The sequence below is a fragment of the Mustela putorius genome, unplaced genomic scaffold, assembly GCF_011764305.1.
Source record: "Mustela putorius furo isolate JIRA1106 unplaced genomic scaffold, ASM1176430v1.1 tig00000228_pilon_pilon_pilon, whole genome shotgun sequence".
Lineage (NCBI taxonomy): Eukaryota > Metazoa > Chordata > Mammalia > Carnivora > Mustelidae > Mustela > Mustela putorius.
The window spans coordinates 24,980,293-25,051,884 of record NW_025421322.1 but is presented as its reverse complement, the minus strand read 5'-3'; the positions used below and the strand labels follow the sequence as shown (position 1 = coordinate 25,051,884).

Sequence of the window (71,592 nt, the reverse complement as noted above, 5' to 3'; positions counted from 1 at the left end):
AAAATCTAAAAAACAAACAAACAAACAGCAAACAAAAACAACAACCAAAAAAACCCTAATTACCCCTTTGTGCTCAAGCTCAAAGGAACAGACACCATTTTCAGAAGCAACCAGGTGTTATAATGGTTTTCTCCCATTGTTAAGTTAAACTGAAAAAAGTTACTCTGGAGCGATCGATCGATGGAGACCAATGCCTGGGCGTTCACAAGGCTGAATGAAGGGAGAAACACCAGCCTGCTGAGCGGACAGGACAATGGGAGGACCGGCTGCTGTGTTATGGCCCCGTGTTGCTGTAACCAAGGCTTGGGCAGGCTTAGTGCCTCAGCTGCTCTATCAGCTGAGAAATCTAAAAAACAAGCAAACAAACAGCAAACAAAAACAACAGCTGAGAACTCTTCACGTTTCTAATTCTCAGAGTCACTCTGCCTTAGGCAGAATTATTTTCCACAGCGAGACAGGACAGGTCCCCGCTCGGTCCCTGCTTAGCACGCAGGACAGCCTTCGTGGCCAGTCCTTGCTGCAAACTACTTTTCAGAAGAGGAAGTACCTTCCTTTGCAACCAGGAGGAGTCTTCGTCTGGGGCCTCCTCTTCCTCATGCATCTCATGGGCCTTTGATCACCCCAGGCTCTCGTTAATGAGCTTGACCTGGCTCTGGCCGTGGGGTCATAAATCTCCGCATTGCCACTCCATTTAGAACAACACCTGAGCCAAGTCACCTAACGTCTCCCAGCCTCAACCTCCTCACCTGGAAAATGGAGACGACCCTACTTTACACGATTGTTGAAAGTTTAGATAGGAGTTTATTTATATGGGAACGTGTCCGGTACGGGGTTCACATCCATTAAGCACTCAACACACATAAATTTCAAAGAAAATTGTAATCTGAATCCTAAATTGTAAGTCAGAGAACCTGGGAAGAGAAAGTTCAAGACTTTTATGTCTCCCAGAGGAATTCTGCGCCCCTCAAAAAGAATAGGAAATGTCATCCCATTTGTTTTGCGAGCCTTTCTTGAGTGCCAACTGTGTACCAGGCATTATTCATGGCACTAAGGATATAGCCATGAACAAGACACACAAGAATTTGCACCCATGGAATTGATTTAGTATAAACTATTTGAAGTTTTCAGAAGTTTAAATCCATTTGGGGGACAGCCGTGTCATATGAAGCTATTAAGCCCTTTAGGAGGACCCAGTCTCCAGCCTCTAAACCTGGCCTCAGTCGAGGGCAGCCACATGCTCTTGCAACACTTTCCTTGGTGGCCCTAACAGAGAGTACATTCCTGGGCTAGAAGGACTGTGGCTCTGACCCAGTATGACATTGCTTATGTCCTCAGGTGTCCCTTCTGGCCTAAGTGGACAGCCAGTACAGTGTACCACAGCCTCTCTCCCCCCAAGGATGTTCCTTAGGATGTGACTAGATGATTAATGTGGAAAGAACTTCTTGTCTACACAAGCTCAGGGAACACTGAACTGAGCCAATTCCAACAGGTTTCTTTGCAGCAAGCCTTCTCAGAGCCTTAAGGAAGCTAAGGTACTTATGAATCTACATGGATGACAGTGTGCAGTCTTTGACCAAAATGCTGCTTTAAGCATGGAACATGTCTTTATTCCAGAGTAGATGGTAAATCCGGCCTTCCCCGTCACGCAGTTTTGGACATGTTGGATTCCTGGAAGGAAGTCAAGGGAGGAGGCTGGACCACATCACCTCAAAGGTCTCCTTCAGAAGGACCAGTCTATCATCTGCAAGGTCACCAAGCTTCCAGGTGTACAAACGGGCTCATGAGTCTCTGTGCCAGCCCCTGTGTTCCAGTGGCCCCTCGATACTCAAGACCCTGGGTTTGACTGGGATGCATTTCCTGTCCCAACAATCACTCCCACTCCTCCCCTTCAATCCTGTTAGTTTTGCATAGAATTGCCCAGTAGCTTGTATTAGCAGCCAGGTGGAGCACTAAAGATGACCCAGGACAAGCAAGAGTCAGCCCAGTCCCATCTGAACCATTCTAGAAGACTGGATGAAAATTATACAAATAGTACAAGTTAATATTTTAACATGATTGACCACATACTATATATATATGGAGGAAATATAACAAAATATTAGCAGGGACTCTCTCTGGGTCATAAACAATGGATGACTACTATTTTCTTCTTTAAGCTTTTCTGCATTTTCCAAATGTCCATCAATAAGCACGTATTAAGGGCACCTGTTGGTTGAATGTCCAACTCTTGATTTCGACCCAGGTCATGATCCTGAGGCTGTGGGAATCAAGCCCCGTGACAGTCTCCCTGCTCAGCGGAGAGTCTGCTTGCGATTCTCTCCATCTCCCTCTGCCCCTCCCACACTTCTCATATGCTTTCTCTCTCTCAGATAAATAGATAAATCTTCAAAAAAATATTAGTATGTATTATTTTTATGATAACAACAAAACTAACTCCTCCCCCATTTGTAAAGAATCATCTAATGCAGGTCTGGGAGTGAAAGAAACTATCCAGCGGATTTTGTCAGACTGTCCCAGCAAAAGTCCTCTGCGTTCCTATCTCCCATTACCTTGGCTTGTTTTCCTGATTCCTAATCTTCAACACTAATGCCCAAGCACAGTTTTTAATAGCTCCCCAACTGAGTTCCTGGCATTTCCATGTGACCTTCTGCTATCGGCTTATGTAAGCCCTTAGAGTGGCCACGTATAGCTGTGTAGGTTGTCTACTGCACAACTCCAGGGGTTGCAACTAACATAACTGCCAATGTGAATGGTACCTCCCAAATTATGCAGTGTCCAGTCCACATGACCATAGGGGGCGACCCTGCCTGGTTTCCTGAACTGTTATCATGATCCTTTAAACCTTTTGCTGAAGTAGAGTGCTACTCAGAAGATGAAAGTACCTGGGCTTGGGAAACAGCACACCTAATGTATCACAGCATGGGCTCCAAAATCAGACCACCTGGTTTATACACTGCCTCTGCCATTTGGCAGTTGAATGACCTCAGACAAGTTATTTAACTTCTCTGTTAATACAGTTTCAGTTCCTTTACCTGTAAAGTGAAGTAACACTAGCAACTGCCCCTAGTATTATTCTAAGGATTAAAGGCACTTCGAATATAAAGCAGTAGTCAGTTTTCTGTCTCGTGGTGAGCGCTCAGTAAATGCTAGTTATTAGAACTATGATGTCCTCTGAAGTCACACAGACACCTAGAGACCCGGTCTTTATTATTAGTTAAATCTTGCATTCGTATCTACCTGTATGTAGGTGGAATGTGGGGTGGGGGGAGGCCAGCCAGGGTAAGAGCGAGTTTCCTGGGGCCAGCACTGCGTCATGGGTGCTCACCAAAACAGCACAGGGTTCAGAGAGCCAGAGAGTCACGCTGAATCAGGATCGGTGAGGGTCGCAGCTGAAGAACAGGCACTAACAGCAAAGGAGACAGGATGACTTTGAGGGCTGCGAAGCCAAGATGGCAGCCCCAGATGGAAAAGATCTTGGGGGCCCCAGGAAAGAGTTACAGATCAGGGAGGAACTCCCGAATCACCCTTGGAACACCCTTGGGATGCTCTCACCTTGTAGAGACTCGATCCGTTGACAGGTCAATGTTAATGCCTTTTCTCTCCAAAACAGTTAGGTTTGGCTCCAGCTGTGAGTTTCTGAAGGCCCCCATGATAACAGTGGCTTGAACAAGATAAATATTGACTTCTCACTTATGACATGACTCATGTCAAAGCATTAAGGTAGAAATTTCAAGGCTGCTCTGTGGCTCTGCTCCTTCCAGCTCATACCTCCACCTTCTGTAGGGCATGGCTTCATCCTGGTGGTCCAGTTGGCCTCCACGTCTAGGGAGCAGGATGGAAGAGATAAAGAGGGAGATGACAGGGCACTGCCTGCTGCCTGAGAGTCCCAAGAAATGTCACAAAGCCACTCCCCCTACACCCAAGACTCAGTGGTAGCCACAGTTGGATGCAAAGAAGGTCAATCAATGTCTTTATTCTGGCCAGTGTGTTAATTTCCTATGGCTGCTGTAACTAATTACTACACACATAATGATTTAAAACAACACACATTTATTATCTTACAGTTCTAGAGATCAGAAGTCTGAAACGGTTCCTGCTGGACTAAAATCAGCAGGACTAGATTCTCTTCCAGGGGCTCTCAGGGAGAATCCAAGTCTAGCGTTTTCTACCTTCAAAGTCACCCACATTCCTTAGGTCATAGCTCCCTTCCACCTTCAAAGCCAGGAGAGTCTTCCTCCCAATGCCATCTCTCAGGTTCTGACTCTTTTTCCTCTCATTTAATAAAGGACTCATGGTTACATTAGACCCACCTGCCTCATCCAAGATAATCTTATTTGGAGGCCACCTGATTAGAATCCTTAAGTTAATCTGTAACCTTAATTCCCCCTGCCATGTAACATAAAAATATGCATAGTTTCTGGGGAGTAGGATGTATAGACATCTTTGGAGGAACATTATTCTGCTTACCACAGGCAACCAAATTCTATCACTCTACAAGAAAAGCAGAGGACAAGCCATACTTCCCAACAAGACTATGACCTCAGAGAGCAGTCATCATGGCCCTTCAGTTCTGCCATGCCGATGGCATAGAGATTCTTGTCTGCCCAGCATCTCTGAGGGATCCCTGTACCCCTTGGGCAGTCCAGGTGGTTCAGGTGGGACAGCCCCATCCTCTCAAGCTTCTGATGGTACCAATCAGAATTCTCCTGGGTAGAGCAATTGCTTCAGGAGATGGACATATGAACCAAATAAGGTCAATCATGTCATTCCTGGTACTTGGCCTGGAATTTTGGAAATGATGCTGTCCCTTATTTCTAGAAGCACCAGCTCTGAGTTCAACAAAAGTTTGGCTACCTTTGTCAACACCGAGACAAGCCTGCCTGGTGTTGAACCAGCACAGAGGTGAGCAAGGATGTGAAATGGACAGAAAGACACAGAGTCACAAGGGATCTCAAGCCATGCCCATAGCCCAAGAGCCACTCCTGGGCTTTTCATGCATGTGGGTCAATAAATTCCCTCTGCTCTTTAATTCTTCCTCATGTCTCTTTCACTCGCAGCCAGGTGTCTTGACTAATAGACTCAACAGACTAATAGACTCAAGAGACACCTGTCAGGGCAAGTCACAACTTCCCAGGGCCTCAGAGTATCTCCTGAATCCAAGCTCTCAAATGCTCTGACTCTAAGTAAGACCCATGAGACCCTCCCAGCTTTTCTATGCCCTAGCAGAATACTTATACGTGCTGGCCTCACTTGACCTAGCTCAGCCCAAAGGCATATACAATTTCCCCAAGTCACTTATTCTGCATGGGAAATGTCTGTGTAACCAGAGGCCCTTTCTGGCAACTCTCCTTCTTACATATCTGCTGGGAACACTAACAAATACTCTGGGGTAACTGGAGACTTCCATGGCTCTTGTTAAGGACAACCATATGGAGGAGAGCATATAAGAGAGAAAGAACGAACAGCTTTCTTCCTTTGAGCGGCAGCTGCAAGGGCCCATGGTTATTTCCTCTCTGCCTCAGCCCCGTCCCTAGTACAGCTTTTCTGGCCCAAGTCTCTCTCTGCAGTCCAACTCGTGGCTCTGCTCCAGGGGAAAGACACTCCCTAAAGTGGAACCTGAAGCAGGAATACTACCTTCAGGGAATCCAGCCATTGAGAAAGAAATTTTAGGAAAAATAACCATCCCCCAGCCATCCACTGTCTGGGATGATGTCAGCATCAGAGCATTCTGAGTTGTCATAAAAAGCAACTGAACGAAGGGATTTTACAAAGCACCTGGGAAACTGGAATAAAAATGTTCCATTTCCAAGGTAGTGCGACTGGCTGGCTCATGAGAGCAGCTGTGCACGTCTCTTCCCAAACCTGACATTTACCAGCACCCTTTATGTTTTCCCAGGTGGATGGGACCTTCCCTGCTATGCAAGGCAGGAGAGCCTCTAAGGTCCACCTGGGTTCTGGTGTCTTTAAAGAAAGCAACACCCTCTTAGGTCACTCAATAAATGAGAAAACAATCTTTACTATCTTATTATTGGTCTCCCACATGCCATCACCTCACACAATTACCACTCTAAACCTACATTCAGCAAACCAGGAGGCCTTATTATTCCCATTTTACAAACCCAAGGGGGGTGGATTAGTTGCTTACAACAAGGGACTTGCTTATAACAAGAAGGTATGCACTCAAAAATAATCCAATCCTGTTGAATTAATTAACAAATAAAATTCATCTTGGACATGAACACAAAACAATAGTCGGTCGACATATGTTGAGCGTCCACCCCTGCTCTCCATGGAACAGCTCCACTTCCAATCATTTATCTTCTATGTCGTATATTTGTTCTGAGAAAAGTCCTATAGTGCCACATAGTTTGATACATTGAGTTGCAAATTGTCCAGATCTTAGAGAGAGGGAAGGTCTGGGGCTAAATTCTGGCTCTGCTTCTAGTTAGTTGTCAGACATTGGATAAGTCAAGCAACCAAATAAACTTCAGTTTTCTCATACGAAAAATGGAGCTGGGAATAACCATCTTTGGGGGATTTTGTAAGGATTTCAGATATTATTTGTAAAGCAAACTTAGCAATGAGCACATAGTAAGCGTTCAATGCATGATATTAGCAGTAGTTAGGCGTTAATATTGATTGATCTGAGACAGCGTGATGGGCTTGATAAGTGGGAGGATGGTGAGGGCAGAGAACATGTTGAAGGAAAGCCTAGAAGATGGTGCTCTTAGGGGATTGGGTGGCTGGTGAGGTGGGCAGGGAGGTTATAGAGTAGACCATGGGCAGTAGAAGGAGAACTGAGCCGTGGGAGATAAATGGGTCCATGATCAGTGTGCCAAGGACTCCATGGCGTGGACCCCAAGAGCTACCTAGAGGCAGGACTCACTATAATACCTCCCTTCCAGAAGGACCATTAGCCCAGAATCTGATTAAGACCCTTGAGTTGACTTTCTGTGCAAAGGGGCTAGGACATAGGTCACTTGCTCACTATCTCTTCCATCCCCAGATAAACAGCACCTCTGCTTCCTCCTTGCTCTTTCCCTCCATCACTCTCTAGGACGCCAAGGAGAAACATTCCTTTGAGATGCCTTTCCTTGCAAAGCTGTGGGAAGGAGGCTCTTTAAAAAGCAAATACTCAGTCTCACAAACATGTCATAAATCCATTACCAGTTCTCCGTGTTCTTTGTGTTCTTATGTGATGCATCTACTATCGTTCTACCCTTGACTTTGAACCCACATCTTCTGGGTCCAGGTTACTAAGAAGTGACTGTTCACAGGAGATTTTATTACTTTTTATTACTTTTGTGTGGATGGGGCAGTTGCCTCTTTTTGATTTATCTCCAAGAAAAATATTTTCTCTGATGCACTCAGACAAAAAAGTGATAGTAGATTTTTTTTTTTCATTTTCTGAAAAAGCTGCTTCCACTTCTGGGAAAAGATTATCCAACCTGGATCTCCCAGAGTCCAACTTGCCTCGATGGTTTCAGAGCAGTGGTAACCCACGTCACTTTCCTTCCCCAGAACGGACGTGCCTGAGACAAGTACCATCTGATGCCTAGCAGGTCTTTTGCGAATTCTGTCCACAAATACGCATGAGCTACAAAACAGGAGGGGAACCAACTCTTGATTAACCAGCCTTCAACCAACCAGAACTCTCAGTCACCCAAAACTTTGTACTTGGCTTCAAAGGAAAAGACCAAGACCATGGAGGAAAGAAGCTAAGACTGGTTAGCTTTAGAAACAAACACCTTCCAATGGCTGTTAATATTATAGCTGATCCTTACTAGGAGCTCATAAGACACCAGACACTGTGCACTATCTAATTTAATCCTCACAACAACCCTGGAAAGGAATATTGTTATTGTCCCCAATTTACAGATCAGAAACTACAGATTTGACAGAGACATTTAGAACTGAGAAGAGCCTTTTCACTCCCTCCTTTTGCAGTTGAGGAAATGGATGGCCCAAGAAAAGAAAAGGTTGGCCTATGGACACCCAGGCAGCAACCAAGAGAGCCAGGATTTGAAGCAAAATCCCCCTTCAGGACGGTGCCCAGCGGCTGCACATTTCTCTATCAGCCTTTGTCATTGTCTCTGGGGCTCATTAAAATAGGACAGTGAGAACTTAGCTTTTGGACAGATTTTCCCAGCAAAATTTGAAGGGGAGTAGTTAGCCACATAATTAACTTTTTAATTTATCAGTCAAGGAGCAGGACCTAATTGAAGCTTCCTTTGGGTGACAGGTTCAAGAAACCAATTTTAATAACTAGCATTCACTTAGCACACACAATGTGCCAAGTCTTACCCTGAGCAATTTACACGTTTTCGCTTGGTTCATCCTCCTGCAACCTGGTAACACAGTACCAATAAGATTATTCCCGTTGCACAGGTGAGAAGATAGAGGTACAGAGAGATTACGCTTGCTCGGGGTCTGCTAAATTTACCTAATATGTGTCTAACACTACTTCCATATCTATTTTCTTCTTGGTTGTCATAACATGCTTGTGATTGACAAACAAATATTTTATTACTTTTACTATGTCTGTTCTGGAGATGGAGAACCAAAGTTCTCCCTTGGTCCTGTCACTTGTGAGCTATGTCAGCTGGAGCAAGTGCTTTACCTCTCCAGGCCCCAATTTCTATAAAATATTCAGGGGAGGAGCGTCTGGGTGGCTCAATGGGTTAAGCCTCTGCCTTCAGCTCAGGTCATGATCTCAGGGTCCTGGGATCGAGCCCAGCATCGGGCTCTCTGCTCAGCGGGAAGCCCGCTTCCTCCCTCTCTTCTTCTTCCTCTTCCTCTCCCTCTTCCTCTCCCTCTCCCTCTTCCTGCCTCTCTGCCTACTTGTGATCTCTGTCAAATAAATTAAATAAATCTTTAAAAAAAAATATTCAGGGGACAACCAGATTCTCTCTAAGATCTACTACCCCCACCTCCCACCCCCGCCACCAGCTGGAAAGCCCAGGGTAACAGGGAGAGACAGCCATGTTGTCTGGAATGTCCACCCCCTATGTTCCAGCAAACCTGAGGTCTCTTGGCTTAAATACAGGGAGGTTAGCACCCCCTTAGTGGTTGTGAATGATTGTGTGGCCTCATTATCTATGCGTCCCAGGGGGCAAAGGCGAGCGGGTGCATTTTTTACCCAGATCTCCTCAAAGACTGCTTAATTCAGAATGGGACCTCTCAGATGGTGCCACCAGTCTGTTCCCATGCGCCCCAAGATGGAAGGTCTAGGGCCAACATGCCTTGAGAAGATGTTGAAGAAATGCCACAGGTGGTTCATGCATGACAAGTCCTGGGGACAGTGACAAGGAAAAAGCCACATGTTTCTCCATACAGTCCATTTTGGTACAGAGGGTGGCACAGAGGTACAACCGTCAGGAAAACTTCCCAATCACATGTGCATGACAAGATCAGAGGCTGAGGTCCTCGTGTTTTTCTAGGTATTTTTGGTTTGGTTTGGTACTGTTTGGTTTTGCTTTATTTTAGGCACTCAGCTCTGCTTACACTTAAAAGGGTACTGTGTTCTGGCAGGAGTTGCTTTTTATTTTTTATTTTTTTAAGATTTTATTTATTTGACAGAGAGAGACACAGAGAGAGAGGGAACACAAGCAGGGGGGAGTGGGAGAGGGAGAAGCAGGCCTCCTGCTGAGCAGGAAGCCTGAAGCGGGGCTCCATCCCAGGACCCTGAGATCATGACCTGAGCCGAAGGCAGACATTTAACGACTGAACCGCCCAGGCACCCAGGATTTGCTTTTTAAAATAAAAGGTGGGGGATAGATAAGAAATTAACAGGCCTCCCTCAGTACATGATGACCTGTCATAGTTTTGACACCTGACATTTGGAGGGTGGGGACTGGATGGCAAACAACACAGTAAAAGTAAGGGTTTCACTGACTCAAAGGTTCAGAGGACTGGGCATCTTGTCAGAAACTATCAAACAACTACAGTGTATTCAATTTGGAGAGAGCTGGCTCTCCGCCTATTACTAAAGTTATTTTTTTCTACCCAACACTAAATCTTCCTGTTCCAGAGACTCCCCCACTAGGAGTTCTGGGGTAAGGCAGACCCCACGTAAAGTATAAAAGCGGAGAAGACCAGACATTCATTTTCCCAGCTTTCCTTGCAGTCAGTCACAGCCGATCAGATGGACCCAGGGGTTTCCGACAGAAGCTGGTGCTGCAAAGAAGTAGGGACAGTAGAAAAGGCCTTCTGGTGAGGCCGGTTGCCGTAGCAGCGATGTCTGGTATCCAGAGCCAGTGATGGTAGCAGTGTCGTGCTGGTAATGTCCTCTGCTCGAGGGGGGTAGGGGGTGGGGACATGGGGAGGTCAGCCATGTCCTCCCTAGGCTGCTCCTCAGGCATCATCTTGGCCTTGGCCATGACCGCCATCTTGCTCGCCTTATTCCAGTTCACTTTATAAGCCTGGGTTTTCCTGGTGATTCTGTGCACTCCCCAACAGGCTTTCCATAAGGTCCTTTTCTTCAATCAGCTGGAGTTGGCTTCTGTTGTTTATAGTGAAGAACTGTGATGGACACACTAGTTGTTAGACAAGTTAATCTCCTTAACCCTCAGTTTCCCTGTCTGTAAAATGGGGATCATACTCTTATGTTCTTCCCCTTATTACATAACCACTGAACACCTACTAACCATTGGGCACTATGTAAGCTGTTCTGCGCTCACACATAATAGTCTGATGGGAAAGGGAGACATTAACAAATTGTCATGGAAATAATTTATTACAATTGTGTGAGATCTGGGGAAAATTCATAGCAGTATAATTCATGACAGTCCAAACAGGCCAAATGTATAGCAACAGATACTGAAGAAACAAAATGTGAAATGTGCACACAAGGGAATATTATCCAGCTATAAAGAGAACTGACGCACAGACACATGCTGCCACATGCATAAACCTTGAAAAATTACACGGAGTGAAAGAAAGCAGACACAAAAGACCGCAGACGGTATGATTCTATTCAGATGAAATCTCCAGAATTGGCAAATCTATAGAGATAGAAAGGAGATAAGTGGTCTCCAGGGACCAGGGACGGGGGGACATACTTTAGTAGGACCTTTAGTGACTGCTAAAGGTGACAGAGTTTCCTTCCGGGGTAATGCAAACGTTCTGGAGCTAGATTGTAGCGATGGTTGCACCAACCTGTGACTACACCAAGAACCACTGAACTGTACGCTTGAAAAGGGTCTGTTTCAGGATGTCTGGAGGCTCTCTCTAAAGAGGGCTCCCATTCCTATTCCATTCATCGCTGTTCCCTTTGTGCCCTGACTTCTTTCCCTTTTAATGCCCATCATTTTTCTCAGTGCTGCTAAGACACCCTCTTATCCCTAGGTGCACACATTTCTGATTTAGCAGACCCACTGCAAGAACCTTCCCTCTCTCCAGATCCCCCTAAGTCAATTCCAGAGAAGACTCTCATTGTCTCCACTTAGGTCACATGCCTAATGCCCGTCTATGGACAAATCACCATGCAGGATAAGGGATGGGGGATGGGGACTGTGATTGGCTCAGCATGGTTACCTGGCAACCCTCATAGGGAGGTAAGTGGTCATGTGATTAACAGTCCCACTGGAACCACACAGGAAAGGGGGTGTTTGCCCCAAAAGTGAAGGAGGAGCTGTTGCAGAAAGACAGGGGCAGGGGGAGGAGGAGATGGTGTGCTTGACAGCTAACATCTATCCTGCTTCACCATGATTAATACGGTAACCAAGCTGTTCTAAGGCATGCCAGTAAAAGCTCCATAGCAACATTTAATAAAAGACCTGAAGAATTAGTGGAAATTAGTCAAATAAAACCCAGTACCTAGGGAAGCATGCTACAGGTAAAGGAAATACATATGTTAATATATGTTAAAATGTATCATCAACTCTTAACCACTAAGTAATGAAGAGCTTGCTCTGGGACCCAGGAATCCTGCCTCCCAGACAAGGAGAGCTGTGGTTTAGAACACATTCTGCCTCAGGTCGCCTGCAGAAGCTCGCCCGAGATTTGTCCCTGCCGAAGAGCAACATACCTGATTCATGAAGACTCTCCGGCTGTTTTGTATCACAAGCAAAATAAATACCATTTCATGCCTAGTGTTCCAGCCCTCTTCCCACATAAAAGTTGCAAGGAGATATTCTAATAGTCCTCACTTTCATCTAGGTAAAACTGTGCCAAGGGATGATAACATCGGCTCAAGCAAACTGCTTGGATCTTGGAACGCTCAGCACAACAGGTTTGTTCTGTTTTGTTTTGTTTTAATGTTAAGAGGTAGAGGGGGTGGGGGTTTGCAAGACTGGGCTGACACAGAGGCATCAATTTTATGGGACTGGGAGAGGACATAAAAGTCATCCAGCCACTCGTCTTAAAGATGGGGAAATCAAGGAGTACTGGAAGACTTCAGTGATTTGGTCCAAATGACCCACATGCTCCTGTCCCGTAAGCTGCCCATTTCTGACTCAGTCAGGACCCATCTGGTTGCAAAAGACAGAAGCCAGTGAAAGTCCAGAAGCAGGGCTGGGACTTGGGGCTCCAATGATATCACCAGGACATACCTCGCTCTGTCCCTGAGGTAGAGACTGTCTCAGTCTCCCCAGGGCTGAGTGGGTCCTAGGATGTGGGACTTTAAGTTTTAACCACAGGACAGTCTGGGATCAGTTGGTCACTCAAGTCTGTATCCTCAGCCAGCCATAGTCTGTGTTAACTCCATTCTCTCCAGCTTCTCTGTTGGAAACAAGAAGGCTGCCAGCATGTCCCATCCTCTGCAACCCAGACGGAAAAGAGACTTCCTAGCACCATAACGCGGGTCCTGCAATTCACTCTGTTCGGGTCACGTGCCTTGAATGCCTCACTATATCCAAGACGATGATTGGCTAGGGTTGCACTCAGCCCCTCCCAGACCTTCTAGAAAGGCTAAAGAAGCCTTCACATCCGTCATCATTTCATGGCTAAAATTTTAATGCCCATTGTGATACCTGGCATTACATAACAAGCTATATTTATGTAAGATGATTGAGAGATAGATAACTATATAACAAGATGGTGTTTGTGGCCCAGTAAGAAATTGTTCCCAGAACCTCAATGTCATACAAATGGCTAGCAGACACATGAAAAAATGTTCATAATCATTGGCCATCAGGGAAATTCAAATCAAAACCATACTGAGATACCACCTTACACCAGTTAGAATGGCTAAGATTAACAAGGCAGGAAGCAACAAATGTCGGAGAGGTTGTGGAGAAAGGGGAACCCTCTTACACTGTTGGTGGGAATGCAAGTTGGTACAGCCACTTGGGAAAACAGTGTGGAGATTCCTCAAAAAAATTAAAAATAGAGCTACCCTATGGCCTGGCAATTGCACTGCTGAGTATTTGCCCCAAAGATACAGATGTAGTGAAAAGAAGGGCCACATGCACCCCAATGTTCATAGCAGCAAGGCCACAGTCACCAAACTGTGGAAAGTCCTGAGATGCCCTTTGACAGACGAATGGATAAAGAAGATATGGTCCATATATACAATGGAATATTACACCCCCATCAGAAAGGATGAATACCCAACTTTTGTATCAACATAGGCAGGACTGGAGGAGATTATGCTGAGTGAAATAAGTCAAGCAGAGAGATTCAATTATCATATGGTTTCACTTACATGTGGAGCATAAGGAATAACATGGAGGACATTAGGAGAAGGAAAGGAAAAGAGAATTGGGGGGAAATTGGACGGGGAGACGAACCATGAGAGACTGTGGACTCTGAAAACAAACTGAGGGTTTTGGGGGGAGTGAGGAGATGGGTGAGCCCGGTGATGGGTATTAAGGAGGGCACGGATTGCATGGAGCCCTGGGTGTTGTACAAAAACAATGAATCATGGAACACTACATCAAAAACTAATTATGTACTGTATGGTGCCAAACATAACACAGTTTTTAAAAAAAGAACCTCAATGTCAGGTTGACACGAACTACCTCAACAAAGGTATTTTGTGCAAATCAGGAGCTTCAATGGGTCCTCACCCTGGATGGGCAGAATCCCATCACCACAAACCCAAATGCATCTCCTAAGAGGAAACAGGCTGGCTAAAGGTGTGGCTCCCCCAGCACGCCCTGTGGCCTGAAACCCCCTTGTCCCCATTGTGGAGAGTGTACCTCTGGTGCTAGTTACAGGAAGTTGTGACATTTTGAACATTCAGGGTGGGTTTCACCAAGCCACCAACCCTGCTCTGTGAAGAACTGCTTCACTTGGGCCACGTGCCCACCCTGTCACCTACCTACACACACACACACACACACACACACACACACACACACACACGGTTAGTATCAAGGAGGGGTGCTATCACCAAAAGAAGGGAGGCAATGGACGTCAAAAACAACACATGTCCACCCCACTTTCCTGCGCTGTTTAATCCTGCGGACAGGTAATTGCGAAGGTGAGCCAGAAAGTCAGAAAAAGAGGGGGGCTCAACCCCCTCTTTATGCCTCACCAGTTGTGCTGGCTATTTCCCATTCGCCTTTCCAGACTCAACACTCTGCCCTTCTCTGCCTTGTTCTGGGCCCCAGGAGGATGCATCAGTGGCATTCTTGCCCTCAAGCTTCGAGCTTCCTGGTTGGGTTTATCAATGGGAGGGGTGAGTGGGAGATTGAAGGGTAAGAAGCAAGTGAGGTCAATGTTCTTACTCCCCTTGACTCCTTTGTCCCAAGTCTTGGGATTGACCGTGTCTTGTATCAAAGGCCCCTGGTCTTCTCTGGCAGCCTCTCCTACAACCATCCAGGTTCCTGTAACTGCTTCCCACTTGTTCTTCACAGTCTTACCGTGGGACTATTCCTCCCCACCGCTGTCCCACACTGCTCCGCCACCCTTGTTGGTTTCCCTGTCCACACCATTGTAAACTGTCTCTTTAATGAACTGCTCTCACTTACCTCACCTGAGTGTTTCATCTGTTCCCTGCAGGGATCCTAAGTGATATCCCAGCTATGAAACATCAGGCAAATACCTCGGCTTCCAAAAACTTTCATTCTCACAGCTGAGAGTGAGGATGACTATACTTGCTTCTCATGGTCGTTACGGGATGGTGGACGGAAACCAACATCCTGCCTGACACAAGGCAGACATTCGGTGTAAAGACACAGCTCCCTCCTTTGCTCATCTGTGAGCTCCTCCCAGACGAGAGACCTCGTTTTATTCATCTTTGAATCACCAGCAGCTAGCACTGTACATGATCCACTCTATGTGCTCAATAAATTGTTATTTCATGGACTGTTGATCTGTTGTTTGGCCCCTGTGCCTTCCCTTTGGTTCTGGAAGATAGGTAAGAAAAAGAAGGGAGCACGTGACATCAATTCTCTGACACCTACCAATCCCAGCAGCTTGTAGGGGTGGTCTTCGTATTGTATCTTGTATTTTTGCTATGTCACAAATACAATGATTTTGTCACACATGATCTGATCTGTGTGCTTTCTCTGGAAAAGTCTTGCTGAGGAGGGATGCCATTTAAACACGTGATCCTATACTACGTTTGGAGAATGTACTGTGGAACAGCTGTCTGGATCCACTGGGCTCCCTGGCTTTAGGGACTCCTAATGCTGCTTCAGACTTCAAAACTGTTGAGAGCACAAGACCACAGAGTGCCCACCCACAAGGATAGACACACTAGTTCCGGCATGTCTCCAGCGCTGTAGGGTTGAGCACCACACAAGACATTCACCTTCCTTCCAAAGGGCTCTCTGCCCTCCATATCATAGACAAGGGTCTTCACAATCAGGCTCTAACTTGCCTTCCAGACTCATTTCCTGTCTCCTTCCGTGCAACCTCTGCTCCAACAACACTGAGTCAACAGCTTTCCCCAAACACCCCAGGCTCTCTCACTCCTGCACAGCTTCACCCTCTGACTGAATGTCATCCTCCCTTGTCCTTTCTATGGTGAAATGAGATTTGTCCTCCAGCTGCCACCTCTCCTCTAGAACCTTCCATGACTTCCCCAGAACAGAGTAGGTTCCTTCCTCCTCTGTGCTCCTCTACTCTTTTGCACAGATATCCTACACATCCATTTCAGTGCAATGGGTCTGTCTCCCCAGTAGATGCTCATAATCTCTAGCATTCATTAAGCATCTACCACATGCCTGCTGCTCCATGAACATCTCATTTATTCCTCATACCAGCTCAGCACTAGCTACCTGAACTGTAAATGACATGACTACAGGAGACCCTCTGAGTATATGTTTTAGGGTGTTGGGGCAGTTTTGCTTATTTGTTGGGTTTTCTTTTTTTTTGCTTTGTTTTTGTTTTTGTTTCATGTATTTTGGAGACTTTGTTTTCTGAATTTTTCCTTTCAGTCTTGTACCTCCAGAACCTAGCACTGGCACATTGCAAGTGTTCAATAAAACTTGTTGAATGAATAAAAGTTCATTTTTTGTTTGGGGAAGTTGTTTTTTTGTTTTGTTTTGTTTTGTTTTGTTTTTTGTTTTTACTTATGGAGACACTCAAAAGCAAAGACTGGAATGAATTGACCCATGGCTCTCTGCCTGCAATTAGCCTATGTCTGGGGAGCAAGGGCCGTGCCCCATTCATCTTTGTTTCTCCAATGGCAGGACTTTGTCTAAGTACAAAATAAAAGCTTGAAGAAGGAATAAATGATGGAATAAATATGATTACTGCATATCCTGGAGGATTATAACTTGGTGACAGGCAGTTGAAAAAAAAAGGTAGAGTAACAGCTGAATTCTACTACATGTCTGTAGAAACCAACTTTCTCATTTAACCAAAAAAAATGATGTTATTTGCCATAATGCTAGGAGAAAAGTCTATTTTCCTAACTTTCTTAGGTAAAGGAGACTTTTAAGATAGCACTACCCCCACTTATTTTATATTATTTCTGGCTTGCCTTCTTCCTGGAAGGTTGCACATAAATCGAACATTTGTAGATCAAACTGATTTAAATATTGTAGGAATCCTTGCTTTTTCAAGAAACACCACTACACAGCCTCTGGGAAAATGAAGACCGCATCAATAAAATGAATAAAATGATCATTTTATGCTTTCAGGAAAATGAAATCAGCTCCCAATTTGTTTCACGCAGGGGCCCAGCAGGTTACCAAACTCTACTCAAATGGTTTAACTTCAGAGATTTTAATGAAAGGATCAGTTGCAGAGGTGTGGGTAGAGTTGAGGGAGCCTGCAAGAGGGGAAGGCAGTAGGAAGTTGCTACTACCTCTGGCTCCTGGGGGCAAGAGGAAGCAAGTGATTTTCAGAGTCCAGTCCGGCTGAAATCAGGGCAGAGCAGCTGCCTTCGGCTCCGGTCACGATCCCAGGGTCCTGGAATCAAGCCCCGCATAAGCAGGGAGCCCACCCCCGAACCACCCCCCCCCAACTGCCTCTGCCTGCCTCTCTGCCTACTTGTGATCTCTGTCAAATAAATAAGTAAAATCTTTAAAAATAATAATAATAAGTTGGCAATCCCTCTATCACCACCATTCCACCTTCTCCCTCAGCACCACCAGTGGTTGAAGTTTTGTTACCCGATAGGATATGTCAACTCTTCAGTTCCTGGTAATCAGCCTTGAGTGACCCTGTACTGACTGGATTATCATGGGTTTCCACTAACCATTATTATTACATATGGCAGTGCTAAAAATTGACCCAGTGAGCCTTCTGGGCTCTGGATATGTTTTCTCTTGCCTTCATTGGGTAGTGGTAACCTATTTCCCTTGATAATTAGGATCAGTCCCTCCAGTCAATACATTAACCTTCTGTCCGTTGTTGGCTCCATGGCAGGAGGAGACTCAAATGGCTAAGGCTAGTTAGAGCTTCAACTTGAATGGAACCGTGTTTGTGCTCTCTGATGGAAACCGGAATCTCCAAGCCCACCAACACAAGATTTCAGGGATGGGAAGCCAAAGTGCTCTAGGTGGGGCTTGTCAGGTATAAAAGACTAAAAGTGAGATGGGGCTACTCCCACTTCCCCTCTCCAGACACTGGGGAAACACTCTGTTTACTGTGTTCTGTAAGATGGGAGCCCTGAACGTTGAGAACAGTATTCCCCAGCAGCCTTTAGAAGGTCATTCGACAGTCCCGGCAAGCTTCTGAGTGATGGGTTACACAGTCACATCCACTCACTTTGCCAGCAAGCACCCAGTGCTATACTTCTTTTGTCATAAAGTTAAGCTCCTTGGTTATTTAGAGGTAGGATACCAAGACAATCAAAGTGCCTCCAAAAACACAATGGCAGTGATGACAAAAACCAGTTGGCCATGTCTCCGGTCCTGAGTCTCAATTTCACCAAAGAAGGATTTTCTTTCCAAGGTCTAAAAGTCGGCTTTCTCAGTCCTTAGTCTCCCTCTTGCCCTTACACCAACCTTGGAAGGCAGAATCAGCTCATGGAAAGAGGACGAGCTTTAGAATTAAAAGTCCTGGATTGAAATCCCAGCTCTGCCACTTGGGACCTTGTGATTTCTAACTGTGCAGGTTCCTTGTGAATAAAATAAGGATATTATACCTACCTTATAGGGTTTGGGGGGGGGGTGAATTAAGTAAACCAATGTAGACAAAAGGCATACAACAAGTATTCAATAAATGTTACTCCTTCCTCCTGCCTTCAATCTAAATTCCACACCTGAAGCATCAATTGTAGAAAATGTAACAGAATGTGTACCTTAGGGGAATTTATAAGATATCACCAGCTGAACTTTGTCGGGGTTCAGCCTCGCTCTTCTGATAAAGTTCATACCACAGGTTTATAAGAAAAATCTATAGCTCTGGGATTTTCAGTTCCTTAGCTTTTACTTTCACACAGGGATAGCTCAACATTCTTCTCTGTCTCCATATTTCTAAATCTGCCCATTTTGTGCAAGCCAAATCCCCTGTGTGGGCTTGAGTCCAGTCTCCTCAGCAGATGATTTCTTTAGGTAAGTCCTAATATTTACAAGTCATCCTCTCTGGTCTATTTCAGTGGTTAGCCCGAGTGTGCACTTAAGGACATGAGACCATGGGGGCTGGGAGGGGTGATGGGCAGAAGAGACAGTGTGTGTGTGCTCTGAATGCCTCTCCACACCGTGACAGTACTGGTAGCAAGCAACAGACACTGACCCCGGCTCTTCTAAGTGCAAAGATTTTACTGGAAGACTATCGGGGTCCATAGCATCAGCAAGAGGCTGAAAAAATAGGCATGGAAAACTGAGGCAAGAACTGAGAGCTCCAGAGGACCAGACAGCAAGGATCATGGCAAAGCTGCTGCAGCAGGGGCCGACCGGAGTCAGCATCCCTACAGAGACGCTGGCCAGGAATGCCCTCCCACCAGGAACCACCAAACCTGCTTCCATCACTTCTGCAGGAGAGTGTGTGTGATTGGTCCAGCCCAGTCACATGCCTGCCCCTGCCCCTGACCGGAACACAGCAGGGACAGAGAAGATCCAGTCCCTTCAGATCCTGAATTTGGAAGTCAGCACTACCTCCCACCAAGATACATGAGGCATCCCCCCTTCTCTGCCCCAAATCAGGGGGCTAGCAGGCAGTACAAACTAGATGGTAAAGATATATACATAAAAATACATACGTAAAACAAATTTTCACCACCCACCCTTTCACTTGCTGGTGTTGGGCAATTTCATTCTTTGCTTCTTTATTTTTTTTAAGATTTTATTTATTTATTTGACAGACAGAGATCATGAGTAGGCAGAGACGCAGGCAGAGAGAGAGGGGAGGACGCAGGCTCCCCGCTGAGCAGAGAGAGAGCCCGATGCAGGGCTCGATCCCAGGACCCCAGGATCATGACCTGAGCCGAAGGCAGAGGCTTTTAACCCCCTGAGCTACCCAGGCATCCCTCCTTCTCAGGCACCTCTGCTTCTTTGTTTAAAAGAAAGTTTGTTATAACTTATTTATAGTGAGAAGAGCATTATATATATACATAACATTTTTTAAGGAATTTCAAGACGGATCCGAGATTGGAGGACAGAAAGAGAAGAGCCCCTTTGACTGTTGTTCTAAACGTTCCTGCAGGTCCTGCCTCCTCCCTAGGCAGGCCCGGGGCAATTAGAAAGAAGTCCCTCCCTCAACACAGGCAATCTTCCCAGGGCAGAGGAAACAGAGTTCCTCCTGTTGGTGGCCCTGAAACCAGTGAAAGTGAGGTCTCGCTCAGAACCTTGAGACTCCGTCCTCAGCCTTCCACCCAACCAGTTGTTTCTTCTTCCACCTGAAGTAGAATCTGGCACTTGATGAGGTCATGAGTTCAAGCCCCACACTGGGCATAGAGGAAAGAAAGAAAAAGAGAAAGAGGAAGGAAGGGGGGAAGGTAGGGGGGAGGAGGGAGAGACAGAGGGAGTGAGGAAGGGAGAAAGAAAGAAAGAACGGAAGGGAGGGAGAGAGGGAAGAAAGAGAGGAAGAAACTGAAGGAGAGAGAGAAAGGAAGGAGAGGAAAGGAATCTGGAAAGCCCTCCTTGGCACTGCCCTTTCTTCATCACTTGCATGGACTCAATCACCAAGTCCCGCGGGTTTGCCCCCTACAGGAGTCTCAGCTGTCCCCCCTCCTCACCATGCCAGCTCCCACCCTCCTGGCTCTGCTGCTCACCAGCCGCCGCGCGGAAACAGGGACACGCTCCTGACCCGTCTCTTGTCCATGCGACGTCCTTCTCCCATCTGCCCCTCCACCCTCCCGCCAAGGGATCTCTATTACAGCACAACCTCACAGCCTCCCTGAGTCACTCCCTCCTTTACAGCTCTCTGCACCTCCCAGCACTTGAGATGGAGCCCCAGCTTTCTCCCAGACCACACGGAGCCCTCTGCAACCTTCCCCACCCACCCCGCCATCCCCAGCTCGCCTCACCACACTCTGTCCTTCAAGACCCTCCAGGCCTTCAACCCGCCCCACCCCACCGCACCACTGTTCCTGTTGTCCTCTTTATCCGGATGCCCGCCCCATTCTCAACTTTCTTTCCATTTGCTTCATCACTTCCTACTCATCCTTTAGGACCGAGCTCAGGAGCAACTCCTAGCAGCCTGACCTGACGGTTCTAGGTTGGGTCACATGATTTATCCTTGCGGGTGTCCCAGAAAACCCCATGCAAATCCTTATTTCTGCAGATGCCACATAATTTTAGGAATACATATTTGTATGTCTCTCTCTCTCCTTCTCTCGACCCTAGACACTCCCCGAGAGTAAATGTTCTAAGGAACATAGCAAAGGAACCAGGAACTTAGCAAAGGCATGAAGTACTCTGTTGAGACCAGGAATGAATGATATTCTATAATAAATTTTATAGTCTGTAAAGTGATCAAAACCAGAACTAAAGATAACCCCTCCTTTCACTGAGTTGACAGAGGAGAGAAAAAATCTAATTTATGCCCCATCTCTTTAATAAATACACAATTTGAAGACACTTAACAAAAACTTTTATACAATACCATTTTTAGCAAAGCAGATGTTTAAAGGACTAAATTATTTCTTAAATTACTATCAACAGTAAACCCTGGTTGAAAATATTATGTCCCTTAAGGGACTGGATTTCTGAGGCTGTAGTCAGAATGGGAAAGGAGATGAACATTCTGTACTTATTTTTAAATTACATTCTTCTTCCTGAAATGAATGTACTGTTGATAAAAAAAAAAAAACCTCACGGGCTCATTTTATTTTTATTGAACCATATGAGACAGGCTAGTAAGATGGTTTTCATTTTCTGGACCACAACTTAGAAATTCATGTACGCTGAGACCTCCTTGACACCTTGATTCTTTGATACATGGCAGCCACCAGGCCTACAGTAGTGTGCAGAACACATCCATAGACTTTTGCTTTCTGTGAGAAAATGACGGGTATGGCAGGCGGCCACCCAAGAAACACAGGAGAGACTTGTGTTTTCCTATTTCCCCAAAGAAAATTTGCAATCGGGGTTAATGATCACCCTTCAATCAATGATGCCCAGAGACTCCTAGAACCATCTCTGCAGCAGGTGTGTCTATCAATGGAAAACCGAACCCCGAACAGGTTAAGTGACTTCTCCAGGATTTGACAATTCAGTTATTAACTCCTAGGAGGAAACACACTCCATATGACTCACGAACCACTTCTCCAGTCACCAGGGTTGACGAGTCAAAACATGCAGTGATTGCGACAATCTGTCAAAATGTAACAAACCACAGATCTGCTTTCAATCCGACAGTCAGGTAAGAATCTTACAAGATGCCTGATTTTTCAACTTTGCTCTTTCTCTAGGATCCTGGTTAATTTGGAGGAGAAGCCTCTTTAGGGGGTCAAGTTGTTTTTCTTGTGCCCTCCCGAACAAACTCACTGATGACAAGTCCTAATAAAATCTGATCACTGTCGTGTGTAAATAATTCCACATCAAAATTTACATTTCTCGGGGCGCCTGGGTGCCTCAGTGGGTTAAAGCCTCTGCCTTCAGCTCAGGTCATGATCCCAGGGTCCTGGGATCGAGCCCCACATGGGGCGCTCTGCTCAGCAGGGAGCCTGCTTCCCCTTCTCTCTCTCTGCCTGCCTCTGCCTACTTGCAATCTCTGTCTGTCAAATAAATAAATAAAATCTTTTTCTAAAAAAATTTACATTTCTCAGGGACATTGGTCAGCCCAGCAAGATTAATGGAACATTCCAACCCCGTTGGTTTGTCTCATGGTGCCTAATTCCCAGGCCTACTACTAACTAGCTCTGTGCTCAAGTGAGTTCCTCTTCTTTGGGACTCAGCCTTCTCAAGGGTAAAAGGAGAGAACTGGATTAGGTAACCTCTCTAAAAGTTTGTTCTGATTTTTCAGCAGACCTGTAAATAAACGTTTAACATATCTGAGCCTTAGTTTCTTCATCTATAAGATGGGGATAAAAATATTTACCTTGCAAAATTATATAAACACTAGTGATAGTAAGTAAGTAACCCACAAGACCCAATGTCTAGATGCAGTTCAGGCCAAGCTACTTTTGTACATGAGAAATCTCAGAACTAAAACGTGTTACTCACCTGTTCAAGATCCTATTTGAAAGGTTATAGATAGGATGGTTTTAACCAATTTCTGGCACTGACACTGTATTTAAAACTTGACATCCATAACAAATTTAACATCCTTGTTCTAGAAACGTGTTTTTATAAAAACACACCGGAAATCTGGGCTCTTCATGTAAAATGTGGTTTCATTCATTTCTCTATCTTGTATAAAAGTGAGCAGCCTCGCCTCCAAATCCTATTTACTACTACTGAAAGGGGAGAAAAAAGAATTTTCATTAAAATCGAACAATGGGGCTATGAAAGAAGGAGGATTATAGCAAAATGCCCTTGACCGTCTCTCAAAAACAGAACCAGGCCCTCATTTGAGGAATGCCAAGTGATTCTCATTAAAGTAATGAGAATATTTTCAGTGACATGTGTCTGACCGACTTTAATTTAGTTGGCAGGACTCAAGGCAGCCAGAGACCCAAAAATAACACACAGCCAACAGTTCCTACTCAAACACACCTAACAGACGTGGTTCACACTGTTTCAAGGATGCCCCACCCTAGACAGACAGGGTGTAAGGTCAAATGCAAATTGCTGTGGCATTAAACACACAGTCCTGTGACAACACTGACAGGTCAAATTTAATAGCCTGAGTCCCTCGGGCTCCCCCTTCATAAAATTCGCTCTAACTGGTCAGGGTGAGCCGACAGATTTGCTGGATCCCAAACTCTGCCCCACCCAACAAGCTGAAGTTATTTTTAACTTACAACTACTGCTGATAAGTATTTAAAAAAAAAAAAAAAGTACCCTTTCAGAAAGAAAAACTATGAACAAACAAAATACCAATGCATTTTAGTGAGAAATAGTCTGTCTCTCAGCCAAAACTATAAACAAATGTCATTTTGGGGTAGGAAAAAACAGAATACTTTGTATTTATCACGTTTTCCATCATTTCTACAAACAAATTCTCTAAACAGCCTTGTGGGACAGTGGGCAGGCTGAAATTATGTTGTGCTTACCTTTGGAAAGGTAAGCAGACTTACCTTTGGAAAGGCCCATTTCCATAGGTCAAGTGCAGTCAATAGTAACGTAGAATAGGCAAGCTATCATTTCGTTGGATAATTTACTCCAACATAAGCTATTTTTCCCACATCTGGAAATTAGCCAAGCGAGCTATGCTCCATGCCCTCAAAACTTAAAATCTGGTGGGTAGATATGAACATAAGCAAGTCAAAGTTGGAGGAATATTCACGATCATTGCCTGAAGGTAAGAATATTCGTTATCATTGCTGCTGGCCCCTTGATGGGCACTTTTATATATATTATTTCAATAAATCCTCCCAACACCCTTTGAGGTGGACACTCTCATTATTCCCATTTCACAAATGAGGAAACTGTGACACAGAGAGGTTAAGTGACTTGTCCAAGGTCACACAGCTATTTAAGTGGAGAACGAGGATGTGAACCCAACCTGGCATCAGTTAGGGTTGGAGAGAGACCTTGGATACCAGCTTGAGTTTCACCACATACTGGCTGGCTGACCTTCAACAGGCTACCTAAATTTTCAGAGCCTCAGCTTCCTAGTCTACAAAATAGGGCATAACAATACCCAGCTTACAGGTTTTTGTGAGAAGTATGAAACAGGATTACATTTGCAAAGTGCCTAACACAGGGTCTCTAGCACCGCTAGCATCTGCCACGAGGGGAACAAACATTTAAACACTCAGAACATTTTTTGCCTAAGATCCTACCTTTTAACCTTCTATGTGTCTCACCAACTGGTAAGGAGGACTCAGCCTCGCAGGGTAGGACTTGGGGCTGCCCACCCTTCAGCCTCCCTCCCTTACTGAGTCCTGAGGAGTCATAAGATGTCGACAGATGAAGACATGGGAATCACAGCGTCCCAGAGTAGTTCAACCACATTTTTGGGGTTATTTATTGGTTGCGAGTCACATAGCAAGAGCTGTCACAGACACCACGTGACTAAAGCACTGAGACACAGCCCTACCCACAAGGAAATTGTCAGGCCATAGTGGAAAAGCAGACACATTTTTAAAAACTCAAATACACAGCATATGATGTGGACAGTCTGTTTCATGAAGCTGTTGGGAGAGGCAGAGGGTCAGTGTCCAGGCTAAGAGACTCTGCATCATGGTGCTCCCATGGGGTGTCCTGCTCCAACCATGTGGCCACGCTGGTCCTCTTCAGTCTGTGCCTTGTGAAATTCTTAGACCATCTTCTGCCTCTAGATCTTCGGTCCAAAGCGAAGACACAGACACTTTGCCTTTGGGGTTCTCAAGGCTCAGTCACCATAAGGCCTCCACTCACAAGGACTTGGTAAAGTCAGGCCAGGAGCTGATAGGAAGGTAGCTGTTCTACACATGGCCTAGCACATTCTTTATCCTGAGGGGCTCAGCATGCCAAGGCTTCCCAGCAGAAACCATGCGTTTGAAGAAGCGTCAGTCAGATTTTTCCGGGTGGAGGAAATCTACAGCAGTCACTGACACTTCAGAAGAAGGCTGGGTTAAGATAGGAGAGCCACAACTTTCTTTTCTTTCTTTTTTTTTTTTTTTAAAGAGCATAGAGCTGAGGGACTAGAGACAAACACCGAGGCTTACTGAGATGAGTTCTTAGCCAAGGGGCGGGGGGCGGGGGGAGTGATTTCCTACTTATGCTTGAATTTTAAAAGTTAAAAAAACTTTGACAAATTTTCGGCCACTCAACTCTTCGTAGCTACTGGCTATGTAACAAAAGACCACAGCAGTCTCAGTGGCATTAATAAACACTGATTTTTTTTTTCCTAAAGTAGCTGTGGGGCAACTGGGGTGTCAGCTCCATGTGTCTTATCCTGGAACCAAGACTGGAGCAAAGGCTACCCATGGTATATATATTCATGCCATGACATTCGCAGAGACACAAGAGGGCAAGACCAACCAGACAAGCGCACACACACATCCTCTGCTCACAACACGTCCACCAGCACCCCACTGACCAAAGCAAGTCATGTGGTCAAGTCCAATGTCAAGAATCAGAGAAGTTTAAGGGCGGCTGGGTGGCTTAGTCGGTTAAGTATCTGCCTTCAGCTCTCAGGTCATGATCCCAGGGTCCTGGGATGAAGCCCCACATTGGGGTCCCTGCTCAGCAGGGGAGTCTGCTTCTCCCTCTCGGCTCCTCCCCCTGCTTGTGAGCTCTCTCAAATAAATACTCTTCTTAAAAAATCAAAGAAGTAGGAGGCCATGGGTCATGTGTGTAACATTACCAAAGAGGAGTAAAGAGCTAGTACCACCAATCCCATTTACAACACTCACTAAATAATCCTGAAAGGGAAGCATTAAGTCTCTATCTTTCTCCTGAAGCTCAAAAAAAACTGAGCCTCCAGATTTTAAGTCATTCATCCAGGTCAGATAAAAGTATGATGCTCTAGCAGAATGAGAACTCAAATCTCGCCTTCTGTGGTATCTAGAGTGATGTAGCTTGCCAACATGTAACTAACAGGCATCCGTAATAATCACACTCCTTAATGTTGCTCCCTTGCAGAAAACAGTTCTCTCCAACAAAGGCCAGACCCAACATTGCCCCATCTGTTAGCCTGATCATAGAGTTTATCATTTGTTTAGGACCTTCTGCAAGCTTTACTATCACCACACTAATAAATTATTTATGGTGGGAAACCTGAATCAAAAGACTCTGGCTACTTGAAAACAGACTTTATAAAAACATCTCTTCCCCCCTCCAACATGCACCCTCCCAGGGCACGCACAACTTCTAAGCCTTAAAGATTGCACAGAGTCTGTGGAACAGAAGACGCTTGCAGTGGCTGCGAGGAAGGAATATGGAGGAATTCTTGAGCATGCAATTTGAACCTGAAGCGACTGCTTTGTGCAATTTAATCGCTCAATAGAGCAGACTGTGAAGCATCATAGCTAGAAGTCAGGAAGGGCATGAAACTATCCTGGTGCAGCCTCCCACGGCCTCCCATTCATCTACACACTCAACAAATAGCGATGGAAGGTCTAGTTTTGGCCTGGCAAGGTGCTGGGCTGCCCGCTGAACAAGACCGAGCAGCTCTCAAGGGGGTTACATTCTGCAGAGACGGATGGAGAGGGACGGATTGTTACAAACAGAAAGGAAAACTGAGCAGGCTAACTTCAGACTGTACTGAAGACTGTGAAGCAGCTAGCCATCCTGGGGAAGTCACTGGCTTAACTCATCTCTGGGGCCCTCTGTGCGCTCATCTGGAAAACCGCGTAGCTCCCCCACTGGCCGCCTGCCCCAGTTTAAGACGATTAGGTTAAGGAGCTAGTCTGTGAGGGTCTGGGCACCTGCGCCGGGGCAGGGCCTGCTCACCGCACTTCCTTTAGTCCCCGTCGGTCGGGCGAAGGGGCTTTCTGCGTCCCTCTATCTGAACGCTCACCGGAGCCAAAACAAAACTCCTGGCCTGGTAGCTCCCGGAGAGACATTAACAGCCCCGAGGTTGCCGCGCCGCGGGAAGGAGAGGAGGGTGCAGAGGTTCCTCCAAACAAAAGCTCAGCCCCCCGCGCCTCGAACGTGCTCGCGACGGCGCAGTGCGCGGGCCGGCGACCCGGACGTGGGCGCTGCGCGCTCAGGGTGCCGAGAGTAGGATGGGGGACTGTCCCTGCTCTCCACTCCCACCCCGCGGGCCTCAGATGCCGCCTGGCCTCCCTGTCCTTCTTCCTTTGCCACCCTCGGACCCGGGCTGGCAGCGGACCCGTTAACGACAGTTTGGGGGCTGGGTGGGGTAGGGGCTACGTCCCCTCCCCGCCTGACCGGAGTTGCGGGGAGCGGGTGCCCCTTCCGCCCCAGAGCTGGGTTGAGGCCAGGAGGCTGTCGTCCCCCTCCCCCAGCCCTGTGTCCGGCCGCGCCGTGCTGTCGCCCTCCACCCCCGCCACCCCACCCCGTTCCCCAAGGCTGTTGTGATTGCGGGACTCGATGTGACAGCTCGGGGCTGGGGGGGAGGGGGTAATCCCTCCTCCCCACCCCCGCCCAGGAGAGACCCAGACGCCGCGCCGGCCTCTTCCTGCACCTCGCCAGCCCCGCAGCCGCGGGAGGACGGGGCGCGGCTTCCCGAGAGCCGGGCCCGGCTCGCCCGGCGGCGGCAGCTGCTGCACCCTGGGGGCGGGGAGCGGGCGCTGGGGGGGCCTGGAGCGGAGCGGCGGCGGGAGCCCCGGCCTGGCAGCGCGGCTTCAAGTTTCCACCGGCGCGTGGTTGTGCAACCGCCAGAGGAGCGGGAGCCGCGGGCGCCTCGGAAAACAAGCCGAGCCCATAAACAAAGCCACGTGGGCTCGGGCGGGGGGGCCGGGCCAGGAGCAGGCGGCTCTTCCGGCAACAAAGGGCCGGAGCCAGCGGCCCGGGATAAATACTGCGGCCGCGCTGGCCGCGCAGCACTCCGGCCGGCCCCGCGCGCCCCGCGACCCTCCCCAGCGCCGCGCCCTCTGCGAGCACAGGACCCGGCTCCGCAGCCCCGAGCCCTCCACGCCGCTTCCCTGCAGCCGCGCCCTCGCCGGCCTCGGCCCCCGGAGCTCCCGCCTGGGGCGACAGTTCCCCGAGGCCGTCCAGCCGGTGCGGTCCATCAGTCCGTCGAGTCCGTCGCGTCGTGCCCGGTGCCATGCCATTCCTCGGGCAGGACTGGCGGTCCCCCGGGCAGAGCTGGGTGAAGACGGCCGACGGCTGGAAGCGCTTCCTGGATGAGAAGAGCGGCAGCTTCGTGAGCGACCTCAGCAGGTGGGTGGATCCGCCACCACCTTCCAGCCCAGCGAAACAGACCTGGGCTGATTTCGGGGGCGCGAGGCGGGTGAATGAGGGGGCAGGCCGGACTGGGACGGAGTAAGGAGGGAGCCCCGATCCGGGAGGTGGGGTGGAGGGTGGAATGGGCGGGAGTTGGGGGGAGTCGACCCCTTTCTGCAGAGATCGCCAGAGCACGGGATTTGGGGAATCTGGTTTCTCTTGTTGTTCAAGGTCAGCGTCTCCGAGTGGGCACAACTCTTTACAGAACCCCGGTCCCCCTGAGAATCTGACGACAATCGCGGATCTTGTCCGCAAACGTTCAGACTTAAGCACACAACTTAAGGGGACCCCGGTCTTAAGGACACCAGTCGCGCAGGGTGCCTGTGCGGGGGCGCGGGCGAGTGGGCTGCGCACTTTTCACCGCTGGGGCTGCGGGGCTCGGGGCACCCAAGGGAGGTGGGCACACGTCGGGTGACGCGATGGGACCTGGGACCAGCGCCTCCAGGCTCTTCCCACGCACAGGCGACCGCAGAGTGGGCAGGGAGGATGAGTAACCAGGAGGGGCGGCCAGATGGTCCCTGGGGCACCGGCGCTTGCGGGGCGGACTTGAGGAACCGGGCTAAAGACTTGCGGCTGCAGAACTGCGGAGGAGGGAAGGGAGGCGGGACTGAAACCCACAAGACTTCTGCTTCTGAGAGGACGAAGCATTTGCACCTGTTTCCTCAGTGGCCCTTTCGGTCAGTTTCCTGGCGGAATAATTTCAAGTGACGGCTGTCCACTGCAGAAAGCCCACCTGAGCTCTGTCAGTCTGGTGGAAAAGCCGAGTTACCCTCAATCGCGTGCTCTGCCTGGTTAATAATAATGCAGGAGTGCTGTCTAATAAGCTAGACAGGTCTGGAATCTGTCAGTCCAGGATCTGAACAGTCGACTTCCAGATCCCCGCCATTTGGCACAGGTGAGGAGGGCAATGAAAGTGGGTCCCCAGGGGACCAGTGCAGCCCAGCCATCCTTGGGTGCCTTTTCTCTCAGCCTTTGGTTGAAACCACTGGCACCAGAGCCCTTAAATTGATTTTGGTAGAGAATTCTGTAACTGAAAGGGGTTCCCATTTACCAAGATTTACCAGTGATTTATTTATTTATTTATTTTCTGAGCCCCTGGCACTCAATTTTAAGGAAACTATCAAGAAAGTATGGTTATTTTGATAGCTGGACCTCCAGACTGCCCCCCCCCCCGCCGCAATGTGTCTGTGATTTGTGAAGTGTTAAAACTCCTTAGTCTTCAATGAAAAAAACAGAAAACCAGAAAGCATTTAATCCTGGGGAGAGATGAGAGCATGCGTAACTCTTATGCTAAAGACACTTTGAGGCAGTTCCTGTGCAATTTGGGGAGCAAATAAGAAATCTTATTTATGGAAAATCAGATAATTTACTTAGAGCAAAATAAAAAGACCAGTGGCTGTCACTGGACTCTTCCCTTTTAGGGATGCAAGTTACCAATGATGCCTAAATCATTCTCCCTAGACTAGAAGGTTCCTTCCTCCTCTTCCTAAGGAATGATCTGATAGTTTGGTACTTTATTTCTGTACAGCAGTTCTCAGTCTTTGTGGGGGAGGGGGGTACCAAGGATCTGCTGACCGGTGTCCCCGTGGCTCCCCTACTTGTAATTGTAGGCTGCAGACCCCTGGGCTCACTCAGCAGGAGAGGATTCAAACTCCAGAGCCTCTGGTTCCTATAAATAGTTACACTTTATCTGCTCCAGGAGATAAACTGCTCTCAATCCCCTTAGAAGCAAATAGTGTGCCTCTCTCGAGGTAGTATGGGAGACCAGAAGTTGGTTTCAACTTACCCAAGTTTAACTGAGGCCGGGATCAGGTAGCTTCACACCCCTCTGTCCCCTTCCTGAGCCTCTTTTCTTTCCTCCCATTTCCTGCCCTCTGAGCCAAAACTGTGGCACTGCTGAAGTTATCACAAATGGTGATCAATACACAGGTCCCGACCCCCTGCGGCTCTTGGATGAGTCAGAGTTTAGGAATCATGTGGTAGCTCCTAGCAAAGCAGCCGGCTGTTTGTTTGTGGAGTACTTTTTTTTTTTTCCTTCACCAATTGTAAACAATCCCTTCCCTACTTAGCCTGAGACGTCTGCCAACTTCTTAAAAGCAGTTGGCCTTCTGAGACCTAAGTTGGTAGTCTCAAATATCCCCACTGTTTTTAGCCTTGGTGATGTTTCTCTGTGATGTAAGGTTTGGGCCGAACCCCTGCCTACACAGGTGAAGTTGAATGCCTCTCCTGTTAGAAAACAAAAGGCAGACCCTTTCAAAGGGGGGAGGAAAGGGTAATAAAACAGAGAACTACAGAGCCAGGGTACACTTCTCTAGTTCCAAGTACCATCCCGTGAGCTGCCTGAAGGGGAGTCAGGAACGAAGGGCGCCTTTGGTGTGTTTTGACCTGGGGACAGTGTTTAGTGTCAACCACACTGTGTCTGCGCCACACACCTTCTCTGGACTCTGCTGGCCATTGTCTCTGTGTTCCAAGCCCCATCCCTCTCCAACAGCAGAACAGTACTAAATCCATGCCAGCTAGGAGCCCCTTCTCACCAACAACCCCCTAGTTTCCCCCATCCCCAGGATGAGTCATCTCAGCGATGTGAGAGCCTCAGGCCACACTTCTCCACGTCTCCAGTTCTGCACTGAAAACTCCCGTGTTGCTTTCCAGGATAGCTGAGGCTGAACCAGGAAGCAGGAAGTTGACCTTGGTACCCTGGATGAGTAGTGCAGGAGATAAAAATAATAGTTCAGATTTTTATGAGGGCTTACTGTGTGCTGGGAAGCCACTGGTCTGTGAGCTTCGTATATTAAGCTGTTTGTTTGACCAGAACAATCTGGCTGCTAGCCAAGGGAGTTTGACCGTTTGGGTATGAAGGGGAGCAAACTAGCATAGAAATCTCACAGGCCTTACTCTACAGCTAAGCCCTTTGGGGCAGGCACTGGCTTTCTTAGATGGCCTGTTAATACAAACAAAATGAGAAATCAGCCTCTTTATTCCCTTTCCTCCCTTTTTATCTCCTCTGCCCAAATGGTCTTAATTTTGAAATCTTTCCACCTTTTCGAAGGTTGTTCTTCGGTATCTTGGTTAAGTGCCTGTTGACAGTATAGGGCTGGGGCAGGTCTTTTTTTCTTATTCTAGGCCTGTGTCTATAAAAATCAAGATTAGTAAAAACGGACCACAAAATAGCAACTTTAGTGGATATTATTGAATTTAATGAAGAAAGTAGACTCTTTAAATAGTTTTGCTTAAAAAAAAAAAATTAAATGTCATGGTTCCTAAATGGTGGTGGCTTTTCTTGTTAAAATTTTCAGTTGTAATTTTCCATTGGCTTTGCATTTCCTTGAAATGGATGAAATTGAACTCTCAAAATAGCCTCTAACTGAATAAATTATTGCTTGACAGAAAACTTATAAGCAGGCAACACAAATGAATCTCCTAGCCCTTCCTTCCAGGACCTACCTCTGGAGTCCAAAACCTAAAAACCAAGAGAAAAGTGCAGGCCTTGTCTTTGGTTGAAGTTTATCTACATTCAGTAGTGGGAGAGCATCCTCAATGATGTCAAATTCTGATTAAACTTAACTTTGAAAATGAGTCACTTGGGCTTAAAGCAGATTGTCATTTCAATAAGGAAGGCAGGTGCTCAAATTCCTTTGAGTAATGTTCTCAATTAGAAGAGAGTCAGAGAAACTATAAATATTTAAAATTTCTGGAGAATGGCCACAGTCTATGGTCCAGGCTCTGAAAACTTTCTGCTAAATCTCAAATGTGGGATTAAGAGAATAAGGCTGATTTATTTTATGGTTCTCTACAGGTGGAATTGAGGCTCTCAATTTTTGTTCAGAGTGCGGAAGTATGTTTTCTTTAAAAATAAGCCTTCATGTGGCCTTTTTACACACAAAAGGCTCTCCCTTTGCTTTCTAAAGCTGTTTTTAGCTTTGGTATATCCTGGACCAGTCAAGTGATCTTCCCTGTTTCCCTTCTCCTCAACTTTGATAGAAATTTCTTGTTGGCTTTAATGACTCACTGTGAAACTTAAAAATATCCTCTTTCGCCCCAATGAAAAGAAGAAGGTTGTAGCTCTTAGGAAACCCGGTAAATAGTATTAAACATGACCTTTATAGGGCAGATTAACAAATGATTATTCGGCTCAGGTCATGATCTCAGGGTCCTGGGATCGAGCCCCTCATCGGGCTCTCCGCTCAGCAGGGAGTCTTCTCCCCACCCTCTGCCTGCCTCTCTGCCTACTTGTGATGTCTGTCTGTCAAATAAACAAATCAAATCTTTTTTTAAAAAATGATTATCCATCAAGCTCCTCCCCATGGGCCCAGAATATTGTTGGTGATGTCACATGTAAGCATTTATGTAGCAAGATACTTACAGAAGTGCTACCTAAGAGATTGATTTCAGCAACAGGATACTGGAAATTATTTTAAACCCTCTTTTCTCTTTTACTATTTACATAACGTCCGTGGAATGGAGAAGTGCAGGTGTGCCTCCTTTTACCCAATAGCCAAATGTCAGAAGATTTAAAGCAAATCCCCTTTTAAATTCAGCAAAGGGACTCAGAAAATTAAAGGACTCTGATATATTGGTGATAGAAGAAAAAGGCCCTAATTTATGTTTATCAGTGGGCATTAGAAATCCTGCCTCTTGCATCCATACCCATGGGGTTTGGAAGAGCTACTCACTCTTCCTCAGTATTTCTCTGGCATCCCTTCTGCAGAAACTCTTCAGAGACTCACTGCAATGTTACAGGGGTTTGTACTAGCCTAGAACTCAGCCTACCGATGGAAATATGCACCTGACCCCAAGTGAACCTGTGCGTCCTTCAGTGACCTGTGATGGGGGCAGTTCTGTCTTTTCAGCCCTTATAAACTTATGAGCTGTGAATTCAGCTGGTTTCATTTAGGACCCAAGGTCTTCACCCCACAGCATGATGCCTAGTGTTAGTCACAGAATTACATGAAACCTAAACAATTAGCACTGTACACAAAACATCGCCTAGAAATGGAGGGTATAAGTCCGATTTGGGCAAATGTGATCATGTTTCAGAGGCATGACAGAGCATGCTCGTTACAAGCCGCTCGGGCACACTTTCAATGGGTGGATTGTATGGTCTGCGAATTATATCTCCATAAAGCTGTTTTTTTAGAAAGCCGCTTAGGGTGGGTGCTTTTGCAAAATGCAGGCATTGTGGGACTACAGTGATACCAGTAATCCTCCCTCTCCCTCCTCCCCCTGCAGTCATCATTCTTGCTTAAAGTAATATTGTGGTGCCCAGCATTGCCCTTGGTTAAAGGGTACAGGGCTGTGTGTTGGACACAATGGCAGGCACTGTTGGAAATTGAAAAGACGCAGAAGCCCCCATCCCTGCCTTCACAGAGACGCAAGAATATTTCACCCCCAAAGAGGGAGGTCTGTGCCTGCACAGAGTTCTTTTCGTGGGGGTTTATTGTTTTGTTGGAAAAGATGTATGTTTGTGTTTTATAACCCAGCGAGTTATTTTTAGAAACAGCGCTTACTAGAGGATCACTGTCCCAGCTCATCCCCTGCTCTGTCATTCCTAGTTACTGCAACAAGGAAGTCTACAACAAGGAGAATCTTTTCAACAGCCTGAACTATGATGTTGCAGCCAAGAAGAGAAAGAAGGACATGCTGAATAGCAAAACCAAAACTCAGTGTAAGCCATTTGCTTTGAACTTGGAAGAAGGCTGTCTGAAGATCGCTAGGATGGGTTCTTTGCAGGGGGAGAAAGAAAATCAGACCCCAAATGTGAGACATCTGCTTGAATGTTGACGGTGACATTGACAGAGGTCCCTGGGGTCTCTGCAGTCCGAAAGCCGGCTGTGCGTGTTACAAGCAAGAGTGTGTTCCTTATAGACTTGTTTATAAGTCAGCGGGTAGTCGGGGTGTTTTTCTCCTGCTGGTCACTTACATCTGACGTAATTAATTTAGTTACGATACAGGGATAGGGCCAGTTGAATCCGTTCCAGCATGTGCTTTTATTTGACACTGAGCTTTGAGGCTTGGGATATAGATCTGTTTCTCCCTCTTTCCTTGCATAAATCCCATTACGTTTCAAAATGCCGTACATAAGAGTGTAAAGTTCTATTAGTAAGCAAGAACTACAGCTCTTCCGTTTAAGCCACCTGGACAACATGATTTCCTCATGTTACCTGCTTTATTTCCACTTTTTATGGCCTTGCCTCAGCTGTAGGCTTGGCATTTAAAACAAACTTGTCTTTGGATATTTGATTTTTTTCCCCCCCAATTTGGAGCTTTGGTCCTCTAATAAGTCCGATGATCAAAGATGTGCAGTGCTTCAGACCAAGTGGGCCGTAACACCGGCACAAGTCTGCTGCAGAAATCAGGCATTTACATCTCTTAGATTATCCGTACAGTCTGTCTTTTTGTCAAAATGTTTGACCCATTGGATATGTGAAAAAGAAACAGGTTTAAAATTTGGGGCATGCTGCAAATTTTAAAGCTGGGGGGGTTGTGTTTTTTTGTTTTTTTTTTAATTTTTATTTCTTTATTTATTTATTGTCTCTGTAGATTTCCACCAAGAAAAATGGATCTATGTTCACAAAGGAAGTACTAAAGAGGTGAGCATCTGTCCGTTTGTTAAAGAATATGCTTGGCTTTCAGCCTCTCCCAACAGGGTAGAGAGGGGAAGCCGGGCAAGAATATTACTCCAGGTCGCGGCCGTTGTCCTGGGTGCCGGTGATGGTGGCTGGCAGCCCGTCACCTAGCCGACCTTCAGAGTTTAGGGCTACAGAGTGAGAAGCAAAAGTCATTAAGTAGACTCTCAAATCACTCAGTGAGATTATGTAAAATGCTTTATAAAGATTAATATACCCATCTCAAATGTATTGTTATAAAGTCCTGGCCTTTCCCCCAGAGCAGTGCCTCTGTTTTGTTCTGAGATCTCTTCAGACTCCAACTTTGTTAAGGTTTAGCCCTGGAAGGGCTCATGGCCAAACACGGCAGAAGTTTTTAACAAGAGTGTGCAGGGGACAAGACACTGTAATAAGTACATTCACATGACACTTTATAAAATCCTCTTATGTATATTTTCTCTCTGCACGGGCATCTGCTCCAATACCTAGGATACAACACAGTCTGGTAGAATGATAGAATCTCTCTCAGTGTCAGGGACCTTGGTGAAATGTACATCCCTGCCTGTTTGAGGCCCTGCTGGGGGTGGTGAGGGGAACAGGGACCTACCCACGACCACCCAGATCCTGGGAGCAGAGCTGGGGCAGAGTCAGGGCTCTCTGCTCCCAGTTCCTTGTGTGTTCACAGGTCAAAGAGCAAAACTTCCTTTTGCTGCCTCATGAAGCCTTAAAAATGCTTCTGATGATCACAATGAGAAAAGCACTAAAGATCCGAGGCAGGGTAGCAGGCAGAGCTGAACCTGGGAAGTGTAGTTCCCCTCCCAGGAGACGTTACAGTGACCCACTAGCATCGGGTCACCCATCATACATCCAGCTCCCAACCTTCCCTTGATAAGCAGCTACTGATGATCTCCCCATTCAAGTCTGTGCAAGGGCTCAAATGGTACAAATCTTGAAGAGGGGTGTGTAATGCATGAGTCACTGGCTAACGCAGCTGCTGGCTATACCCCGCATGGTTGTGGCTCGCAGGGGATTCCCAGAAAGAGCTGCTCATGGCACAGGAAAGCCACAGGTGGCCATAAGTTACCTAAGACCGGCATCCAGCCTGTCAGTAGAGTCCGGGGGGGAGGACTGTTCTGGAGAATGACCTCTGCACCCCCTATTTTCACATCCAGCGCCACGGCTATTGCACTTTGGGGGAAGCTTTCAACAGGTTGGACTTCTCAACGGCCATTCTGGATTCCAGAAGGTTTAACTACGTCGTACGGGTAAGTCTCTGAAGGTTGCGAGTCTCGGCTGAATTGTCTTTTCAGGTTGTCTTGAGGTCATTATCTGCCCCACCCCCCGCCCCTGCCCCAGCCAAATAGCTTCTTAGGACGCTGGGAATTTTGAGGAAAGCAGAAAACAAGCTTGTCCACCCACTTCTCTCCAGATGGACTTCAAGTGCTTGTGTGGGTCCCATTAGGGCATTCCTGAGATTGGCTCTGACAGACAGCAGTGGCCATGATGCTCATGTGAGCCACTCCCAGCCCCCACGGATAAATGGGGACACAGTGCAGGCAGCAACATGAGCCAGAGCAAATCCAGCAGAAAGCAACACCAGGGCATGTCCTCGGGTTGTTCTCACTGTCCTCCTCCCTGACCTGCTTGAGCGGACTCTAGGTGACCCCAAGGCAGTCGTGGTTTAGGCTACAAAACCAGATGAGTTCAAACACCCCAGTGCTTCCTACCCATGACTCCCTTCCATCCTATGGGAGGACGTATTCAGTCTCGTGTTCACCAAAGCTTGAAACTACCTGTTTGGGTCACTTGCTTTCCATTTGAAACCGTATTTTGGGGGGGGGGGGGGCGCAGTTAATGAGTTTTGGCAAAATATTCGTGATGAATGGAGTAAAGCACATGAGCCTAGCCATGCCCCTCAAGTCCGTGATTCTTTTTAACCGCTTCATTGTTGTTGCTTCCCCCGTTCTTTGGTCTCTGGTGCATTTCTGTCCGTGGTTCAACCAGGGAGGTTGCGGCTCAGATGTTTTAGGCTCAGAAGCAGGAAAGAATTTACTCACAAGGGGTGTTGATTGGTTGGGTTTTCATTCTTTCTCCTGGGTTGTGCTGTTCCGTGCTGGGTCACTGAGTCAGATGATAGCCACGGCTCAGCCAGAGTGATGACATCAAGCCCCCATGAGGCCTGGGTCATTCACCTGTCATCTGGGCAGATACAGGCCTGGCTGTCCCAGCGGACCTGATACCCAGGCCTCCTTGGAGTTCAGAAGCTCTGAGCTGAGCCTGTGACCACATGAGCAGGTCTGTCTGCTCTCAGCTGAGCCTTTATTGCCATCCAAAAGGGATGAACATGAGAGACCTTCTGGATGAAATGTCCATGTCATTCAGTGTGACTCTGCCGCTCCAGGGAGATCACTGTGGCCTGCAACCCGGCCCAGGCTGGCTGGAGAGAGGCCCAGCAAGAGCTGGAAACTCTGTTACTAAGAATATGAATAGTTTCCATGTTCTAGGTGTCAGGGGAGGACACCCAGTTCTGATGTCTTAATTACAAACGGATCAGCAAAACGGTCCAGTTTTAGATAGTTCTCCTTCCTACCTGTTTTTCCTTTCCCAAGAAATAAAGCAAAGGGACAAGACTACAGTAGCCAAAAATCTATTTCCATATAATTCTGTACATTCACCTTTATCCTTCCATGCACCCTACGTAGTGGAGGGACTTTGCCGATCCATTTAAACAAATGGAAACACTGCAAGGTAAAATGACCTGCTCAAGGTTACGGAGCTGTGTAAGCAACAAAATTGGAATTGGAAACCGAGTCTGTCTTCGAGTCCACACTCTCCACTGTACAGTGGGTCGTCTGTAAGCAGAGGATGGAAAAGTACAATGGTCTGAAGTCAAGCTATTTCAGGCCCTACTTTCTGCCTATTTCAGCCTCCCTAAGCCTCCTCTGCCCCTTCTGTAAGGATTTATAACCCCTCACAGGGTGGCTGTCCACTCAGTAATGTATTTTCTATGGAGATACCCTGCAAACCAGAACCTGTTATTCAGGGTCAGCTACAATATTTATTACTACCTACTAACCGAAATTATTAATTCTCCCTAATACGCCTTTTCAGGCCAGCTGATAAATGTTTTTCTCCTTAAAAAAAAGGGGGAGGAAATCTTGCATTTGATAAAGACCCAGGATAGAGAACTTGTATCTCGTAGTATCTAATTGTAAACTATGAGCACTTTTCTGTAAATAATGTTTAAGTCAGAGAAACTGCTACATGCTTTCGGAGTTGTCAGGTTCAGCGGTAGTGGAAAAATGTTTCTATTTTGGAAAGAACCATCTTTTTTTCCCTTTCACTGTTCAAGTCCTCTATAATTTGAGAAATAATGTTATTTTTATAAAGAGCTTAAAACATTTTAATGATAGGCACTGCATTTTGAGGGTTTTCTACCAAGCAACTTTATGCACATCTCATATATTCTTCTTATCCTTAAACCAACTTTGCAGAGTAGCTTGCCAATATGTCCCCGCCCCCTCCCCACTCGCCCAGCATCTGACTACTTCTACCTAATGGCTTCCTAATACAGTACTACAGTGACTCCTTAGTTCCAGTGAATGACTGAACCAGCTTCAAAAGCCTTTAAAAAAATTTTTTTAAATATTTTAAATTTTTTTTTAATTTCTTTAAGGCCAAGTACATTTTTAAAAAATGGGTTGTGTTCATGCTGGCTGTCATCTTCAAAAACAGACCATGCAGAGGAAATAAAAGAGATGGCTAACACCCCTATTGCAAGATTTCATCATTTTTACCAGTAAATATGAAAATTTTATGGAATTTTTTTAAAATCAAAAATTTTTAACATAAACTGGAGAGGTTTTCCATACAGCGTCCGTACCTTATTTCAATAGGCTTCAGGTTCTACTCACTGTCTTCACCCCCTTCCCTACACATGCCCGATGGCTTAAATACAATAGAACTGTGGGTTTTAAAGAGGATTTAAACCCTTTAGAGGCAAGGACTTACCCATTTATGAAAGGTCGTTTTAAAAAATTGGTTTACACCGTGCCTCAAGGCCAACACAGCTTGGAGCTGGCGAGGATTCCAGGGGCTGGGCTGGTGGTGGGCTTGGCACTTGGTCACCAGGAGGAGGAGAAAGCTGATTAACGCAGTCAGGGCACAGCGCGCGGCCAGTAGGGAAAAACAGGTCTCCAGTAAACCAGGAGAGGACTTTGGAGACCACACACTGACTCCTGGCTCTCTGACATGAGCCTGCGATGGCCCACTGGTTCTCATTTGAACGGCTGTCCATTAGAATCGCCTGCAACGCCTGTTGGTCTACAGACGCCCACCTCTAAAGCATCCGATTTAATGAGCTGAAGGTGATGCCCACACATTGCTTCTTAAATTTATCCTTCAAGTGATCCCTGTGTTTTCAAGTTTGAGAACCAGCTCAAAAAACTCCCGGGAGCCCAAATGCCCTAGTTTGCACGCAGTGTTTTCAAACACGAGACAGGGAGGCTCAAAAGAAGAGAGGATTTTAATGCTTTAATGCCAGGATGGCCTCTGACCTGGTCTCCCAGCTCGCTCTCGCTCACTCTTGCTCTCTCTTTTGGCTCTTGATGCCCCCTCCAGACCAGCAAGGTCCTGGAGAACCCTGAGGGCCACCTCCTGACTGGAATGAACGGACCCACAGGTGTTAGCAGATCAGAAAAGGATAAGCAAACGCTTGTAACCCCACTCTCTAGCCCTCTGCAGCAAAAAAGAACATCCCAAGTGAAACCCAGGCACATTCTTACTTCTTTTCTGCATTACCACCCTAAGATCATTTGAACGTTTCCAGCAAGTTACTGCATTCCTACCACCCCTAAAAGTCTCTTCCAAAAACATGTTTTAGTTTAAGTTGACTGGCGGTTTGGCCAACAAAAGGCTGAAATATGGCACTGTGACTCAAATTCAAACCCAATGCCTTAAATTAAGGGTGTGCTGTTGCCAACCCCCTGGTGGGTCGTGATGTGCCTGACAAGCCCCGCCCCTTCACCGGGTTCCTTGGCCGCAGTGACCTTGGTTTAATTTGGCACTGCCCTAGACCCGGCGCCTTCCTTGGGTGGAGGGTGGCCCCTGCCACCTGGGTCTTAAAACCAGGGGTTCTTTTTCCCCTGGGACAGAGCAGCTGGGATAGAGGGAAAGAGGCTTGTCACCCAGACACAGCAAAGTCAAAAGAACAGAGCCATTGTGAGCCTACTTGAAAGTGACTTGCAGAAATGATTGGGAATTAACATTTGAGGGCCCAAGGTGGGGATTAGGTTGCCAGTGCTACCAGAGAAAGTCTGTGTCTTAGAACTCCTGGGTTTCCCATTATATGTTAATTTAAAAAAAAAAAAAAAAGAATTCCTGGCTTTCTGTCATAATATGCATTCAGGCTTTGCATAACAGATCCTGCAATATCTGGGTACCCACAGAAGTGGGGAACACTCACAGACACAGGTGTATGCCCAGACAAGTGGAGAGCACCTGTGAAAATGAGGGGGATGGCCAGGAGCCCAGCATAGTGGTATTTTGGACCATTGACCCCAAACAATGTCAGCATGTACTCCCCATATATGTGTGTTCATAAATTCATCTGTGACTCACCTACCTATTAAAGGTGCTAATAATGGTATCTGCCCCGTCATGTTGCCCAGAGAGTTACAACTTGATTTTAATCCTTTCCAACAGTGCCTGGTACAGGGTAAGAACTCGAGGAGAATCTCTTGTTGCCATTAATATCCTCATCTGTCGGGTCCTGATTACAGGCATTAGAAAACACACACACAGGAAGATGATCGAAATAAGAGAGATTAAAGATGAAATGGAGAGCTGGATGTTTTCTGGTTTTTCTGCCTACTGTCCTCTCCCATCCCACTGTGGAGACCGCAGGATCAAATTTTTTTTTCTTAAGGGCTCCGAATCTAAACCTTATCCCACTAGAGGCCCAGAAATAGATTTTATACAAAAATTCAGTCTAGTTTCTAGGATAAGTCAGGGACTTACTGAAGAACCAGCCTCCTTCCTTGTAGGATGGCCAGGACTCGGCGAGGTAGAGAGGCGAATGGCAGGCTTTGCGGCACAAGTGGCAGGAGCAGAAATCTGGAGACGGGAAAGAACGGGACGGGGCGGGGGGCGGGGGGAGGGAGGGCAGATGGACCAGAGACTGAGGGCGGTGTGACATCCAGCCTCATGGAATCCCAGGGTGGAGGGGACGATGCTGGAGCAGACGGGAAGCCCAGTCGCAGCAGGAACATGGAGGCAAACAGAGCCGCTCCGACTGCTGCAACGGCGAGCAGGGCAACGTTACAAGTTCAAAAATACCTGGGACAGATAGAAGACAGGCGAGTTTCTCTCCAGGGAGAATACAATTAATTTGTATAAACTTGGCCCTCCTTCTTAGGATTTTAACGCCCTCAGTTAGAGAGATGTTTCCCTTGCAAATAATATTTACTCGATCTTGACGTGCCTGAAGATTATTCATGCCGCTGAAATGTTTCCTCTTCCAACCTGTCAGTGTTCAAGCTCAAAGTCAGGACAAAACTTTCCAGGTTTTTAATCGCTGTTGTCCACTGAATAAATAAGTGTCCTGAAAGGACAAGGCACTTGGTACAAGCGGAGGCAGCGCCTGACGTAACCAAGGGTTTCTTCCAGAAGACCCAAAGCTTCCTGGAGGCACCCAGCTTGGGTACGGAGCAGTGAGAACCGCAGGCTTCTGCCGCTCTGGCCTACCTTTGATAGCCCGGAGGCATGCTTCTCCATCAGACCTACAGCTCAAACGTCAAGGCGCACTGTCCTAGGACATGGAAGAATTTAGAGATAAGTTCTGTTCTTAACCATGTTCTATGCAGGACAGAGGACGCTTTGAGCACCAGCCTATGATTAACCTCCAGGTGGTTTTGTCTTAAGGGGGCAGGCCAGCTACTGCTTCTGCTCAGTGTCCCTCTAGATCTCGGCTGCTTGCCTCTCTGGGATGGTATCCGGGATATGTATGCACCATAAGTGAATTAACTCCTGAAACATCAGTCTGGGACCAGATCCCGTATGACTCCCAGCTTCACAGTCTGGACCATCTGCCATTGACCGTGATCTGCCTCATCTGGAGAGGCGGGACTTGGGTAAACTCTTGTCCAGGTCTCTTGCAGCTACAGCATACATGCGTTGCAAGACAGATGTATTAGAAAACAGGTATCTGTCACCCACCTACCATGTGCCAGACTGGGGGTAGAGTGGGTGGGAACAAAACAAGCCTTGCTGTCTTGAGGCTCAGATCCCAATTAGAGCGTCCTTGAAGGAGGAAACAAGATCATTTCAGAGATGTGTAAGTGGAACAGGGAGACCAGACGGTTCCCGGAGAGGACAGTCCGAGCAGGTGACCTCCGGACTGAGGCCTGAGGGGTGGGTCGAAGCCAGCACAGGAAGACATGACAAAGGCAGAGGCTGGGAGGGGGGTCCTGCGCCGTCCAGTGCAGGGAACCCAGGACAGGAGGCGCAGCTAGAGCAGAACGGGTCGGGGAAGTGTGGTGCAGAGGGACACTGGAGAAAGGGCACCGGCCAGTCACGGAAAGGAGTTTAGATTCTTCTGGATGTGAAAAGGGGAGCCGCTTGAGGGTTTCAGGCAGAGAAGTGACGGGAGCTCCTGTGTTCTGTAAGTACTAATGCTCTGATGAAATGAAGGGGAGAGAAGAGAGGGGAAACCTCTTTCTGCAGCGAAGTGAGAAAGGAGGAAGTCTGTCTTGTGCCCAGTCATGGTCCACACACCACTTCAGACCGTGCTGGGATCCGCCCCGAGGCTTGCTATGTGATATTGCTTGCAACTTGGTTTTTCTCCTACTCAATGTCTCCAAAACCAGCATGAGCCAAAGCTGAAGGGCAGGATGTGGTTTCTGCCTGCGGTGACCAGCATCCCTTCCTCTGGTAGTCCAGAGCCTTTCCTGTGACGGCACAACTAGTCTCTGCACATCGGGCCGCGTACCCAGGCTGCCCACGTGGCAGTGATACCGTGGAATTCAGGGCTGGGGGGCCAGCGGCTGAGAGCCCTCCGGCCCCTCGTCCTCCTCCTCTTGACCCTCCCCCCACGAACACGGCTGCAGATTACTGGCACCTGGGCTCAGATCTGCCCAGCAGAAAAGAAACCGCTTTTCCCAACAAGACATTTTCCTCTGCTCTCCTGTGGCTGGAGGCAAAGAATCCAGTTGGCTAAGTCCTTTTCATAAATAAACAGCTAGAGAGAGTCCTGCTCCCCTAGCACACAGCTCTCAGAAGTAAAAGGAATCGATTCTGTCATTTTTACCACTAGATCTACATAAAACTACCTGCCCATTCGGGGCCTGCAGAGTTCTACTTCCGTGGAAAGTAGACCTAAGTGGCTCACGGAAAGCAACTGTCCCGTCCCAGTCGTGTTAGTAACACTTTCTGGGGATTTTTTCTCCCTTCCTGGTAAAAGCTGATCACCTGTCACGATGTCCTATTAATAGGGAATTTCTAGACTCTTGTCTCCCAGAACATCGTAATACGTGACATTGCTACTAGTTTTAAAGTTTGGCCCTAGGTGCCCGTTTGATTGACCCTGAAAAGCTGAAGCCCTTAAGTCCTCAAAATATTTATCCTCTGTTAAGACACAAATGGGCACGAGTCCTGGCTCTCCCACTTACGACTGCTAGTGTGATTGAGGTACTTGACTTCTCTGAGCCACAGTGTCCTCTCTTATCAGGTAGAGAACCCAACCCTTGGCTCACCGTGGAAGACTAAACAAGGTCAGATCATACATGTGAAGTTCTTAGTGCTGATGCGTAGTGACCCTGATATGTAGTGACCCCCGTTACTGTTAGCAAAATAAGACCTCGTGGTAAATGCAATGTAAGACGTGAAATGTAGCAACATTAATTCTCACCAACAGATAGCGAGCTATTAAATGTATCACTAACATAATAAAAATGACAGAAAGGAATATTAAAATTTGAAACCATTTAAGCATTTGGTTGACAATGAATAAAACTGAAATATAGAGATTCTAAAGATCTTTAAACCAGGTGTACTTTACTGATTGACTATGCCCTCCTTAGCAGTGATTTTACCTAGTAATAGTCTTGCATTATGATTAAAAAACTAATGATAATAATGAGTATATTCTTTGTGCCAGACACTGTTGTGAATGTTTTATGAACACAGATCTTCACTGCAACTCTAAAGTGGATGCTATTATTATGCATATTTTACAGATGGGGGAACTGAAGCAGGAAGTTTAGTTCTGAAACCCTCCTAAACTCTATTTATACACATACACACACACACACATAGATATTTCTTAAATTTTATGATATATCTATGATATATATTAAATTTATATATATCACAGATACAGCTATATATCAGAAGTTGGTAAACTATGGCCCAAGGACCAAGTCTGGCCCTCCACGTGTTTTTGTAAATAAAGTTTTATTGGAACACAGCCACATCTACTCATTTACATACTGCCTAAGGCTGCTTTTGCTCTACCACTGCTGAGCTAAGTAGGTGAGTACTTGGGACAAAGAGCATATGGCCCACAAAGCCCAAAATATTGACTATGTGGCTCCTCACAGAAAGTTCACTAAACCTTGATAGCAGCTATAAACTTCACTAAAACACTCGGGTCTGGAAGAGGACAAAATAATATCTTAATAATGCCTTGTATTTGGAATTTAGAGTGGGTTTTCAGATATTTATCTCTGTAATTCTAACAATCGTGTGAAGTGGGTAATCTTTTTATTTCCATCTTTGAAATGAAGTAACTAGGGTTTTGAGAGGTTAACTGACTTACACCGGCGACTAGACCATAAACGCCATGAGTCTAGCCATCACATGTCTTTATGGCCATAGCCACGTCACCAACGCTAGGGCAGAGTGGACACTCAGAAAACACTTGCTAATGGGAGAGAGTGGTAAAGGTCACCCGGCTAGAGAAGCTGGGTCTCCTCCACGGTTTCTTCTCCCGACCCCACCACTCCCTGGTGGTGGAAGGAGGAACTTTTCTCTTGAGATGGGGCTAAACACAAGGGTGCTTGACACGTCCTTCTGCTGTCAGTTGAGAAATTTTTGCTGCTGCATTCCTCCTTCTGCTTAGTCAAACATCATCTCAATCAGAAAGGGCTTTTTGTTTTCCCTCAAATGCATAGTCATAGCCTGGAGAGTTTTCTGTCCTTGTGATTGGTGCATTTTTAGACAAGATTAACACTGACGCCTTCAAGAGATGGTAGTCACGTGGAAGCTGGGTTTTGGACGGATTTCAGGCAGAGAGCTGCCCGCCCTCCTCCCATTCCATGGTGAGTCACAGCTCACAGCTAACTGCCCTTCGGAGAGGGACTCAGGGCTTTTGTTTTCTTTCATCTTGCCTCATGCTGGTCATGTGAGGCGCGGGGTATTATTAGACCATCGGGTTGGCCTTCTGAATCTGGTTGCTGTTGGTCCGGGAGATAAACGAAAGTTCTGGCTGGTCCCTCCGTGCCATTTGTCACTCTTCTCTTGCCTGTCACGTGCTGGTTGGTGACAGAGCTGCACCAGACAAGCAGAGGTCATCCAGTGTGGTCAACGCCCGTGGATGTGGCCTCTACAGATGGACAGACTTCTTGCCTCTCTTTGTGGGTCCTGGGTCAGCTCCTGGCTTCCAGCGCTGGATCGCCAGTACGAATCCTAACCAGCCAGCCTCAGCCTGGCCTCAGCTCCCTCTCCCAGTGTGTGTGAGAGATACAAAAGCCAGGCCGGGAGAGGTTTCGGGGTGTTTTGTTTGGGGTTTGTTTTTGTTTTTGTTTTTTGGTTTTTTGGTTTGTTTTGTTTTTACTGAGAGTAAAATTATGTTCAGGAAATTAAAAGTCTATATGTGGTTTGACAGGCTCCTAAGTGGCTTCAGGAGGACAGAAGTTTTTAAACAAATGGAAGCAGAGGTTCTTTGAATTGCTTAGGGCTTTGATCCAAAAGTTTTAGTTCTCCTCTGTAGCCCGATTTTTGGAAAGTCACTTTGGTAGTTCCCTCAGCCTTGAGTCCAGTGGCCCAGCACAATGTCACACTCGGTGTTTACTGACCTGAAGTGGAGCTGGGCTGGGGCCTGGCCAATGGATGAAACTCCCTTGCAAAGTTTCCTGGGAGCAGAAATTCAAACTCTGAGGTAAAGGAATAGTCTTGGTTCTAAGTCTTCGGCTAGCTAGTTTTAGTTGGGGGCCTGCTGGGCTCTGGTAAAATTGTTTTCACTTCACATCAACCTCTTTTGTTTGATGACTCTGTGAAAGCATGAAGTGTATTGAGGTGGTCTCAGCTGAGTCTGCCCACTGCGCAAAATTGGTGAGACTTAGTCGCTTGAGCCTCACTTTGCTCAGCTGTTAAATGGGCTGATTACCTGATCTCTAAGACATCCTTCCAATCTTAAGTTTCATTTTTCGTCAGAATTTATGATAGATTTTTTTTAAAAATATTACCACATCTGTAAATAATTTTGTTACCAAAGAAAAATCTAACTAAGGATGCAACAACTTAAGTTATTACCTTTCTTTCTTTTTGTTTGTCGATAAATGGGGTAGTGGGATTAGGACACACACCTTCAACAAACCAACCAACCTTGATTTTCCTAATCCATACCAGGCACTATGCTTTTGGGGCAGTTCCTCATTCAAATCTCTCAGCAGTCCTGGGGCCTCTGAGTATGATTAGCACAGATGAAGAAATGGGGGCACCAAGAAATTTAGTAACTTGCTCATAGTCCCAGAGGATCCTAGTCTCTCAGTAGAAATGTGTGTGTGTGTGTGTGTGTGTATACTATACAACCCTGAATTCCTCTTTCTCCCTGTGACCAGCCTCTTTCTAAAGGAAGATTAAGTAAGTGCAGTAGGAGATTCTAATTAACAAACATTTGTACTGAACACGGCCTGAGCAGGAGATTTCTGGAGAAGGCTGGCCCCTTCCTTGGAAAGCACACATCTTGCTGACCGTGAGCTTTCACGTACCTTGAGAACAGTTGGTACCAGTGGGGAAGAAGTTCAAGGAGGGGTAGAAGGACTCCTGCTGGGAGTGATTGTGGAGAACTCAAACATTTGCCAGTCACAGTCGGCTTTGTTCCCTTCCGAGTCCCTCAGCTTCCCTTGCTGAAGTAGGACAAGCAGAATGAATTCACCCTGGCTGAAGCCAAACTCTTTATATTTAAAAGAAAAAGGGAATTAAACATTCAGTCTGATTCCTGGGTTTTGAATTACCCCCATTTGTCTTCCACTGTGAGCATCTGCTTTTTATTCTCCTGCGGGCCTGCCGTTTCTGTCTCCCTGTTGGTCCGTATCTCTGCGTCATGTGACTCTAAAGCAAAGATTAGAGGAGAAAAATGTCTCTGTGTTCTAAGCCTGGCAACTTCTATTTTTACCCACAGCTGTTGGAACTGATAGCAAAGTCACAGCTTACGTCCCTGAGCGGCATCGCCCAAAAGAACTTCATGAACATTTTGGAGAAAGTGGTACTGAAAGGTGAGCTTTGCCCCACCCCACTCCCCCACGCCTGCCACCTCGCTCCCCTTTTTATAGAGATGGGGATGGGCGGGTGGATTTTCCAATCGAGCAGACCTGTCCTGAGATTTAAGGAAGGGTGAGTGGATGGACGTGAATGACTCCAGATGCATTTCAGGGGTGCCAAATTCCAGTTCAGAGAGGAGTGTCACTGGCGTTCAGGACAAAGGGGAGAGACCGTCCCCTGCCACCCTTTCATCACGAGCACCCATTCGCCCTGCTGTACGCCTCTCACACTTCTCAGTGCGGGCACATGTCCCAAGCTTGGCTACCAAGCCTCTGGATTCCAAATTCCTGGAAAATTGAGCTATGCACAAGGCAGAATAGGTTCACAGACTCTTAGATCTAGAAGCAACTTTCGATCTTTGGCTCATCCGAGTCCCTGTGCATGCAGGGAAACTGAGGCCCATAAGAAAGAGTAATTTATCTCTAATCCCACAAAGACTCAGGCAGACAGCCTCAGAGCTCATATTCCTGACTGCTGACCAGCTACGCAGGACATCACTGCTGGGCCAAAGGAACTGCCCTCAGATCAGGTGAGCCAGTTGGCCCTGGGGAAACAGTGAAGAGAGAAAGAGGCTTTGTCAGAAAGTAGGGAGAAGAGAACAAAGAGGGGCCTAGATGATGGAAACTCTACCCAGTAACCTCAAGTGTCGAAGCTTGGCCAAGTGTCGAATAAATAACAGCGAGAAAGAAAACCACATCCCCAGAGGCAGTACCCACGTGACAGGAGCAGAACAGAGGAGAAAAAAGGCCCGCACACCAAATGTATGGTGTCCCCATTATCGTGACTGCTCATGCTTTGTTCTCCCCCACTCAAGTCCTCGAAGACCAGCAGAACATCAGGCTCATCAGGGAGCTGCTGCAGACCCTCTACACGTCCTTGTGCACGCTGGTGCAGAGAGTCGGCAAGTCTGTGCTGGTCGGGAACATCAACATGTGGGTATACCGGATGGAGACGATTCTGCACTGGCAGCAGCAGCTGAACAGTATCCAAATCACCCGGGTAAGCAGCAACGCCCGCCTCCCTCTGGCCGTAAGGACTTCCGCCGCTGCCTCCCCCGAGAGGCTGGGCAGCCTCCCAGGACTTTGTAGATCTTCCCTGGTGGAGGAAAGGAGTGTGGACTGTCCCCATCCGATGCCCTCTCCCGGGTGCCAAGAGTGGGCTGGGAATTCCCAATACGGCGGGGGGGGGGGGGTCAAAGGCTGCAGATTGCAGCAGCGTGGCAGGAAAGTTGGAAGCCTGGATTTGGGGAGGGGCGGCGTGCATCGCTCGATTTTCCCATTTCCTCCCGAAGCACGTGTGCTTCACAGCTGCAGGGACACTGCCTTGAATACGACAGAGCTGGGACGGCCATGGCTTGGAAGGCCGCCACCAACCTTTGCAAATTCTAGTTCCAGTGATTAAGAATTACGACAAGGAAGCCTTAGGTTCCAGACTGTGAACATTACATGTATGGGAAGAAAAGAGCAATTCTCACTCAAAGTGGAAAATATCCCGAGAGGCCCTCCTATTATCAGCAGTGTCTTTTGGCTTTTAGAAGCTAACCTGGCCCTCAGCTCTTAATGCTTTTAATAGTGAGCAGGAGGACGGAGGCCCACAAACACTGTAAGAAAGACAGCGCCCTGCCCTCCTGCAGCTCGCTGACCGACAGGCACACTTAGACCGCTCAGGCGGCGCCCGCCTGCCTTATCACGGACGGCACTGCTCTAAGTGGTTCCGGGGCCCAAGCTGATAACGTCTGGGTCTGCCCCACCTCTTGAGAAAGTAACATGAAGAAACCTCTTTGACCTCTTTTAAATACTTATATGAAGTTTTCAAAATGCAGTGACCTTGATTTGGCTATTAATAACCTCTGAGTTTCTTAAGCTCTGAAACAAAGGGAATAATGGGAAGCTTCAGAATGATGTGACTTCCTCGGAATCACTTTGGGCTACAACTCCCACACTTAAACACACACACACACACAGAGCACAGCACAAGCCCAGAAAAGTTATCTCAATTGTTTGATTATTTTAAGAGCTTGTGTTCTGAACATTTGCCGAATTCATTCTAATAATTTACCCCATTCTCCTCTCTTAAGTGTAGGCATACTTTGACGATGGGAATTGGAGGCCAGATTCCCAGCTTATCTCTCACAGTAAACTCACGTAGACCTTCTACCTGATTTCTGGTGTTATCTGTAGCCTGGACGTTAATACTTTCTCTTTTGGTCCAAGCCCAGGAGAGACATTTCCAGCCAGGGATCTAAATGAGCAAGTCGCATGTGTCCCAAGGGCCTCTTCCTTCCAGCAACACTGACACACTATTTAGAGGATCACCCTTGCCCAGAACTTGCCTCTGCTCCCTCTGTCCGCATCCCAGGAGTCTCCTTGGCCACAGCTGCTCACACATTTTGCACGCCCGTGGGCTCGCTTACCTAGAACCCCCCTTAACTGATCCACAGTCACGCCAGGGAGGAGGTGGCCCTTGTCATTCCTATAACCCTTCATGTGGTGAGACAGGAGTGGGGACCAGAGAAGCCCAGCGACTCAGGCCAGAACACCTTATTCCTTGAGTGGCAAAGCTTTCTTAACATCAGTGGCTTCCAAACTTCTTTTCAATGCAGCTTTCTTCTAACTATGTATTCAGTGATCCAGCTTTACATCCAATGCAGTCCCATGCAGGACAGATCAAACACTGAAGTTCATCTCAGCCTCCCCTCTGCTCCTGGCAAAGCTATTCTCTCTCTCTCTCTGGCCAAGCTATTCTCTGCCCATGCCAAGCTTGGTCCTGCCTCCCCGGACCATCCATCCTCTGAAAACACTCTCATCTCACCCTCCTCAGAGGAGCTGTTGCCATCTGAGATTATCTCAAACGTGATTCCACTTGCCTTTGTCCATCCACTGCCTTATGAGCGCCGCCAAGAAAGACTACCTCTTGCTCGCTGCTCATCTCTCTCTGCCATGCACAGAGCAGAAAGCAGTCAATAAATTTTAGATGAGGGAATGAATGATTGACGGGAAGTAATGCCTATCTCCTAGCCCTGGTGTAAGATTTAATAAGCTAACATACAGAAAATGTTTGGAACAATGCCTGGCATGGAGTAAGTCTTTAAATGTGTCCGCTCTTATTATTACAAAGGGTTCTCTCTGTGTCGGACAGTCTTCTAAGCCTTTCACGTGTATTAATTAACTCATCCAGTGAATACCTATAAGTAGGGGTCTTTATAATAGCCAGTTTCCACTGGACACTATGCTAAGTACTTCCATGCGTTGAGATCCACTCTGCCCAACAACACTGTTAAGATGTGCTTTTCTTCATTTTGTAAATGAGAAAAATCAGGCTGAGTAGTTAAGAATAGTGTGGCTGCAGGCACCTGGGGGGCTCAGTCAGTTGAGCTTCCAGCTCTTAGTCCCGGCTCAGGTTGTGGTCTCAGGGTCATGGGATCGAGCCCCACGTCAGGCTCCACGCTCAGGAGAGTCTGTTTGAGAGTCTCTCTCTTCCTCTCCCTCTGCTCCTCCCCTCTGTGCTCACTCCCTCTCTCTAAAACAAAGAAATCTTAGGGGGAAAAGAAAAAAGAAAAGAGAAGAACAGTGTGGCTGGTGCCTCGGCAGAAGTAAGATGTAGGAGTAGGGGACTGAGCCCCGGCCCCGGCCCCGGCCTGCCTTCAGAGGCTGCTCTTCTCCCCACTGAACTCTCGTCCCCTGCCCTCCTTCCCAGCCCTCCTCGCGCTGAGCCCCATGATCTTGAGAGCAGTGATGGGAACCCATGGAGCCCACAGAGCTTGTCACACTAATGCCCAACTCTCCAGAGGAAAGAAAGATCGAGAGAGAGAGAGAAAAACAGGACTTAATTACTTCAGTCTGGACTATATTTTAAAGCCGACTTTTTAACAGCTTGGACGAAAGAGAAGGATGTTATTACACAAAAATATTCAGGTGACATTTACAGTGATTGCTTTCTATCTGCCAAAGTTCTAGCAGTATCTTCCTGGCATATAATCTTATTTTCCTTCTAAATTTCATATCTAATTCTATGGAGCCAATTTTTATTGGCAAAAATAATTAATAGAATAAAGGACGAAAGGAGAAAAAGGCAAAGAGAACTGGCTTGGAGTAGGGAGAGGTCACATAGAATCACTGTGGGTAAGGCAGGGTTTGGGGTAAGGCAGGGTTTTGAAGCAGATAGAGGGCAGGGTTGGCCATAGAAGGATTATAGCCAAATGCTTGAGTGGCTTATTGTTCTTTTACATGTTTATATTCAAAAAGAAGGCGTGCAAGCAGTTAACCATTTATCAGGAGCAAGGGCTCAGCATGGGGTCTGGGCAAGGATTTTGGAAAAGTTCAGGTTTGAACATTTGAGCGTGAACTCTGCCAAGCGGACTTTAATAGGAGTTCAATGTAATAATTGGCCTGGGAGTTTTAACCAAAAAAGTAGATGCTTTGAAGTACTGGAAACAAAAAGAAAATGTCATGGCAGTTTTATTAGCTCGTATGATCAGCAGCAGATGATAAACGACACATAGGTCTAGAGCCTTCCGCGGTCCGGCAAAAGTCCTGAATTTTGCAAACAACTGAAAGTTCAGGCCAGCAGCCTGAACGATTTAAACTGTCAGGTCATAGTCACTTCTGATGAGTTAAGAGGCTGGAGCTGATCCAGATCTGAGCTCGCTGGAGCCAGAAGGGACCTTCAGAGTCTTCTAAGCCTACGCATTTTGGACGTGGGGCAACTGAGACCCAGAGTTCCCAAGGGCAGCTGGGATCCACATCTGCTGCTTGTCCCTCCGGCGTTCCTCCCATGCCGCCTTCCCTTCTCCTTAGTCCAGCTTCCCGAGGCTCCTCGCTTCTTCCCACCTTCCCTCTACACACCTGTCACGCTTTGCAGGGGACGCAGGTGGGGCCTGGTGAAACCACACGTTCCCCCTGGAATCCTGTGCCTGTGGGCTCTGATGTGCCTTGAACAGAATAGTTCCCTAAAAATTGGAGGATGGGACTCAATACCCATCGACGGGATTATTTTCCCCTGAGCTCTAAGGAAGGGATTCTTCATCCTGTATCTTTTCCTGTGACCCCCCGGAGGTGACAGAGCACTGAGCTAAATGGCTATAGTCCAAAATCAAGAGCTCACCCAGGTCTAGCATGAGAAGAACAAAGAACCTCAGTCATAAGGGACCTGCGCCGACTGCTTATGGCAGCGCAGGTTGCTGTTCAAGACCCATCAGTAAATACTAGTGAGGACCACCTCTGTCCGGACGGTTCCCAGAGCTCTCTGTGCTGACTTGACGGCACGTAACATACTGTTCTCTAATTGTTTGCTTTTGCTTATGTTTCCGAGTCTCTCGCCAGCTGAATGAACCCATTCCAACCCCAGTGCCAGGCCACAGTAGGCCCTCAAGAGGTTGTTTGTGCTGGGCTCGACTGCAGGAGCTATGAAATTAGGCCCCACCTTCAAGGATCCAGGTGTGGGTGGGTAACATGAGCCCATCAAAATTTAAATAATAAATATAAAATTAACAATTAAATATAAGTTCAGGGTTAAGCAGAAGCCGCTTCTGATTAATTGCCAATGTATTATCCACAAAGAGTTTTGTTTTTTAATAGTCTGTGGATCCCCTAGGCTTGAATAGAGATGTTCTAAAGATGGAGGCATTTACACCAAAAGGTTCTGGACCAGTCATTCCTAAAGGACACATGCACACACACACACACACATGCTTGCGCACACACACATACACAAATATACACAACAAGCACAGGGTCTTTTTGGGTTTTTTTTACCTACTTGATTATGAGGGTTCCATTCACACCTCAGATATTTTGGGGGTACCTGTTATATGCTAAGTGGTCTTCTAGGCACAAAGGACACAGCAGTGAAAAAAGACAAAAAGTCCTGCCTCCATAGACCTTACATTCCAGCAGGAATGTTCCATGCAAGTTTCCTTTTGGAAGCAGTTAGCATTACATAACATAAAGGGGCTGGTTCAAAAAGTCCCTGGAAGAGAACAGAAGAATTCCAGGAAGATGTAGTCAGAGGCCTGGGGTACCCACAAAAGGCAGGAAAGAAATTCCCTTTCAGAAGAAATAGGTACAAGCTGGGCCTGAAGAAGAGCACCGTTCAGACGAGCAGAGCAGCGAGGGTTCAGCCGGGGGCCTGGGGCAGCGCGTTTGGGCCTAGGCAAGAAACGCTGCCTGGAGGGATTCCTGGTCATGGGCTGGTGCGCTGGCCAAGGCACAGAGCCCTTTAGGAAGGCAGCGAATCTGGTCAGTGAGTGAACTGAACGGAGCACAAGAATCCAACATGCGCCGAAACGGGGGAAAATCCCTCTGGCACCATTTAGCCTCAGCTGGTCCAGGCTATTCCTGTGGGTCTCCATGGAGAATCGCACCTCTGGATCTGGGATCAGTCAGCCAGCTTGAGGGTGGAGGCCGAGGGGACAGCTGGATCCTTGGAGAGTGTCACCTGGCGATCTGCGGCCCGCGAGTCACCCCCCAATCAACTGCTACCTAACATCCGCCTTCTCCCCACAGCCCGCCTTCAAAGGCCTCACCCTCACCGACCTGCCCCTGTGCCTCCAGCTGAACATCATGCAGAGGCTGAGTGACGGCCGCGACCTGGTCAGCCTCGGCCAGGTGGCCCCCGACCTGCACGTGCTCAGTGAGGACCGGCTGCTGTGGAAGAAACTCTGCCAGTACCACTTCTCCGAGCGGCAGGTCAGGGGGGCCCCCGTGGGCAGTCCCTCCGCCCCCTCCTCTGTCCCCCACCCTCCTGCTTCCTTGGCATTCTTCCGGAGCTCGAGGCACGGGTGCCCACCCTCCAGGGCTTCCCGGCTGACTAGAGGGCAACAGAACGAGGGGTTTCTAAATCACAAATGTGATTTCAGTGGGGGGGGGGGGGGAAACAAGAACAACATTCTTAACCTACATGCATACTTCACGACTTGCTTTAAAAAGTTCATACAGCGGCCCCAGTCCTCTTCCATAACAGAGTAACTTACAAAGTCAGTTACAGAGTGACTTACAACTTAACTTCATATTGTACAGCTAAGGAACTTTTATAGATAGTATTTCATTTTAGTCTAACAACCCAGGGTGGCGTCAGTATCCTGACCCTCACTTGAAACAGATGAGGGGCCTCAGACCACAGACTGGGGAAATGGCTCCCAAAATAAAGAAGCTGGCCCTGAATGTGAGTTCGAACTAGGGGCTTCTGACACCAGCTCTAGGCCTATTTCCCCTCCTCATGCTGCCTCCGATTTTTTCCCCCCACCTTCTTTGTATAGATGTGTGAGTTCAACAAGTTCTGTTCATGAAGCCACTAATATTTAGATATAAAATAGAGCCACCATGCCAAGCAGTGACTGCATCTCCCTGGAAATAACCACTCAAGTCTACAGCAGAGAAAAGATTGAAGGTGTTTACTGAAATCACCTAAACTTTAAAGGACCATCCAAATACAGTTTAGTAGAGGTCACTAGTGAGATGTCACCAGACCCCTGTGTCTTTTAAAGCCTGGTAAAGCTACTGCCTCACTGGGTAGAGCTCAGAACAGCCTTATTTCTATCTTGGTAATTTTTTCCCTGGCAAGTGCAGGGCATCGATGCAAAAGGGGGAAGGAGAGGGTGGGAACAGAACTTTTCAGAAGCATAAAACCACAACCGTCTTCTTGATGAAGTCTCCTGCAGTCATCTGCAATTACCTGTATTCGTTTGTAATTTAGATCCGCAAGCGATTAATTTTATCAGACAAAGGACAGCTGGACTGGAAGAAGATGTATTTTAAACTTGTGCGCTGTTACCCACGGAAAGAGCAGTACGGAGACACCCTTCAGCTCTGCAGACACTGTCACATTCTTTCCTGGAAGGTATGTGTCTCGAGGTGGCTGCCACAGACCCCTGGCCCAGCCCCTAAGAGTCAAAGGCACCAGCATTGCCATGTGAAAGCCCGTCCTGCTCCTTTCCTGCTCTTCCCTACTGCAGCCTCTCGCTGAGGGTGTAGGGGACACTGATTCAGTCCCTGGGGAAGAAAACCTTTGAGAGACCTTCATTTCCTCCACCCCTATTTGTGTGTGTGTGTGTGTGTGTGTGTGTGTATACAATTGTACATCTCACCCACCTGCAAATTTTCCCACCCTCTGTACACAGGTGCACACACACACACAGTTCTTTAGTTTTTGCAGAACTTACGGCATTCTTGACATGGGAATGTTGTTGTGAGGTTGGGCACAGCCTCATGGGGCTACAGGCCAACACAGTACTTCTGCGAACTCCAACCTACAACCGTGATGTTCCTTTCCAGGGCACTGACCACCCGTGCACAGCCAATAACCCGGAGAGCTGCTCCGTTTCCCTGTCACCCCAGGACTTTATCAACTTGTTCAAGTTCTGAATCCCAGCTCGGGACAACACTTCGAAGGGCTCCCCAGCTGATTGGATGGTTGGGAATACGGAGCTCGGACACTTCCTTTGTAAATAGTGTACATTTGAAATGCTGGCTCAGAACTTGTGAGCTAAGTCTCTGAGAGGACATAGGAAGGGGAGAGAGATGCAGCTGCCGGCTGGGAGTCTCAGAACACGGACTTCTCATTAGAGCCGGTATGGGAAAGTGGAAATACTGTCCACAAGCTGTTTTCCTATTTGCCGGCAAGACTGTAAGGGCAGGGATTCAGTTTCGTCGGTGAAAATGGAATTCTCGTGTTCCCTGAGACTCCTTGGTAGTTCCCTAGGGATGTGGAAAAGAAGGGCAGAACTCGAATTCAAGATAGAACACTCTGTTTACAATGTGAAAATTTGCTTTTTAAAGAAAGAGAAGAGGACGACATACACGAAATCCCTGCGCTTCGGTTTCGATGGGGGGGAGGGTTGTTTTAAAAAAGGCAAAGGAAGCACCACCCATCTTAAACCCACGTGGGCATAGGGCCTTGTCTTCCAAATATCACACAATACTCTACCTCGGAAAGTACGCAGCACCCCCTCCGACAAAGTGCATTGTCCCGCAGGCAGTGTCTGTTTTTCTTCGTTTTTCCTCCCGGAAAAGTGGTTTCAATAGGAAGGGGTCCGGGAGGCAATCCTCATCACCTTGCAGACCTCCTTTTTACGGGAATAGGCACTCCTTGGCATTGACTCCTTTCTAGAACAACTCCACAGCACATTAGCCCTTTTTTTTTTCCTTTCATATTGTAGCTCATTCAGGGGCAACATAGGGTTGATTAAAAACAGCCCCAGAGGAAGAAGTCCCACCGCAGAAAAGATAGAAGGAGTCACCCGATAGCTGTGAAGACTTTGTTATTCCTGTTAAACTTCTCGGCTTGTCTGGGCTTCCCAGAATATCTTCCCAGATAAGCGTTCATCTGTGGACTTCTGGGAGCCGGGGTGCTGATAAAGGCTTGTAAAACAAGGTTTGACGTATCAGTTAGACATTTTAGTAGCTGCTGTCCCTCCTGGCAGGTGATGAGCGGAGGAGCTTTCTTTTCTTTATGTTCAACACCAGAATTTACTCAGCCCAAGCTATAGGACTTCCTACAAGGATGACAAGATAAAACATGGAGTTCCGATCCTAGGGAACAGAAGTACTGTGTCTTCATCCTAAACTTGCTCCGTACCCCTGGGGATCTTGCTAGGCAAATACCAGCAGGTGACCGTGTGGAAGACAGGAAATCTCAGGACTTCATGAGTTCATTGTCAAATATTCCTGGGATGGGGTGGGGGATGTTTTTGTTTTTTACTTTTTATAGAACTTTGCTTTTCTACAACAATGTACATATTTTGGCAGTTGTATTTGCTTTGTGCTTTTTTTTTTCCTCTTTTGCAAATAAAGTTGCCACCCTGCATGCCCTTGGCAAGTAAGTAAGCAGAAATTGGAACTTGCTCACGTTCACGGTAGAGAACAGTGTATCCTTAGGGGGTGAACCTAGGGGTGAGCAAGGACAGCAACAAGGCCAGGCACCAGCTGGAGATGCACAGCCCCTTGCCGCTTATCCCTCAGGGCACAGCCCGGGTACCAGCAGGCTGACGAGAAGTCAATTCTCCATCAACCCTCCTCACTTTGCCGCGTCTGTGCCTACACACCGGGGTGTCTCCATATTTATTTTCACTTCTGCCCCCCCCCATCAGAAGAAAACATTAAATTGCATTTAAATTCTTCCCACTGAGAAGAATTAAACATTAAAAAATAAGACCTTGTTGCGTAAGGTTGACCTTCCAGAACCCTTCTAATACCCAATGGGCTTTTTTGGTCTTCCCTCCCGCTGAGTCCACGTCATACTGAGAATGCAGGGCCTAGATGGTGGAATAAAAAAAAAAAAAAAAAACTGGCACTTCCAGAATTCAGACAGCTTCTCTCAAATGTCTCAGCTTCCTGAAAGACGTGAGGCAGAGCTGGGTTGATTGTAGCTGTGAGATCTCTCCGGAAACTTTGACTCTGGCATTTTTAGGTGTAGGCGTTCATGGCCTTCCACATCTGTCCATCAACTCATGACCTCCGGCCCTTCATGCTGATCAGGGAGGTGGGAACTCCCAGGCACCCTCGGGTTTGCAGCCCCAGAAATGCTGTCTACTTGAGACCATCAGCACAAAACTGGCCGACCGGTCTCCTTTGGACGGTCTGCAACGCCGGCGACTGTGTCTCCTACCCTAGGCAGCACGGCGTGCCTGTGCAGGATGACGGCTACCACGAGCGGCTGGGGGATGGTCTTCTGAGATGTTTCCCTTGATGATGCCTCTGGGCTCTCCCCAGCTCTGTTGGCATTTTTGGACGTGGTGTGTGACAGAGCCGAGGAAAATTTTTAAGGAAAAAAGAGAAGAAACCAACATTGGTGGTTCTCCTTCATTGGCAGATGAGACTAAGAAAGGAAATGGCAGGTGGAGAAGGATGGGGGAAGGAATAGAAATGGCCTCTCTCTGATGCCGTGGTTCGTGGGAAGGTGACAGAGAAGAACATAGCAGGTGAGAGCGTCTGTGCTGGCGCCCCACGGCAGCTGTTAGCATAACCAGGGCCTCACATATAAATAAAGTGAGTGAAAAAGAAAATTCTCATTCCCTGGGTACTAACCATCTTTAGAATTGGCAAACCCTCTGGGGACAACCCAACTTAAAAAACAAAAACAAAGAATCCCCATCTCACAACTGCTGGTCTAAAAGCCAGAGGGACAGGACGATGGAAATGGAAATTGCTGGAAGAGATAGGAGGCTCCCCTCTCGCTGCTGTACCTACCTAGCCACTGCCCTACCCCCCCCCCCACCCTGGTAACATAGAACTTGACATTGATGTCAGCTAGGAAGTACTTTGGACTTCTGGAGAAGAAAGGAGGAAGTCCAGAGCACAAGTGCACAGGGATGTTAGGTATGATCTGGTCCAAAGTAAAGGTATATGAGCAACAAGCCCGGAGTCTCTTGAGAGTAAGGCACAACATTTAGGGAAACAATAGGTGAGCACTCACTTCATAGCAAGATCTAGAAAAAAGTCCATGGCATCTTCAGCTAGAGTGCATGATTCCTTGAGGTTATTACTCTGAGCAGTGGGATTGGTAGCATGGGGGGGCGCGAGGGGCAAAAGTATGAGTAAAAACATACCCAGGGGGTCAGCTGTGAGATGACATTTGTTTAGTGATGATCAGTTTTCTGTGGAAGTGGCCTGGAGGAGATATTTGAGATGGGCTGGGTTGATTCTGCAAAACACTCAGTATGGCCGTGGGCTTTCCTGAGTGATGGAGCAGGAAGGTAACAAGCAGGCACCACGTCATTGCCATGATTCCCTGTGGTTGCGAAAACTGGTTTTCATGGGGAGCTTACAATTTAACAGAAGCTCCTTTTTTTCCTGTGGTTTCTGTGTGTGGGAGAAGGGAGGGGGCTTAGAATTTTATTTGTCTAAGCAAGTGGTGTGATTTACAAGGTCGATCATTTCAAGACATGTTCAACAGTGTAGCGTTTGTAGCATTGAATACAATGTTTATCATAAACTACACACCTGAGTTTATAGTTTTCTGCCGGGCTATAGGGCAATAATGTTTTGTTACGCACTCTATTTTATGTGTGAATTTTTTTAACTGTAATTTTATGTGTGGATTTTTTTTTTTTTAAACTAAACTATATCAACATTTTCTATGTGGACATCTGGGCGTTTCGTTTCTTTCTTTCTTTTCTTTTTTTTTTTTTTTTTTTTTTTTTTTTAATCTGTTTCCAACTATCTGAGTCTGTGAAGCATCCTTCTGACTGGATCCTGGCCTAAAATCCTATTAGTGTTTAAACAGACCTCAGAAACACCCTGAACCTCTAGACAAATGCAAAGACTCTTTGATATATCTTGGGCTCTTGATGTCTTCAGTAAACAAGATCATAATTCCTTTAAACTCCACATTTTCTTTAGATGCTTTCTTCTCTGCTTTGTTAAAGAGAGTAAAGCCTCCATAGTTTCCCAAAGGAAGGAAACTCCCATCCCAGACTTTGGTGCAGGAAGGGAAGTTGAAGATGATGGAATGTGGCATTCCTTCTGCCTTTCAACACGAGATAGCAGGTTCAGAACATTCGGGGGGCATGTCTGAGCCCATCTGGTACTCAGTGGTAGACCTGAGTACGAACCCAGGACTTTTTGAGGCATTGACTCTGTGCCCCCTACCCAGCATTCATTGGTATTGTCTGGAGACACGTGACACCTGACCTGATCGTTCTCAACACCTTCACCGTGGAAGGCAACCATGAGGGTCCAGTATGAGGCATCTGGCCATTATCTTTTCCAGATATTTCTAGTCCCTGGTTCTCCATGGAGAAGTTAACATTTCTCCCTGGAGCCACTTAACATTTTTGCAAACCTCTGACGCTGTTGTGAGTACAGCATTCTAGGGAGTACAGTCTTTCCCTGGGTACCCACATTTTCATTACAGAAATGGCCCTTATGGCAGAGAGATCATGGCCGAGCAGCCATCTTGCTTTCTAGAAACTGAGGTTCTGACGGTCAGCAAGCAGGTACCTCCTCTCAGACTAAGAAGTACAATTTAATCCATACCCTTCTCCTCCCCACCCTCCAGCACCTGCCAACAGATCTGGGGAGTTTCTATCCCGGGGTGGGGGGTAAGGGGGGCTCCTCCCACTCTCTGCTAAACCTCATCTTCACCAAGCAAAGATGGATTATTTTATTCCAAGAGGCAGCAAGGAGCAAGTGACCACAGATACTTGTGACTTTGTCTGCTGGACATTTTTCAAAGTGTCCCTGAACTCAGCAAACAATGCTTCCTGAGAAAGCTCCCAAAATGCTGGCCCTGCCCCATTTGTCCAAAAATGGATGGCTGTTCCAAATGTCTGAACTTCTTAAAACTCCATCTGCCACAACATCAGTTCTGGAGTTTGAACATGACTTTTTCAGTCTCTGAGTAGAGCAATGTTTGTTTAATTAACGTGGCACGAGTCTGTTAAATAGAAGGCTCCACGGATTGCCACCGAGGGCCTGAGAGCTCTCGGCACCATCTTTGTTCTACCAAGTGTCCTTAACCCTGGCTAAAGGGGACGCACATGAAAGCCCACGTCCTAAGCTTAGAAGCTTTACTCCTTTTAATAAAAAGTGCTATAGAGGGTTGGACATGTAACTGAAAGTACAAGGTTAGTCTCATTTCACGCAAAGATGTTCATTTAATACTGTGTGAGCTAAGTCCTTCCGTGTAAATTATTTGCACACGTTCCTTGCATGATGAATTGATTTTTTTATAGTTGTTTGTACCAGACGGTGGCATATTTTTGTAAAAAATTTTTGACACTGAATTGCAATAAATGTTTTTCCAACAACACACGGGCGCATTTTTGGTGTGTGCCAATTCAAGTTGGCTTTTCAGCATACTGAGGATGTTTCTCTTTTGCCTCGTGAGGCTTAGATTCCTTGTAACAGAAACTTATCATTGTTATAAAATTTCTAGGAACATGTAGAGAAATAAGCTTGCTACTGAGGGCCGACCTCAATCAATAACACTGTTATGCTTCAGTGGGATAGTTCCACATATGGTGTGCGTACTACAATGATTAGGGAATAATGAGCTGTCAAATCAGTATCAATTTATTTATTAATAGACATTTACTGAACAGCTATGATACCCTGGACCTGTGCAAGGCACTGGAAATACGATAATGTACAAGACAGACAGAATGCCTGCCTTCACGGAATTCAGAGTCTAGTAGGAAAAACAAAGACAAACACACAAACAAAGCAAGTAGGAAAACACTTAAATCATAAGTGCTACAGTAAGACTAAACAAGGGGCTGAGATGCAGGATAACAAGAAAACCTGCTTAGGATGGGCTGCGCAGGGGGGTCTCTCCAGCAAAAGAGAGTGAGGCTGGGACCTAAAATGTGAGGGAAGAGCCAGCCATGGAAGAGTGAGGTCGTGAGCATTCTGGAAAGAGGGGATGGCTTGTGCGAGGTTCAGATCATGGTCCTGCCACTTACCTCCAGTGTGACCTTTGTCCCCTTAATTCCTCTAGGTCTCAGTTTCCGAGATTCCAAATCGGTGACAATAAACCTATTACGGTCGTGAAGGTTACGTGAACGAATACGAGGAAAAGGCACGGAACCAGGCACACCACACGTGTTCCCTAAATGTTAGTAATCACGATTCCCCAAGAAACGAGGCTCTGAGAACTAGGTTAGGAACTGCTCTGCATCTCTAGTTCGGTGTGATGCTCCCAGGTGGCCGATGTGATGGCTGAATTAATAATACATTTACCCTGAAACGCACCCTGATCCTGCCCTAATTCTCCATCAGAACACTACATAAAGGGGCTCCTGGGTGGCTCAGTCGTCAAGCGTCTGTCTACCTTTGACTCAAGTCATGATCTCAGGGTCCTGGGATTGAGTCCTGCATTGGGCTCCCTGCTCAGCAGGCAGCCTGCTTCTCCCACTCCCTCTCCCTCTGCTGTTCCCCCTGCTTGTGCTCACTTCCTCACTTTCTCTCAAATAAATAAATCAGTAAATCATAAAAAAAAAAAAGAAAACAACACAAAAGGCAAATTTCAGATTTTTTTTTTTAATTTCCACCAGGATCACAAAAGCTCCACACTCACTAAATATCCCAGGCACTCTTTCTTCCCCTGCCTCTGTCTGATAAGCATCTACTTATGGCTCCTTATGGCCAGCTCCTCCCTAAAGCCTCCTCTGACTGAGTAAATCTCACCTCCCATACCCCTTGCCTGCATCTGGACTGTAGTCTCATGTAGGGCTGCGTCACAGTACCCAGCCCAGGGCTGGGCTGAATGAATGAATAACATACACTGACGTTCACAAAATGCTTTTGAAAGTCTCACTGATCACATGCTTACCCTTCACTCGAATAAGAATCAGTGTGAGTTTATGGGCATAGACTGAACTATTTATAGCTTCTTGGTTAAAAATTAATGAGAGCTGAAAAAGTAACAAATGTGAAGACCTAGTTTTCATTAAAGTCTAAGTTCAACTACATCTTTACAAGTCTAGTAAACTTTCATACAAAATAAAAGGGGCTCTATTACTGTTTGATAAACTCAAATTGAACAGACTAAAGTCCTTAAAAAACGAGTCCCTTTTATACACTTAATGCAAATTCCTTGGAGGCCCTGGGTGGTTCAGTCAATTAAGTGTCCAGCTTTTGGTTTTGGCTCAGGTCATGATCTCAGGTTTGTGAGATCAAGTGCTGCCTGGGGCTCTAAGCCCAGCTAGGAGTTTGCTAAAGTTTCTCTCTCTCTCTCCCTCTGCGCCTCCCTATGCTTATTTTCTCTCTCTCAAATAAATAAATCTTAAAAAAAAAAAAAAAGAAAGAAAGAAAATTCCTTTAAACATGTTAAAGCTACAATTATAAATCTGACACATTTGCTTTTTTTTTTTAATAAGTACTTCAAATACCTGCTCGAATAAGCATCAACCCTAATAAGCAAAACATTCCCAGGTAAATTAATAACCTATAAATTTAATAAAGCATAAATATATCTCAAAAACTCTAGCATAGTTACAATGAGTGAAATTATTGTACCTTTCCATTTAAAATCCTATCTTACATTAATTACTTATTTTAAATGGCAATCATAAGGCTACTACTGTAGGCAGAATAATGACTCTCCAAATATGTCCCCATCCCAACGCCCAGATGCTTCGACTATGTTACACGGCAAGGGAGACTTTGCAGGTGTGATGCAGTTAAGTGCTTTGAGATGGAGATTATACCAGACTACCTGGGTGAGCCCAATCACAGGGGTCCTTAAAAGTGGAAGAGAAGGGGCGCCTGGGTGGCTCAGTGGGTTAAGCCATTGCCTTCGGCTCAGGTCATGATCTCGGGGTCCTGGGATCGAGTCCCACATCGGGCTTTCTGCTCAGCAGGGAGCCTGCTTCCTTCTCTCTCTCTCTCTGCCTGCCTCTCTGCCTGCTTGTGATCTCTCTCTGTCAAATAAATAAATAAAATCTTTTTTTTTTTAAAGATTTTTTATTTATTTATTTGAGAGAGAGATAGTGAGAGAGAGCATGAGCAAGGAGAAGGTCAGAGAGAGAAGCAGACTCCCCGTGGAGCTGGAAGCCTGATGTGGGACTCGATCCCGGGACTCCAGGATCATGACCTGAGCCGAAGGCAGTCGTCCAACCAACTGAGCCACCCAGGCGTCCCATAAATAAATAAAATCTTAAAAAAAAAAAAAAAGTGGAAGAGAAAGGCACAAGAGGACAGAGTGATGTCATGGACCAAGGGCCCTTCGGCCATTACTGGCTTTGAAGAGGGAGAAACCGGGCCTTGAACCAAGGAACCCGAACACCACTTATAAGCAGGAAAAGGCAACGAAACAATTCTCTTCTGCAGAAAGGAATGCAGCCCAGCCAACACCTTGAACTTGGCCCCCTGAGACCTAGGTCAAACTTCTGGAATTCTGATGGATCTGCATTGTCTTAAGCCACTCAATTTGTGGTAACTGGTGACAGCAGTCACAGGAACTAACACAGTTCATCTGACAGATTTGCTAGCCTTGGTCCAGGAGCCCACCCTACAAAGTTATCAGTCCTGACCGTTCAGCTGCATGTCCCCTGCCGCCAGGCTGAGTGAGGGTCTGTCTGCAAATGAAAGGCACAACTGTCTTGAGAGCCTAACTCAGTGGCAAGAGCTATGCCCACGTGTGTGACCTTCAAGGCTAGACAGGAGAGCTCTGCCTATGGTGTGGTAGGTGTATAAAGTTGTCTCCTGTCCCTCTGACACAAACTTCATTGAGGTTCACACCCATCACATTCCTGCCCAAGAAATGTCACAGAGGATCAGCATTTCAAAGTCTCTCCAAGAAGCCATGTTTACGAAGCAGCAGTGTCCTGGCAGGAAAGCAGTCATTCAGAAATGTGAGCCCAACCCCTGCCTTCAAGAACTTTCATAGATCTTGGGGGGGGGGGGGGGCAGGAGGCAGAGCTGGGAGGCCCAAGAGAAGGTACGTCAGCTACAACACAAGATCCGAATTCCAAGTACCAACTGAGGTACAAAGTACCAGAAGAATTCAGAGAGGAACGACTGAGTTCATGCTTTTGAAAAGGAAGCATGTGGGATAAGACACAAGCCCACAACACACTCTTCCTGAATCCGTATAAACGAGGGCTCCTCCGGAATCTGGAAGCCAGGGATTGTGGCTTAAAAGCCAGAGACCAAGACTTACTACCCAAGCCTGTTGGTTGCTGTCAAGAGGTTTCTTTTTTTTTTTGTTTTTTTTTTTTGTTTGTTTGTTTTTTAGATTTTTTTTTTTTATTTATTTATATTTGACAGAGAGAAATCACAAGTAGATGGAGAGGCAGGCAGAGAGAGAGAGAGGGAAGCAGGCTCCCTGCTGAGCAGAGAGCCCGATGTGGGACTCGATCCCAGGACCCTGAGATCATGACCTGAGCCGAAGGCAGTGGCTTAACCCACTGAGCCACCCAGGCGCCCTGTCAAGAGGTTTCTTGAAAAAAATGACACAAAACACTGAAGGTTGGGCAGGTTTCCCTTCTGAAGAGAACTGAAGAAGGGCTCTGTGTTCCCTGGGGTCCCAGGGCCTGAGCCTTGCTGTCGTTCTCAAAAATTAACCAAAGATCAGTGAACCCAGGTCCTTTCAACAAACTCTGTGATGATCAATTTTGAGTCAACTTGGCTAACCCACGGTACCCATTTTTACGTCAAACACCAACACGCTGACATCACTGTGAAGGTAGTTTCCAGCTACGATTAACATTTAAATCAGCAGACCTTGAGTAGAACAGATTAGTCTCCAGAAAGGGGGTGGGCCTTCGCCAATTGTCGAAGATATTTAGAAGAGGCTGATGTGCCCCCCCCAGAAAGAAGGAATTCTTCCTCCAGACAGCCTCCAAACTGCACAAAACTGAAACATCAGCTCTTCTCTGGGTGTCCAGTCTGCCGGTCTTCCTTACAAAATTTGTTTTAAAGATTGTATTTATGGGGCACCTGGGTGGCCCAGTGGGTTAAAGCCTCTGCCTTAGGCTCAGGCCATGATCCCATGGTCCTGGGATCGAGCCCCACATCGGGCTCTCTGCTCAGCGGGGAGCCTTCTCCCCCCACCCCCCTCTGCCTGCCTCTCTGCCTACTTGTGATCTCTGTGTGTCAAGTAAATAAAATCTTTTAAAAAAACAAAAATAAATATTTATTTACTTGAGAGAGAGAGAGCAAGACAGAGAGAGAAAGCACGGGCAGGGAGGCAGAGGGAGAGGGAGAAGCACTCCCCAATGTGCAGGACGTCTGACGCGGGCTCCATCCCAGGACCTCGAGATCATGACCTGACTTGAAGGCAAACACCTAACCAGCTGAGCCACCCAGGAGCCCCCAGCTTTCCTTAAAAATTACGGACTTGCCAGCTCCACATCTGTGAGATAGATAGACATATCTATATTCCTTAAAGATAGACATAGATGAAAAATTCACAGATTTTAAGGAATAAAATATATCTATACACATATACAGAGAGGGAGAGAGAGAGATTGTGTATATCTATATGGAGATGGCGGAAAGACAGAGCAAGAAAGAGAGATACATCTGACTGGTTCTCTTTCTCTGGGGAACCCTAACTAGTACAAGCTCCTAGAAAGAGAACAAGAGCAAGGCAAGTCTGCAGGAAGGCTTCAGAGGGCAGGAAGGAAAGGGAGAAAACCCAGAGAGACAGCGGAATCTAGTGGCTATAAAGGGCTGTCTGCCAACTACCACATCCTGAGAAATCATATTTGGCAGATGCTAGAAAGTGCAACGAAATAGTCACTCTTACCCCACATAAAACTGAGTGGCTCCCCTTTCTCTCTACTTTTTAAACCGGCATTCATTGTTTTAATTATTTTTAGTTTTTTTCTTTTGTGTGTGTGAAAGAAACGTGAGCCTTCCTATATCCGCTAGCAGTCAAAGTCAGCTATTTTTTCCCTCAAGTTTTTATTTAATTTCCAGTTAGTGGGGTACCTGGGTGGCTCAGTGGGTTAAAGCCTCTGCTTTAACCTGGGATCAAGCCCCACATGGGGCTCTCTGCTCAGCAGGGAGCCTGCTTCCTCCTCTCTCTCTGTCTGCCTTTCTGCCTACTTGTGATCTCTGTCTGTCAAATAAATAAATAAATCATTATTAAAAAAAAAAATTCCAGTTAGTTAACACACGGTGTAATATTAGTTTTAGTGTACAATATAGTGATTCAGCATCTGCATACAACACCCGAGGTGCTCATCCCAATGAGTGCCCTCCTTAATCCCCACCACCTAGTCCCCCCCAGCCCTCTACCCACCTCCCCTCTGGCCACCATCAGTCGGTTCTCTAGAGTAAAAAGTCTGTTTCTGGGGCGCCTGGGTGGCTCAGTGGGTTAAGCCGCTGCCTTCGGCTCCGGTCATGATCTCAGGGTCCTGGGATCGAGACCCGCATCGGGCTCTCTGCTCGGCGGGGAGCCTGCTTCCCCCTCTCTCTCTCTGCCTGTCTCTCCGTCTACTTGTGATTTCTCTCTGTCAAATAAATAAATAAAGTCTTTAAAAAAAATAAAAAGTCTGTTTCTTAGTTTGCCTCCCTCTCTCTCTCTCTCCCTCTCTTGCTTTTCCCCCTTTGCTTGTTTGTTCTATTTCTTAAATTCCACATATGAGTGAAATCATATGGTATTTGTCTTTCTCTGACTTATTTCATTTAGCATAATACTCTCTAGCTCCGTCCATGTCATTATAAATGCTAAGGCTTCATTCTTTATGACTAACATTCCATTGTATATAAACCATATCTTCTTTATTCATCAGTCAGTGGACACTTGGGCTCTTTCCCTAATTTGGCTTTTGTAGATACTGTTGCTGTGAACACCAGGGTGCATGCATCCCTCTGAATTAGTGTTTTCATTTCTTTGGGTAAACAGCTACTAGTGCGATTGCTGGGTCATACGGTAGTTCTCTTTTTAACTTTCTGAGGAACATCCATACTGTTTTCCACAGTGGCCACACCAGTTTGCCTTCCCACCAATAACGCACAGGGGTTCCCCTTTCTCAACATCCTCACCAGTACCTGTTGTTTCTTGTGTTATTGATTTTAGCCATTCTGACAGGTGTGAGGAGATAGTTTTGTCTTAATTTCAAAATTATTCCAAGAAGCCCCTTTCTCCTTCAGATAGGCAGCCTAGCACGGTGATCCAGAGCAAAGACTCTGAAGCTGGGGTTCAAACTCTGTCCTGCCTGCTCCTTGCTGTATCCAGCAGACTGCTCAACTTCCACGGCCTCAGTCCTCTTATCTGTCAGGTGGGATTTGTGGTTAGAGCAGTGCTTAAGGCATAGTGAGTTTTATATAAACATTTGTTATTATTATTCACAAAGGTCACTTTCCATTTTCCGTTTCTGCCTTATGTACTCTAGACAGAAAAACTGTGGAGGCTTCGCTGTCTGTAAAGAGAAGCATAATTACCACAACTGTAGCCTTTCTTTATTGTTCAAACCAATGGTCTCCAATCATCCCATGAGTAAGCATTTTTCGCATAAACCCAATATATGTGTATTTTTTTTTTAAGATTTTATTTATTTATTTGACAGGCAGAGATCACAAGTAGGCAAAGAGGCAGGCAGAGAGAGAGGAGGAAGCAGGCTCCCTGCCGAGCAGAGAGCCCAATGCAGGGCTCGATCCAAGGACCCTGAGATCATGACCTGAGCCAAAGGCAGAGGCTTAACCCGATGAGCCACCCAGGTGCCCCACGTGTATTTATTAAATACAGGCAGTGATGCCGGGTTGCTCAGTGGGTTGAGTGTCCGACTCATAGTTTCAGCTCAGGTCATGATCTCATGGATCGTGGACTGAGTCTCATCTTGGGCCCCGCATTCAGCGGGGAGTCTGTTTGAGATTCTCTGCCTCTGCCCCCCTGCCTGCCCCCCTCCCACTCACACTTGCTCTCTTCCTCTCTCTCTCAAATAAATAAATAAAATCTTAAAAAAAAAAAAGTATAGGCAGGCGTTATTATCATTAATATTTCAAAACATAATGAACACTTAGGAGGACAGTCAACATTACTAATGATGGAAATAAACCTGTACTTCAAATAGTTGTGATCGTTTTGAATTTTCGAGTCAATTCTGGGTCAGTTTTCATTAGCTTGTCACTGTAGCAGATACTGTAGCCTGTGAGGAGGCCCTCCCAGGAAGAGCCATGCTAGGGCTGACACTTTCTTGTTCCTTTATGCGCAACTGCAGTATCTTAGCTCTGCTCTGTCTTTGCAAGAACCATCTTAAAGCATCTGTGCATTGTGTGAGATTTCATTTAAAACTAGATACTGTAATCCATAAATCTGCGTGGCCAGGCAGACAGAAGTTGCAGTATGTTACAATATACCAAAAACAAAAGGCTGACTCAGGGTACCACCGGCCTCCGCTTTGCATTGGGGTCAAAGTGCCTTGGGTACTGACTGACATGACACCTAATGTCTGACAGGTGGATAGAGAGGGCCATTAGCAATCTATATGTTAAATATTTGGAAACCTGCTGTGTTGGTTGTTCTCTGTTTGTCCCCAAAGATCCATGCCCAGCTCCGTGCCCTGGAGGGCTGATCGAAAAGGGCTGGATCCACATTGGATTGATGTGTGGTGTGGCTTGGTGTATGGTTGGGTTTGTCCAATGGGAGGTGCTAGCAGAGACCAGAGAGCAGAGAAAGAGAGAATTTGGGGGTCTTTCTTGCCCACTCCCTCCTGGCTAGCCACTTGTCTCTGACGAGACTGTTTACCTCCTCCATATAAACCCTCCCCGTGGCTCCAGCTACCCTGGGCCACCTCTCCAAGCCTGAGAGAAGCAATGCTCCTTGTGGCTCACCCCTGGGGACCTTTGTGTCTCCTTACCCTGCCCACACATCTCCAAGCAGTCCCTTCACTAATGTCCCTTCACTGGAACTACATAAGGAGATTATTTCCCATCAGAAACCATGGAAAATTGCTTTATTTCTTTCTCTTCAATAAAGCAGTCAATGGCAATTTTCATTTTTTCCTTCCAGGACCCCACTTCAGAGACCACTGGTTTTATTTTAAAGATTGATCTATTTATTTTAGCAGAAAAGGGACAGAGGGAGAAGGACAGAGAGAATCTCCAGCAGATTCCCCGTCAAGTGTGGAGCCAGACTCGGGGCCTGATCCCAGGACCCTGAGATCACAACCAGAGCCCACACCAAGAGTCAGATGCTCAACTGACTGAGCCACCCACGTGTCCTTGAGACCACTAATTTCTTCCTTCCTTTTTTTTTTTTTTAAGATTTTATTTATTTATTTATTTGACAGTGAGAGAGCAAGAGAGAAAGGAAGCATCAGCAGGGGGGGTGGGCAGAGGGAGAAGGAGAAGCAGACTCCCCTGCCAAGCAGGGAGCCCAATGTGGGGCTCAATCCCAGGGCCCTGGGATCACGACCTGAGCCGAAAGCAGATGCTTAACCAACTGAGCCAAACAGGTGCTCCAAGACCAACAGTTTAAACAGTTCTTTTGAACATTAAGCCAAACTATTCTCCTGATCAGTATGAATATAAGCCTGAGAGTTCCCATTGCTTGAGTCAATAAACACCTGCTCAAAAGGGGAGGGCTCCCAGAATGAGCCCTGGATAGACAGCCACTCAGCAGCCCTGGCCTCTACTCAGGGGTCTGTCCCACCAAGCTGTTGACGAGACAGGATACATATAAATATAACTATAAATATATATAAATATAAATTTAAATTTTGGCTTTCTGACTCAGTTTCCTCATCTATAACATGAAGGTATGTTGGATCAGCTAGTCTCTAGGTCCTTTTTAGCTCAAATATCCTCTTGTAATTTTAGGAAGTCATACAGTAGCTCAGAAGAAACTATGTTATTTGGTATTTTTGTTTTCTTTTATGCTTTTCTTCTTCAACACCATCACTACCCTCCTCTCCAAAACAAGCACATACACACCCTCCAATGGTTAGAATGTTGCTTGAGTGAATATCCTTTAAATTGTATAAAGTCCTCAGTAGGTGTGTCTGGGTGGCACAGCCAGTTAAGCATTGACTCTTGGCTTCTTGGCGCAGGTCCTGATCTCAGGATCATGAGATCAAGCCCCACATCGGGGCTTGACATTCTCTCCCTCCCCCTCTGCCCTTCCCCCACCTCATGCTCTCTCTCTCTCTCAAATAAAATGAATAAATCCAATCTTTAAAACAAATAATCTCATAAGTAGTAAGAAATCCCAGACGTAATATCAATATTAAATTGAATCCTTGCTTTCAAATACATTACTCTTTTTTAATTGTCAGAGCAACCCTGTAGGGTGTATGCTAGCACCAACCCACTTCACAGATGCAGAAACTAAGG

The 71,592-nt window shown here is 46.7% G+C and overlaps 1 protein-coding gene across 1 annotated transcript; it reads left to right on the top strand.

The window, feature by feature from the left end:
- Positions 1-28,296: 28,296 nt before the first annotated feature.
- On the top strand, positions 28,297-61,618 carry FBXO32 (F-box protein 32). Its single transcript, XM_004743514.3, has 9 exons — positions 28,297-28,664; positions 34,280-34,392; positions 35,268-35,317; positions 36,505-36,597; positions 47,733-47,826; positions 48,687-48,871; positions 54,376-54,558; positions 55,565-55,708; positions 56,143-61,618. Exons 1-9 carry the CDS (start codon positions 28,549-28,551, stop codon positions 56,230-56,232), a joined length of 1,068 nt encoding a protein of 355 aa, XP_004743571.1. The 5' UTR covers positions 28,297-28,548; the 3' UTR covers positions 56,233-61,618.
- Positions 61,619-71,592: the final 9,974 nt, after the last annotated feature.

What these genes read in the sequence shown, in the direction of transcription:
- FBXO32 (XM_004743514.3), top strand. Translation starts at nt 28,549, where the DNA reads ATGCCATTCCTCGGGCAGGACTGGCGGTCCCCCGGGCAGAGCTGGGTG. An exon ending in TAGCAAAACCAAAACTCAGT is followed by an intron (nt 34,393 to 35,267) that starts GTAAGCCATTTG and finishes TTGTCTCTGTAG; the next exon opens with ATTTCCACCAAGAAAAATGG. An exon ending in GGTTTAACTACGTCGTACGG is followed by an intron (nt 36,598 to 47,732) that starts GTAAGTCTCTGA and finishes TTTTACCCACAG; the next exon opens with CTGTTGGAACTGATAGCAAA.